Source organism: Mytilus californianus, unplaced genomic scaffold (assembly GCF_021869535.1).
Source record: "Mytilus californianus isolate M0D057914Y unplaced genomic scaffold, xbMytCali1.0.p SCAF_29, whole genome shotgun sequence".
Taxonomy (NCBI): Eukaryota; Metazoa; Mollusca; class Bivalvia; order Mytilida; family Mytilidae; genus Mytilus; species Mytilus californianus.
In genome coordinates, this window is record NW_026262678.1 from 487,775 (window position 1) to 559,863 (window position 72,089).

At 31.9% G+C, this 72,089-nt stretch overlaps 1 protein-coding gene across 1 annotated transcript; it reads left to right on the forward strand.

Moving 5' to 3' along the window:
* The first annotated feature begins 20,239 nt into the window (after positions 1 to 20,239).
* On the forward strand, positions 20,240 to 57,008 carry LOC127732852 (uncharacterized). The gene is made up of 12 exons (XM_052242036.1): positions 20,240 to 20,354; positions 21,297 to 21,380; positions 28,537 to 28,623; positions 31,885 to 31,953; positions 32,591 to 32,665; positions 35,066 to 35,149; positions 37,577 to 37,659; positions 51,284 to 51,343; positions 51,680 to 51,958; positions 54,179 to 54,457; positions 55,188 to 55,244; positions 56,747 to 57,008. The coding sequence occupies exons 1-11, from the start codon at positions 20,260 to 20,262 to the stop codon at positions 55,220 to 55,222; spliced, it is 1,230 nt and encodes a 409-aa protein (XP_052097996.1). The 5' UTR covers positions 20,240 to 20,259; the 3' UTR covers positions 55,223 to 55,244; positions 56,747 to 57,008.
* Positions 57,009 to 72,089: the final 15,081 nt, after the last annotated feature.

A 72,089-nucleotide genomic window follows, 5' to 3' on the forward strand; every position in this document is an offset into this window, starting at 1 on the left:
TTTAGATTTTTGTTCTTATTCTTTTATTATAATCTAAATCTGAGGTATATTTATGTATTGCGTTTAAAGATTTATATGTATAATTCTAAACCTTATTTTTCAGATAGGCAGAGCTTGCAGTGGATAAAGTCCTGACGGGGGACGTTAAGTTCCATTACTTTGACAAGTCGTCTGGTGGAAGAACGATGTTTGAAACAATAACAAAATACTTCCATGTTTTATGAGCGTCTCTTGGAATCGTCTCAGACTTGTCTGTGTGTTTTAACTTTTGATTTATTTTCTGATTTTGATGAACAATTATTAAGTTTAGGACTGCTTTTGAATCTGTGTTACTGAAGAAGGATAAATAATGAAACGTTATGTAAATTATCAAATTAGAAGTATTAATAAAACAGATGCAATAAGTTGATAATTTCGTTTTTCATAGAAACAAAATATTATGACATCTTAAATAAAACAGTTACTTTTAAACGTGTATTGTTGCAGGAGCCTATGTATACTTACATCAACGTAATTCGGTCTCTCGCAAAAAAAAAACAAAAACAAAAACAAACAATAAACTAAAAAAAATAAAAATAGATAAATAAAAAAATAAAATGAAACAATACAAACAAAACAAAGCAAGCAATAATGTAACTGTTCCATATCTAAAAAAAGAAAAGGATGATGAGAATAAGATAACACTCAAATAAAAAAAAACAAAATCGAAAATCATAAAACAACGTATTTTCGGAATATCATAATATCAGGTATACCAAGGACTTTAAAAATACAACAACACATGCATTTCAAACTTTTAATAATTGTTACAATGATTTTGCAGATTGCAAAGTTATTGAAAATAAGCATATTAGTTAAACTTTGCCTTCCAACCCTACACGACACGACTCCGGATGGAAGCGTAATAGACATTTTTTGTAATGCAAAAATCAAAAACAAAACAAAAAATATATCCCAGCCTAACACAAAATCCCTGAGTGATGTCAATTGTTCGATTTATTAATCTGTGGATAATTTCGTGAAAAAAATAAATTATTCATATTTTCAGGGCACTCATAAGTCAAAGTGTGTTACAAGTTTTTTTCTCATAGAAGATTGAACATGTATGTTCCAATAATTTTTGTATCAAGGACTTATCTTTATCTATATAATGAACTTGATTCATTGAAATTGAGGTAGCTTATTGATATTTAGATATGGTATCGTCGTTTATGTAAAGTGAAAAAAATCCTTTAACAAGGTCATTTAGAGACGGTCCAAGGTTAACTATACACCATAAAAATCTTCAGACTTAATTAAGTCGTTTAAACAACGATATTTTAAACACTTGAAAAAGATAATACACGAATGTAAAATCATGGAACCGTTCAATAGGTTTCAAGAAATAACTTCTATTTGTTGAATTTGGAGGTAGACTTTTTCAACAAATTGTCGGCATTCCTATGGGAACGAACTGTGCGCCTCTCCTTGCCGACCTCTTCTTATTTTCATATGAGTCGGAGTTCCTTCAGACACTTGTCAAAAACAAGAAGATCAAAGAAGCCAGATTATTTAATTTCACTTTTAGATATATTGATGATGTTCTTTCCATTAACAATCCGAACTTTTCTGATTGGGTTCCATTAATATATCCCCCAGAACTAGAAATTAAAGAAACAACAGACACGGCTTCCTCCGCCTCATTTTTAGACTTATATCTCGAATTTGACATACACAGTCATCTCAGTACCAGAATCTATGACAAACGAGACGATTTTAGTTTTAAAATTATAAATTTCCCCCACCTTAGTAGCAATATACCAACTTCTCCTGCATATGAGATATACATTTCCCAACTTATTCGATATTCAAGAGCTTGCAGCTCCTACTCAGACTTTGTAAAACGTCACCAGTGTCTGAGCAGAAAGTTGTTGAACCAGGGGTATGTCAAAGAACGTCTCGTCCTTTTTCTAAAAATGTTCATCGGAAGGTACTAAGACCTTGTTGATAAATATTCTGTATCAACTTCACAAATAATACATGATGGTCTTGAAGTATAGATTCTGCATACTGACGTTGTTTATCATCTTAACAACGTGTAATATTGTTCTTTCATTTGTCTTTGTTCTATTATTAATATTACTTTTACTGTTTGGTTTGTTTTCTGTGATATCCATTTGACGTGGCTAGGTACTTATACATCCCGTCAATGTGTTTGTATTATCTTTCATTTTTGCTGGTGTGTTTTGTATATGCGACTTTTTGTGTTTACGTGGTTCTTATAACGTGACTCTGTACTTTAAAAGATCCCGTCATTATGTTATTGTTCTATTATATGTCATTATGTTATTGTTCTATTATAAATTTGAAAATACTTTGAACGACAAACGACAAATTTATTTTACTCGCGTAGTGGTATTTACCATATGTGGATTCTTTAAAATTCTAAAGAACTTCTGGACAATTTTAAATCTCGGTCTATTTCTGAAATTAATTCTTACATAACGTTTGATTTTTTAACCCTGTATACCAGCATTCCCCATGTGAAATTATAAAATTGTTTTGAATAAACATTGAATGACAAACTTTTTTCTTATGTGACGTTCACATTTTCTGACGTCAGACACGCGAAGCAATGAATGTGGTTTTTAATTTGATAGATGCTTTTGTGCTTTTTTGTAAATAATTGTTTGTTTTGATATTGTAACACAGTGATGACTGCTGTACCCATATTTTGACTATTTTATTTATAATGTCTGTTTTGTTCACGCATCGTTGTAAATATAACGGAATTTGATAAGACTGTCGTACAAGTGAGAGGTTTAGCGCTATAAAACCAGGTTCAATCCACCATTTTCTACATTTGAAAATGTCTGTACCAAGTCAGGAATATGACAGTTGTTGTCCATTCGTTTGATGTGTTTTGTCATTTGATTTTGCCATGTGATTAGGGACTTTCCGATTGAATTTTCCTCGGAGTTCAGTACTTTTGTGATTTTACTTTTTTCTATATTGTTAAATTATGTAGTAGTTTGCGTTAATTTTTTTTTACTAATACACAACATTTTTTAAGGAACAGTTATCTTAAATATGTATACCATATCATTTTTCACACATGCATAAACTGTATATAGAATTGATTATATGTTATGTCACATATTATATCAGTTGACTTTACAACGCTCGTCTATGCAAATCACGTAACAAAGGTTCGATATCTCGGTAAATATTAGAGATAAACAGATTTTAGTGTATAGGATTGTTCGGACCTAATCAACTATGGATATTTATATTTACGATGTTTTACGTATACAATTGATATTGGGTAATCAAATTTGCCTGGCTTTCAGTACTTGGTGTGCACTCTTCACATTTCAAAAAATGAATACAGGATTGAATTGACACAGGTTAAAAAAAACTATAAGAAAATTCCTAGATTGGATACCAATCTCATTGAGGTTTATTCTTCATATCATCTGTTGTTAACCATACGATAATATGTAAATATTTGACTGTGTAAACTTTTTTCCTGCAATGATTTCATACACATGGTGCTGAATTTAGTCAGATATTGTCGTTAGCAGAAAACTTATACCATGCACTAACGTATAGTATGTAGTTTTCTTTGCATTTGCATTCAATATTTCACAACAGAAACAATACTTTTACTTTCATATAAGTACAATGTATATGGTCGTTAAAATTCATCTGAATAAAACCAAACATTTTGTCTTACAAGGAATCAATACAAAAAAAAATGTGAATCAGGAACAAATAAAAGAAACACATACTATCCTCATTCATTTTACCTCCTAAACATTTCTAGTTATATTATTGATTATAGCGATCTCGTGGAGACCGTGTACATTTCATATGGATTAGTAGGCGTAATTTATTTAATACATTTTTTCAGCCCTTGACTATCGTATCAATTGTGAGATATATCCCGGATGCAGGCGCTGCTCGAATGTTGCTACAGAGAAATGGAAAATTGACAATTGGGAAGCTGTAACAATGTATTGTGTCTTAAAATCTCGTTTCTAACTGATCTCTTTTTTACCTCAAGTACGATGGGGTAGTTGCCTCAAGGTAAACAACTATCGCAGTTAGGTCTTTAATTTTAGGAAAAGACAGTGGTTGTCACTATTGTTAATTTCAAACAATACTGCCTAGACAAGTCGCAAATGCCGAAATACGTTTTAAATGACCACGTGTAGCATCTATCACAGCATCGTACTACAATGTTTCATTTTATTCAAACTATTTTTCACATATACATTTATCAGCTCTTGTGTGTTTTTTTAAACTCATACTTTATTTTCCTGTGTTATATTTTGTTGTCTTATTTTGTCTTTTCGTCGTTTTAGTTTTGACCATTTTGCTGTCTGTTTTCAGTAGACTTATGATTTTTATATCGACCTTTTGGTATCAAGAGTCTCTTTGTAATATGCTGTTCAATCTGTAATTGAACAGGTTCAGTTATGATAAAAGGAATATCGTTAAATGGAAACATACATCCGTATATTTTTGTATATTAATACAAAAGCAATTTTGTGAAAACAACCAACACAATAAGACCTTTTGTTGATAGTTATCAATATTTTAAATCATCTTAATATATTTGCTTTTCAAATTGTTGTTGACACGAGGTAAACATTACGACTTAGTGTAAATTTATATAATGTTCTTGAGCTATATTAATACTTTTTGATATGATTACATATTTTTATCTGAGATCTTTCTTCGTCATGTTCATGCTAATAACTATTAATTAATCTGGTCCTAAAGCAATATATAACATGTTATGCGTAATATAATATAAGGAACGTATGCACTTTTTTCAGTTTACACTTTTATATTATAACGTTTTTTTTTCACATATACCTTAGTGTTTGCCCTACAGGTTATTACATTTTAATTAATGAACCCAGTGAGAATATGATATCGCTTGATTTTAATTTGAGTTATTTAATTTCAATATAATGATGAAAGAGGGACGAAAGATACCAGAGGGACAGTCAAACTCATAGATCGAAAATAAACTGACAATGCCATAGCCAAAAATAAAAAGACAAACAGACAAACAATAGCACAGAAGACACAACATAGAAAACTAAAAACTGGGCAACACGAACCCTAACAAAAACTTGGGCGTCCGTAAAATTTACGGAGGGATGATTTCAACTTCCCCATTTGGAACTCTTGGTTTAATAGCTTCCTTGTGAGCAGCAATCCTCTATCAAGGAATCATGATAGGAAATACAAGCCCGGGAATATCGTACCAATTGGGAGATATATACTCCGTATGCATTCGCTGCTGGAATGTTACTACATAGAAATGGAAAGTTCACAATTGGGAAGCTGAAATCATCTCTTTTGTCGTAATTTTTTTTTTCAACCTACCGTCATTGTCAATTTCTAGATGTAAGTCAAGATATGAGGCAGACTTAACTGTATCTGTAGTATCCTTTATCTCTAGTTCGATGGGATAGATTCGTTTAACATAGTCACCAAATTTTGTATTATTTAGTGAGAGAACATCATCTATATAGCGGAACGTAAAGTTAAATGATATTGTTAACTTCTTATCTAAGAAGTTCCTGTATGAAGTAAGCCTCATTATAACAAAGAAACAAGTCGGCAAGAAGAGGGACACAATTGGGTCCTATTGCAATTCCAACAGTCTGTTGAAAAACACTTCCTCCAAACGTAACAAATATGTTGTCAATCAAAAAATCAAGCATCTTGATAATGTCAGTTTCAGAGAATTTTTTGTTTGAATCAGAGTGATTCGTTTCAAAGTAGGATTTATCCCTCCCCAAGACAAGATACCTGTATCTACGTTCGCTATTCTTTTTAATGGAACAAAGTAATACCAACTCTTTCAACTTTTCTTTTAGTTTGGAATGGGGAAACTTGCGTAAAGTGTAGAAAAGTCAAATGTTTTAATTCTATTGCAAGATGAGAGAGTTTTAGATTGTATGTACTCTAAAAGATCTTTGGATTTTTTTAGTATCCACATCTGATTCACGCCATCTCTAGAATAGGCAGTTTAACAGTAACTTTGGAGCCCGGCTTTGATTGCTGATACAATAGATGTTAATAATTTAGAAAGAAGTTTCGTGGAGCACTTGGAAGACCCAGCAATATACCGTTGTTTGTAAGGACACTTATGTATTTTAGGTATCCAATACAGTGATGGAAGATCCAGTTCGTTCTTCATCTTTGGTTGAAATTCCAAAGGAACATAGAACAGACCTACGATTATCCAGGATTTCCTCTTTGGTAAGTGTCGTGAGGGTATATGTTGAGTTTCAAAGTGAATTGTCAATACCTAATTCATTGATCAAGCAGTTTATGTAATGATGTTACACACAAAAACGATGTTGTTTGGGGCTTAATCTGCGGGGTCAATAACATATTTGTCATGGAGGTAGGACAAGTGTTTTGCAACATTTGGGTCTTTAAAAATTGACGTAGCGTGGGTATTGATAGACCCATTTAGTTTCTTAATTCGGATTTGTATCAACGAACTCCCAGCCTTAATCCATTCGGAAAGAGTACCTACGTCTTCCTTCTCGCGTTTAGTCCATTGCCTGGCATAATCCTGGACTGAATCCATCAGTATTTTGAAGTTGTATTTCCAATTGATGAATCTAGGCTCACGATATTTCGGACCTTTGGATAACATATTCGCAGGGAAGCGTTATTAATAATGTTGAGGTCTCCGTAATAACGTGGCCAGCCGGATTATATGTGAATTAGGAACTAGCACAGGTGCAATCAGGAGGTTTAGACTTAAAGTCGTCAATGTTGAGATCCTGCAAAACGTGTTTGTTATTGAAAAAATTTTGTTGCAATTGGTTTGGTATAAGTATAAAAAATTATAGGCACAGACTGATCTTTAAATAAGGAGGTATTATCGGCTGAACTAATTTATGATGAAGGATATTGCCTAAGTTGACGCCATCGAGACCTTTGTTGGCAAAGGAAAGTTAAAGAAAAGATCTTTTCTCTTTTTCATCTTTTCCAATGCGAACTGGTTTGAAAAGTCTGTGACTTGCCATATCCGAAATGATAGATGTAAGTTTGTATTGGTTTGAATGAGGGTTTGTAACAGTGGTTTCCAAACATAAATTGAAGAGAGAATGAAGTTTTGAAAGGGGTAATGAATAAAGTTTCGTGCGAATGTGATGAATACCTAACGGCTTTTGTATAAATGGCAGCAAGTCATTAATAGAGACATCATGCAAAGTAGGTGATGTATTATGACGATGACCATGACTGCGTCTACGTCGAGGATTAGAGTTGAAAATATTCATTACATTCACCGAGCTACAGGAAGGACTAGATAGAATACCTATACCATCTTTTTTGTCATTGAAACCATATGGTGTCGCAGTTCCCAATTGTCGAATCCAGTAGTCTTCTTTTTGTCTTCGGAGAGGCGTTGCAAGCTATGGGTTGTTAGTCTTGTGGTTTATTTTTTCGATAATACGAACTGTCATAGAAACGATGGAATGATCAGGCTGATTAAATTGCAGGTACAGAATGTCGTTTGCATTGAGGTTGATATCTGATCTATGGCCGCACATACGTTTGTTTAGCCTTCCTTTCTTTTCACCGACATAAACCAATCCGCAAAGATTACACTATAATCCGTAGACGACGTTTATAGATTTACAATTCAGATCATCGTAACTTCTAGTAAAATAAGACTTTTTAGTTAAATTGCTAGTGAATTGAGCATCTAAATGTGGAAAATTTGAAGAGAAAAAGATTATCAGGTGAAATGTGTGAGTATTTTGTATAGAAGAAATAACATAATTATGTTCATTGCGAACTATACAGCTCGTCTTAACCTTCGCAAGTCACCAATGCCCAAATGAATAGCTAATGAAAATGCCGTAATATTGTCTTTTTATTCTGGATAAGCCAATCGAATTAACTCAGATGTCTGTATCACCTTTTCGTATCACACACCGTGCATTGTGATATAAGAAATATATATGCATGCAATAAAAAGATAGCAGGCCACACCCGTAAGAGATCGAATGATATCAATCGTGCCGTTCATGATAAGTAAAATAACTGGTGAAAACTGGCAATCAGGGAAACGATTGAACAGGAATATTGACAAGTGAAAGGCTATGGCAACTGTAGGCTAGTCTTGGTCGTCTATAATAAATATTATCCAAGATCAATACTGTCGGACAATGTACGAGTCGTTTGAAATAAAAACAAATCATTGATGATTTTTTTGTCTTTTTTTTTGAAATAAAAACATTTTGCATAACATGTACTTTATGCACTAGTTTCGTATTATTGATTCATTCAATAAAAAGTTATGTTTTAATTGTATTAACTGTATAGTTTATTCTTACTGAAATATACTCAGTATCTACAGTACTGAAGTGTATATCGAATTTTAGTGTAATACACACGTCTATATAATTTATCAACAAGGTTAATGATGTGTTTATTTTTTGTACCTTAGAAGTAAAATGTAGGTCCTATAATTGTCAAATATGTTACGATGATACTTGACTTGAATTCAATCCTTTTTTAATATAGATGTTATATTGTTTATGTGTTAGTAATTATATCGGACTTGAATTGTATACCCTCAATTTATATGGTGTAAATAATACCTTGTAGGTGACACGGTAGTATTTCCTGGGGCATAAGGGATAATGATAACCCTTTAAGAATGTTCACCACTTTCTAATACTGCCCACAATTCTACATTCACAGTTAACTGAAATACTTTCATTATAATATTCACAAATGAATTTAAATATGTACCATGACCGTTTACCTTTTTTCCTATCTTTAAAAACCTAAGGTCACTAGTGCTTTTAGGTCTTTTATCGTGCAGTGAATACAAAATTCTCAAAAATTCTCAAAAATTCATTTTCACCTTTATGTAAAATTATTTCATATTTTTCTACACTTTATTCATTCATCAGTTTGGGAAAGTATGATCAGTTGATACGGTATTTTTTTTGTCCAATCACACTGTACAGATACATTGACCTCAGTATGGTACACAAAACAGCAACCTAAATTCCGGAATGCAAATACTACCGTGCTACCTTAACAAAGACATCCGAACTTGAAACCAGTCATGACACCTATGATGCAAAGACCTCTTTCTAGGAAACATATTACAATAAAGAATACTAATCCGCACTTATTTCTTACCAAATCTTTTTTTAAAGATTATACCCCTACCCCAGCTGACAGATTTTCACCTTTTTTCATTTTACCATTTTTACTTAAGGAGTGAACAAAACCCAAATATTTGATGTTTTAAATCAACACCGAAGTAATAAATGGTGATTCAGGAGGGATTATTCGATTGCCAACTCTATTTCTGGTTTATCTGACTAAAAGAAACAGTTTAAGCACCAAATCATGAAAAATTATAGTAAAGTCCAATCCATAGTTTACAGCATGCCTCGCATTCCTTTCAGCATTTCCAGATTAAGAAGGCAATATAACAAGATTCTTTAGATGGCATTTAACTATTATTCAAAAATCTTTTTGACAATTATGTACTAGAATATATTGTGCTTTTCAGGGTCAGAAAATCACAACGATTCATGACAATTGCATGAAAAATGAACATATTATTTAATCTTGCTGATATACATTCATAATCACATTCTGTGTCCAAATTATTGTCTTGTCAATGTAAAGAATCCCCTATTGCTATCTCTATTTCAGCTAACAATGAGGGCTAAATGAATAAGTAAGTAACCCATAACCACTAACTGGTTCCAAAACAGCTCATGCTGGTTTCATGTGTCTACAGAACTACAAATTAAACCTGCAGACAACTAGTATAGCTGTAGTTGTGTGTAAAAAAAAATAAGAAATTATGCACTTGATCTTGTTGAAAATTAACGGACAACTAAAACATGTCGCGTCTCAAATTCCAGTTGTTGCACATATGTCAGACACTGCAAAAAGTTAGGGGAACATTTATAATAAAAAAAATGTGTTGCAAGTTACATAAAAAAAATGTACATCTACTTTCTATGCAAATTTTTACATTATTACCCTCACATCTGGCAAAATTTGCTGAATCAGCAGTTTTTACTCCCAGGGGTGGAATGTAAAGGCTGTTTTTATTCTAGTTACCCTTTATCAACTTTTTATTGATAAACTTACAAATTGAATAGGTTACTAGGTAAAAAAATGCCTTGATTGATTTAGTGCAAACAAATATATTCCAGGTAAGGTTGCACGGTAGTATTTCCTGGCCAATTATGGATAATGATAGCCTTTTTAGAATTTACTCCACTTTTTAATACTGCCCAAAATCATACATACACAGTTTACTGACGTACTTTCATTATGATATTGTCAAATGAATTTAAATATGTATCGTGACTGTTTATTTGTTTTGTTATCTTTAAAAACCTAAGGTCAATAGTTCTGTTAGGTCTTTTATAGTGCAGTGAATACATAATTAAAAAAATCTCAAAAATTCATTTTCAACTGTATGCAAACCTGATTCATCCCTTAGTTTGGAAAATATGTTCAGTTGATACTGTATTTTTCGTCCAATCACAATGTACAGATACATTGACTTAAGTATGGTACACAAAAGAGCAACCTAAATTCCGGAAAGCAAATAATACCGTGTTACCTGTAAATAGATTAATTTAAGTCATTGTCTATGTTGCACCCGTCTATCATGCAGTACTGGAGTTGAGTAATGAGGTAAAGATATGCTTATAGAAACATTGATATATGAAAAGCTTAATCTGTTCAGTTTTAATATCGGACTTTTGATTTTAACTTCAAACTATACTAATTTAACGAATCATAACGACGGAAATAAAAGTATTCATTTTGCCTTTTAAAATCCGTAATAAACGTACATCCGTATACTTTTCGATATTTATAAAAAGTGCAATTTTATAAAATAAAATAAAAAAAAAAACTAATTTTGTAGTAAACATGGTAAACACCCTAAAAGGTAAACCAATCTATTTAGCAATGCACGTTGGCAATTTACTAAATATGTTTTCCTTTTCAAATATTTATTTGAAAAATTTGAGATAGCATAAACATTAAGCTTAAATTCACGTAATGCATTTTAGCTATACTTATACTGAAATCAATGGCTTTTTGGAATGATTAGATCAGTAATCATATTTTACAGTCGTGATTTCTATCTGAGATCCTTCTCTGTAGTGCACATGTTGATACTTAAAATTACTAAAATCTCTACTTATAATATCGCTTTTGCTTTTTACAATAACATATAAAAATCATATGTACTTTACTCAGTTTGAAATATAGTCATTTTTCCCTACAAGATGAAAAATCCTTTCAAATGTATAGCCTTCGTTAGGTTATATGGGTGTATACAGACGCCGTGATTGAATGGCGGTTGGAACGTTAATGTGTATGTCTTGTATGGAAAAAGTGTCACGCTCTATGCATCCTAAGGCACCCTTGCAACAATTATTTGAGAGGTGGCCAGTTGCAAGACTACATTTATGTCCTTATTCATCATACACTAATTTCCAGTGGCTGTCCGAATTTTCAGCCTTTCATACCGGTCGGCTAATTCTGAAAAATGTTTTTAATGGTTTAATTGATTATGGTTTCAAGTAAAAAAATGCCTGACATAATTGTAATGGACGTTCCGCAAGCAACACTTAATCAATTGTTCGACAATGTTTCTGTTCTTCAAAACATGTCGTTAAATGTTCTTTACAGATGCAACTACCAATCAGAGAAAGTGTAGTCACGTGAACCCGTTTCGACTAAATGATATAAAATGATGCATCTATTAAAGACACTTATGTCAGGTAAAATTCAACATCAATTAAATGTTTGAAAATCATAAAGGATTAAGGAATAGTGCTTGCTAAATTTCATTGAACAACGGTATGTAATATTATTATCGTCTTTTCAATGTTGCTTATTTTATTAAAGGATCTAAGGATAATATTGACTTTTTGTTTGACCACTTTAATTAATTAAAACAATGAACGGTTAATATCAATCTGTACGATATGCCCATTTTGACAAGATGTGTATCTTAACTGTTAATATATTTGGAAATTAAAAGTAGAATGCATGCAAGTCAATAAATGAAAAAAAAAAAAGGAAACTTAAACCCCAACAGTACAAACATTTTCTTCACAAATAAGTTTAAAATAATGTGTTGCTAACATTTATTATTTTTTCCAATGAGTATTTTCATTTTATACTCCCCTACACTTAAAACTAAAATTCAAGTTTTTAAATCTAGCAATTTCCTGTATTTTTATCATCCGTTTGTATGTCGTTCTTTTCACAGGTAGTTTTGTGCATAAAGGACAATAATGATGATACGTTTTATTCTATTTATGCTCTGCCATATTGCAACATCTACAGGTATATATGTTTATATACATATAATATTTCTTTTGCATGTATATACGTTTGGCATTCGTCCTGTAATTCATGTTGAAAATTGTAAGAACCTGGTTTAGGAGAATTGTTTTGTAAACATTTGCTTATTTATACCGTTATTTTGTATCAAGGAAATGCCTAGGATAACTAGAAAATTTAGTATTTAAACGCTTTTAAGTAAATGAAAACATTTTTCACCATCTGATATATATATATCATAAAAGAAATAATATGAGGAAAATAATTATGTCAATGAAACACAAAAATTGAAAAAAAAAGGACAGGTCAACACAGTCATACATATAGTAAGTTATTTTCTAAATTGTTACATGTTCAAAAGACTGTTCAAATTAAAAAAAAAAAACAGATGATATTGCAGATTTTCCATCAGTTCATAATTTTCGAGATGACTGAGAAACAAAAACATGAAAAGTGATAAGACAACCATCGACTTGGTACAAGGAACATGAGGAAAAGAATAGTTGTTGAAGATTATGTTTTGTATGTATGTCGATCAGCAAACGAACAAAAAAAACCTCAATACAGACAACTCTAAAATGATAGTAAATATTTCTGAAAAAAATTGACTACTGTACTATCAAATTTGAAAAAAAAAAATATAAAAATAGTGCAAGTTTGTAACCAACTATATTGCAGGACACACCACAGGACTCCCTACTCAAACCCCAATTCGTAAGTTTCTCTGATTTCTTAAACATGGAATGTTATTTTTAATCAACCAAACTGGTGACATAGGTTGCATTGTGTTTTTCAGTCTTTCTTTGACATATGAAAGGACACGAAACTTGCAATCTCTTTTTTTGTTAAACATTAACGGTTATGTTGAGAAAAAGAGTTTAAAAAAGGACCAGTATCAACAAAATTAATATAGAACATATCTAATAAGAATAGCACAAAGATGATTGCCACAATATAATGTTTCCTTTCAAATTACCAAGGATTACCTTTCTGTGTTTTTATTTAACCACTTTAGTGTATCCTTTCTTCAGTTAAACTCCCAAAAGATGATGTTTTTTTTCAACCGTATCACTGGATTCTACAATTGTAAAACATCAATTACATACATATTGTTTGCAAACATGTATGCATACAAATCATTATATATATCGTTATTTATTCAGAGAATAATAAGATGCAATAAAGCGACGTTATTCCACACTGTTATAATGTAAATGGTAATGGACAGTTCAATTTCACTCATTTTATGTCTTATTCAGATGTATTAATAATGTATCCAACTATATTTTCTGAGGAAACAACGGATTTGACAGCTACATATTGTGAGTTAATGTAATACGTTTTTTAATCACATAAAACAGAGGAATTTATATCAGATTGTTAAGGAATAATTCATAACATAGATAATCGTACATATTTTAGTGTGTTAATTTCTCCTAATTCTTTCGATGATGACAATTTTAATGTTTAACCGTGATGATTTGAGTAAGCTTGAACAGTTTTCCTGAATTAATCTTGAATAGCCACTCAAAAAATACACATATTATAAGGAGTGTCAATGCAAATGCACAAGTCGATGACTGGTGGTCATCATCATTGCCATCGGTATTGTTAATTTAGATATGTTTCTGATATAACAGAAAAAAATGGATTGATACATCTACCCTGATATTAGCAAAAAGTAACATCACAAAAATACTGAACTCCGAGGAAAGTTCAAAAAGGAAAGTCCCCAATCAAATGGCAAAATCAAAAAAACAAACACATCAAACGAATGGATAACAACTTTCATATTCCTGACTTGGTACAGACATTTTGTTATGCAGAAAATGGTGGATTGAACCTGGTTTTATAGCTAGCTAAACCTCTCACTTGTAAGACAGTCGCATCAAATTCCATTATATTGACAACAATACGTGAACAAAACAAACAGACACAATAGGTAAAAATGTCAAAAATAGGCAAGATACTGTTCTAAATTACTTGTTTGATTATATCTAAGTGTTAATGTTTCTGGATTTATCTTCAAATTCGTAAAACTATGCATATTCGTTTGAGGATACAGTTTAATATCAATTTGGTAATACGATTTGATTCTAATGCAAATGTATTTGATAACTTCACATGCAAATGAATTGCTAGTAAGTTTCATTATCAATACTATTTTAAAATGACAAGCAGGTTTGCTGACATGTTCTCCGGTAACCTGTAGATATCCGTGTTTATGTGTGAACACAAATGGAAGCGCTTGCACATGTTCTCCTGGTTTAGATGTACTAGTCATTTTTGATAATCTGACAGCGGAAATACTTAGACCTTCTGATGAAAACGGGACTACTGTTGTCAGATTTGATTTTGAATTCACATTGGATTTTGAATTTACATTGGATTTTAAAGTGCCGCCAAAGGCTATAATTGTTATGGAAGAACCTGTGAGTATTACGCTTTTGATATATATTCTCAAGTTCGTCATTAAGTTATAAAGATAATATTTTATGAAATGATAATTTTTATTTTTATCCTAATCCATCCATCACGGTACAAACACTTATACCATATTGTTATATTATGCTAAAAAAATAATTATTCAGAGACACAAAGACAGTAAAACATAATACAATTTCTATTCTATTACATAATAGCACAAATATGACGTCAAAAGTGTTCATATCATACTAACACTGTAGTTTTTTTTATAGGAAAACATAACCATTCTACAAAAACATATGTGTCGTTAATAAAATGTATGTTCCGAAATGTTAACTCAAATACTAACTCATAGGTTGGTTCTACCGAAATTTGCTAGTACAATTAAACATAACACTATTTCTATGATATTACATAGTACATTGTAGCACAAATATGACAACAGATGTAAAAATAAGGAGATGTGGTATGGTTGCCAATGAGACAACTATCCACCAAAGTTCAAATAAAGTTGATGTATATCTTGGGTATTTCAAAGCACCATTATTTTTTTATTTGGGGTTTCTATAGAATATTTTGGAAACTTGAGGTTACATGGTTACTAAAGCTTGTACGCAGGTTAAAAAAAGGGGAACATTTGATTGGTTAACTTCCAGTGATGGTTATTTTCTTATATGTAATGAAATGTTATGTGAAATGTTTTCTATAGTACTGGACAGGATAAAACTTTACTCATGCCAAGTATTTCTTTATTTGAAACAAAGATAAATTCTGCATAAGTTTTTGAAAAGTGCAAATTTAACAAAAACTAATAGGGGAAAATCAATGGTGGTATTACACCTGGAAAACATAAGCAATCGTCGTATTATATATCTAAGCTAACATGTTTTAGACATTGTAACTATCAAAACAGTACTTGTATTGTAATTTTGCAAAACGGTACTATTTATTTTTTAAATTTCTATTTTTAGTTGTTTTGTGCGGCATTTAAAATGATCTTCAGTTATCACGGGGATCGTGTTTAGACACGGCATTGAAGAAAATATGCGAATTCGTAAGTACATTGTTTATTTCGGTATTTGACCTGCATTTTTTAATTGTACTTGTTTCAGTTTTTAAAAACACATTTTTCAAGATTTTAATTGAATATTTTCGTTGCAAAAATTAACGATTTTTTTAACAGGTGGTTAAGCTCATATCTTTATGTTATTCGCAATAGGTTTTATTTTTGTCAGCGATATTATATAGCTATACATTCGAAACATTTTTAATATGGTAATTGACTGTCAGATGCTATATGACAACATTTAAGAATTGTTCAAACTATACCTATGATTTTAACGTGGAATTTATTATTTCATGGTTTTGAATTAATCAGTGCTACTGAATATTGAGATTTGTTCATTATTTATACTAATAAAAACAGTATTTAAAGATTTAATTACCGTGTTGTATAGATAAACCTTTTAGAATAAGTTTATTTAAAGGATTGATAATTTACCCGAATCGTACATAAATTTCCAGGCTGGGTTAATTATATCATCGTATAATTTAGGATATGTTATTCCGTTCGAAATAAGTTGTTTACCGGTACAGATAAACTTGCAAACCAAATATTTGTATCAATGGAAGAAGTTAGTAAAGGTTTTAAGTTTTGTACGTTCATGATAAAAGATACTCCATAATGTAAACCATTATACATTTTACAGAAAATAAAAAAACTACATGATTTAGAACATAATACATCGACCTGTTAATATCCACTTGTTGATTACAGAACTCATAAAATCGATAAAAGATACTATTCATCAATTTGGGTTTCTTGGTCACAATGATAATTTAAATCTTACCTTTAATCCGTCAATTCTGAAGGACTACATAAAAAGATAACGACTGATTGAATGGACTTAACAACACAAATATGATATTCGTGATAAACAAGAGACACAAAAAATGTAGAAAAGAATTCCGAAGGGAATTTGTTTTAGTAATGGCCAGAGCAACGCTAGAGGGATAATCATACGGCTAAAATGTATGTTAAGCTATAAAATTATTGATAATTATACAGACAAAAATCAGACCCTGCTTGTGATAAATTTAGAAATCGATTAATGTAACAACTACAAAGGTCATGATACAAAAATGAACAGGGATACTGGAAATTGAATAATAGTTTTTTTTGAAAATTATCTAAAATTAAAAATCAAATTTCATTAATAATTATAAATAAAGCAATTGATTAAAAACTTAAGTTATTTCATGGGACAACTTTAGAATGAAGGATCTGTAAATCTAAAGCACTATACACAAAAAAAAATCAAGCAATGTATTGGAGAAACTCTTGAATATTAAAATTTATTCAAATAATAACAGGGAATATGAAACAAATGCTAACCTGAATAAAAATATTGAGAAAGTAGAAAAAGAAATTAGAAGATGACAAATTAAAAGTAATCAAATAAATTTACAGAATCAAGACTACGACGGATTGAAGAGGGATGATAGAATATTCTTCTTTTTTTCTTAGGTCTTGCAAAAATCTGATAATGCCAAAAAACTATCACTAGATTGTATAAAGATATTTATATAGTTTTTGATCAAGAGAAATTATTATCCTTGAAGCTAACTATAACATGTATAATAAACATTTATTGGTAATTTGTACATTTTTATTCTACGTGTACTTGCTGACAATGTCATTAATACTGGAATGGTCTTTATATAAACTTGTATTGGGTCAATTCACAATTTGGTTCATCCGCAGTATTTTTGGATAGTTCACTTAATTTTTTATCTATAAGCTGGAATATCAAATAATCTGGTACTATTTAAGAATTGAATGCTCATTTTGATAAATTTATTTGGGTGTAAAAGCGTTGACCGAAGTATATTTTGTATGAAGCGCGGAAGCGCTTCAGTCGAACAATGTGCTCAAGGTCAATGCTTTTACAACCCTATAAAATTTCAAAAGAAGAATTCAATACTTATAATTACATTTTTTTGCTAGGATCATGAAAACACGATTTCTATCAAGTTTTTCTTTTTTTTTACCTTTGACATTAATGTGGAAGCTTGTGTCATCATGAATGTTACATTTTATTTTGAAATGAAGGTTTATTTCAGAATGACGCGAGATTACTATTAACCAATCAAAATAACGTATTATAATGAAGCATAAATGTAATGTAATCATTTTGAGGTGTTTCTTCTGTTTCTTGAGAAGGATTTGATCAACCTGTTCAGTTATTATGAAGTGGAACAATTCCTATGTAGACGCAGCACGTAAATAGTAACCGGAAAGGTACCGCCATTGCATGTACGAAACCAACATGATAAACGATAGTTAATATACTAAAGTTTAAACATATCTATATCTGACAAACTACAAACGGACTCGTTGACCCATCCTGTACAAAATAGTGTCTGCCTACTCAGGTCTTTCCTAAAATGAATGTGATTGTCTTCAGCATAATCACTAAACTATACTGACAGAATTAATGTGATTTTGAAATAGATTAACCAACAAATTACAAGCAAGTAAGTGAAAGATTGTACAACTAGACGACAGTACTTCTCAGGCAATGACGATTCTTGCAAAGTTGTGCTTTAACCCTCTTGCTGCCAAAAGGACATTCATGGCTTCTACACACACAATTTGTTTATCGTTTAGAACGTCAATGGCCCATGGTAACGACACAATATAGTCGGGCACTTTCTGACGTCACCTAAAGGACGGTTGTAGAGTGAATAAAGTTAACTAAATAGAATGCATTTTTAAAACGAATGTCAACGAATAATACATGGTCAAAAGCGTGTAATTAGTATGATACTAACTAACTTAATTATGTCGTGTTGCATTTTCAAGCAAAAAAAACCGCTTACATTCGAGTAATATCTAATAACAGGTTTTTGTGTACCATTTAGTCTAAACATTTTTATTTATTTTAGCTTTCCCTAATATATAATCACAAAAGTGACGGATTTTATATTTGATTTCGCGAAAAAAAAACAAATTTTCGAACCTCAATCACACCACTGCCATTGACTTCATTAGTTTTCTTCATAATGGTGCACGTACGTAAAACGATTAAATGACATTTCCAATAAATTGTATACTTGTTTCATCATGGAAGCAAAAATCATGAAAATCTAAAAAATTATATTCGATAGAAATGTGGACATTGAATCTCTTGGTAACTCAATGTAAGGCCCACTATAATTTCTTATCCTATGTAACACATCATCATTTCCCAGTATATCTACAAGCCTGAAATACTTGCCACAGAACGTTCAGCAAACAACAATAAACCAAATCAATGAAACAAAAAAGATTCATTTGAATAAAAGATATGATATGTATGTCAATTACCATGTGTATTTAATTATAGAATCTAGAGAGCAAAACAATTATCTCATCAAGTCCTGAATGATAATTTGCTTGAGACTTACATGTAGGTCATATACATTATTTTTAGTTTCTTTTCCTTCTTATTCCTATTTTTGTCATTCACATTTCCTTAAAATTCAAAGTTGAAGGTTAAGTGAAGCCAACACAATAGCAATAAAAGGGATGATTGAGATATTGACAAATAAATATTGGTTATAATGTTTAAAAGGTTTTCCTTCCCTACAGAAACGAGGCTTATAAATGAACACAATACCACGTCTTTGAAGGCTGACTGCGGAATAGACATATGGTCAACTGTTTTACATAAAACGTAATGCTGATTGATATAGCACGTTGCATATCTGTACAACACGGAAATATCTGATGTTCAAATATCACATTTCGAAAAAAAAAATATTAGATACTGTGGATTCATTTATTTTCGTGGGTACCAATTTTCGTGGATAAAGGAAAACATACATGTTCGTGGATATTTAATTTTGTGGTTTTGCCGAAATATGCATACAAGCCTATAGAAAATTTGGTATTCGTTGATCATTTATTTTCGTGGTTCACCTGTTCCCACAAAATCCACGAAAATTGGTATCCAACGAATAATAATGAACCCACAGTATTAATAAATGTACATAACATATTATGAACTCGATGGACACTAAACTTAGGATATATTTTAGTATCTGGGTAGTGCCGGTTTTTTATACTGTGCAAAAGTCTAATTATTATTTCTTTAGTACAAATTATTGACTTTAACTCATCAGATGTAATACATTCAACTAGAAAAAAACAATAGTTTTAACTGCGGGAAATTGGAAAGAAAATTTTATGTTTAAACAAATATACGTATTGAAAAGATTAATTAATCAAATCATATAAGGCGCAAATAACGAACTTTTTATCATTGATATGTCAACGGGCTTTATTTTAATATTCAAAATAAGATGCTATAGCATAATCGAAATAAGAAACATTTTTTATCTCTTTTTATGATTTGTGCAGTGTCAAATATTTTATTTCTTTGAACTTTCACACAGTTTGAAGTAAAAGAAATGGAGGCCAAATCAAAAAGAGCCGAACAAACATATGATGAACTTTTATCGGAAAATGCATCATTAAAAACAGTAATTGAATGCCTCAATGAACAGTAAGTACTTTGAATAAACAAATACTTAAAATCAGTTGTTTATATGAAAATAGGGAGATGTGGTATGATTGCCAATGAACTAACTATCCACCACAGTTAAAATGAAGTAGATGTAAGCAAAAATTGGCAACAGTAAGCCGTCAACAGCGAGAAAACCCAAAACCACTTAGTCGGCAATATAATATGAAACAATTCAATTGAGAAAAGTAACGTCCTAATTTATAACAAAACAACCTGCGAAAAACAAATATAACAAACATGAACAAAGGATAACCACTGAAATACATGCTCCTGACTTGTGACAGGCACATATAGAATGTGGCGAGGTTTAACATGTTTTTGAGCGCTCAACCCTCCCTTAACTTGGGACAGTGGTGTATCAGCACAACATCATAAGAACAAACTATATAAAAAAAAAAAAATCAGTTGAAAAGGGTTAAACTTTTCAGATCGATACAAAGCAGAAACATTTCTAACAAAAACACATCCGGACGTGCCACTGTATTTATACATCCCACAGAACACAAAACAAAATAAAGTACAAATCTGAGAGTACTCGCAGTTACTGACAGTTAGTTCATATCCATCAACGATTAATACAAAAAATATTTGTCTAAGACAAAAAACAACAACATTGATTTGATAGTAACTGGTTGAATACCGCAGTGAATGTATTTTTTTCCATGGACACATATTAGATTTCTTGAAAAAGACACGGAATAAAAGGTTTATGTACCTAGGCTTGTTTAACTGTTTCCAATAAAAACTATAATCCTCAATAAAATGGATGAGTAGAATAATTCTCGTTTAGATGGGAAGATACATTTTTTCTCGTAACTTTGAAGAATCTGTACAGTTTGAAACGTTATACAGGAGCAACGAATGCATAAGAAAATTTAATGGATTGTATATAATTAAATTAATTCTTTTTTATTATATCAGAAAGGAAACTGTGCAAAGTTATTATAGGAATGAATCAAAAAAGAAGGAAGAATTAAAAGCACAGTACTCAAAGCTGCAAGAACAGTACGTAGAAATAGAAAAAAGGCTAATGTTTCGTTTATTCTATAATGAAGCTAGGAGAATACTCTAAAGTAATTAAGGTCATAAATTACTAAATTGTCCCACGTTCATTTGTAAATTTATTTTGTATGCACTTTTGAAAATGAAATGAAATAAAATTGACCTCACAAATAATTGTACTAAATAATTAGATGCAAAGACGTATCCAATTGTGTATGAATGTTGTGTAGTCTGCATATTAAATCTTTCCATTTCCATTTGTTTCCATTTGTGTCCGGTATTATCTAAAATTCCACTTTATTTTCAAAATCAGTCTGTTCCTATTGTATCCTACAGCTACACTAAAACCATTGCACCTAAGGTATTTAACAATACGCAAGCATTGTAGAACTTTGATTTACAAGAATATCTTAAAAAGAAAACTATGACATGTTACTGTTCATACTCGCCTTATATTTACAGCCCCTCTGGCCATGTTATTACTGGGGATCTAAACATAATTCAACATGAACATCTCAGAAAGGTGATATCTCATGGTCCTAGGTTCAGATAACCCCAACTGATTAATTCGAACCATAAATTCAAAATAATTATTGATTCCAGTGAGGACTACGCCAGAGCATGGGCTAAACGAGAAGAAGTTGAGCTGGACACTTTGTCAGAATGGGTTAAAACAATTAGGTCTTTGCTAAAACGTCGAAGTCATAAGTTGAAGAATTGATTTAATGATCGACCAAAGTCTGTTTTCAGAGACAAAGAAGCTGTGAAATCTCTATTATCTCTTCAGGATAATTATGTTGGTGTTCCTGCGGACAAAACTTCAAATAATATTGTTTTTGTATGTAAATCGTACTACTACGAGTGTCTTGTAAAACAATAAGGAATAAATGAGCACTCAGGTAATTCCACATTAAAAGACATATCATTTGACAAGGATGAAGTTTTGGCGAATCATAAGTCCTTCGTGGCCTCAATGAACATTTCATTGAACAGCACATCTGAGGACTTACCTTGTTTGTATTAGATACCTAAGCTTCACAAAACGTACAAACAACCGTACATTGCCGGCTCATCTGCATGTTCTTTAAAGAAATTGTACATTAGATTGACAAAAATTCTTTCCGCAGTGAAAGAGGGTCTTCGGAAATACTATGGAACTGTTTACTCGCGTAGTGGTATAAACCATATGTGAATTAAAAAAAAACTCTAAAGAACTGATAGATAATTTCTCGATCTTATTATGAAATGAGTTCTATCAAAAGTTTTGATTTTTCAACCCTTTATACCACAATTCCCCATTTGAAGTTGAACAATCGTCTAAAAGAAATAAACCTCAATGCTCTTTAATAAAAACGGTTGCATGCTCTATAAATTTATTACTTTGGGATACCATACGGAATATTTTGTTAATAGTGAACAAACAGGTAAAAGATGTTACATTGTACACAGAGGAACAAGTGATCAGTATGCTGGAGTTTCTTATTGACAACATATTGTTTAATTTGGAGGTAGACTTTTTCAACAAATTGTCGGCATTCCGATAGAAAATGAACTGTGCGCCTCTCCTTGCCGACCTATTCTTATTTTCATATGAGTCGGAGTTCCATCAGACACTTGTCAAAAACAAGAAGATCAAAGGCACCGGATTATTTAATTTCACATTCAGTTTTTTTCGATGACTATTTTCCATTTACAATCTAAACCTTTCTGATTGGGATCCATTAATATATCCTTCAGAACTAGAAACTAAAGAAACAACCGACACGGCTTGCTCTGTCTCATTTTTAGACTTATACCTCGAATTTGACATAAGCGGTCATCTTATTTCCTTTACTGACAAACGAAACGATTTCAATTTTGAAATTATAAATTTTTCCCAACTTAGCACCAATATTGGGAATTCCATCATGGAATTTTATGCGACTGTTATACAAATGAGAGGTTTAGCTAGCTATAAAACCAGGTTCAATCCACCATGTTCTACATAAGAAAATGCCTGTACCAAGTCAGGAATATGACAGTTGTTGTCCATTCGTTGAATGTGTTTGAGCTTTTGATTTTGCCATTTGATTATGACTTTTATCTAGAAATTAACTATGAGGGTCGGTTGAAAACATAACTTTACGACAAAAGTGATGATTTCAGCTTCCCAATTGTGGATTTTCATTTTTAAACCAAGAGTTCCGAATGGTGTTGAAATCATCACTTTGTAAATTTTACGGACGCCATCACGAGTTGGTTGACCGTTATGGAATATCCGTTTCACAGATGATATCGGATATGTTCCTTATGTCGTAACTACAATCCCGTTCCCTTTTCACGGATGTAACCTACCGAATTAGACTATTTACCCCTATGTGTGACATTTTTACCTATTGTTTTTGTTTGTTTTGTTCACACATCGTTGTCAATATAATGGAATTTGATGCGACTGTCACACAAGAGGTCTAGCTAGCTTTAAAACCAGGTTCAATCCACCATTTTCTCATAACAAAATGCCTGTACCAAGTCAGGAATATGGCAGTTGTTATCCATTCGTTTGATGTGTTTGAACTTTTGATTTTGCCATTTGATAGGGGACTTTCCTTTTTGAATTTTCCTCGGAGTTCAGTATTTTTGTGATTTTACTTTTTATATCAATTTAATTGTAATTCAAATTGTTTAGATTACTTTTACATGCAACTGCACTTCACAAAAACTATGTTCATTGAATGTATTGGATTAAAAGAAAGGCCTGCGCTTGAAAACATGTCTCCAAATCAGTTATCTGTTTTTCTCTCATTTTTTACAAATAGATTTATATTTCGTATGTTTAAGAAGTATGTTTAAAATGTTCTCCATACCCTCGTTTGAGCGGGTGGCTTTCTTGTCTCAAGTTTTTTAAAGAGGGGGCGCAAATGATGCCCATATAGATATTAACCTACATCCTGTCGATAAACATTATTGCCAAAACGTACATACGTGTTGTGAAAGAGAAAATCTACAGCGTTAATTTATCGTCTCATTACAATTAAGGTAAATGTTTCTAGCATATTTACCTTTTTCAGTACAGAAGAATGAGTAGCAGCAAATAAGTCTGCAATCAGATTTTTCAAAGGGCCATTTAATTTAGTGATAAAAATTTTGTTTGCTAAGGTTGGATCTAAACGTGGAATGGATTTATGAAAAGTCATAACCTGTCAACCGAATCAAACAACCAACAACACCAAGTATTGTTTCTTAAACATGTAGAGTTTTGTTACATCCCTACAATTCCACTATTTTCATATGCTTTAATACAAAAGTTAATAACAAGTTCTTTAATTTTAGTAAAGGAATTAGTTAACAGCATAGAAAGATAAGTAGTAAAATACTCAGAAGAAGTTGAGAAAGAGTCTCAGTGATATTTGACGGTTTTTTTTTTTTGTAGTTGAGGTAGCTTAGACATTTTCATAAGAGGCCTTAGGATGAAAAGTGGCAGTGAGAAGATTATTTACTCTTTGACTCTCTGTAGAGTGCACGGCCTTGAATGTAGAAGAATTTATAATCTGATCTTACAAACTGCCGCCGTGTAGTATAGAGAAGATTATTTACTCTTTGACTCTCTGAAGAGTGCACGTCCTTGAATGTAGAAGAATTTATAATCTGATCTTACAAACTGCCGCCGTGTAGTATTTATGTGATACATGTACCACCATCACAGTATTGACTGAACCATCAGCCTGAACAAACACAAAACGCTAAGCAGGTGTTTGAAGTTTGATTTTAATTCCTGAAATTTGCGTTTTACTAGTTCTTTTATGTTTATAAAGTTGGTAGCCTCTCGATCCTGAACGATGTTAACGACCCCTGTAAAATCACATATATAAAATCTGTCTCGTGGTAAAGGTGCATTATTTACGATACTTCAATTACCACCCATAGTAGCAATTCATATCTAGATAAAACTCTTATTAACTTCTAATTAATTCTCAAAATGTGATAATGTAAAATTCAGACATTAATGCAAATAGAAATTAAAAATATTTTCCGCAGATTTCTCCCATTTACAAAATGTGGTACGATAGGATGAAAGCCATGTTAAATGACCTGATAACAAGCTTTCTTATTCTTTTTTATGAAGAATGATATGTTGGTTTTTTTTTTTCAAAAGCTCATTACCTCTCGATCCTGAACGATGTTAATGACCCCTGTTATCACATGGCCATAGGAATTTTTATTTAAACCTCGATGTTACACAGTGCCATAGGGACAAGGGTTATTTACTATAATTCACCTATAGCATTAAATAATATCTGTAATCATGAGAAGTAGAATTGCTCTAGTGCCGAATAAATAAGTATATTTTCAAAAATATCTCAATTCAATAAAATAAAAAATAAACACATTTTCTCTGCTGCTTGCACTAGTAATCTATTGATCGCTATGGTTCGTATAATGATATGCTAATATGTAAACATAAAGCTTGAGTACTTACGCGTGAAAAATATTTGAGTATAGTTTTATTTGTAAATTTGGCAGTTTCATAATTATTCAAATATGCCCTTTGTTCCCCCTCAAGGACAAATGCAGAATGTCCAAAAAGAGATATCTTAGTCTGCTGTATTCAGCTGCTAAGACATAGTGTATATCAGAATGTATTTGTATAACTATATTTATAAATGGTAAAAAAATAAATAGAATGTTACCATTTCCGAATATAAGTAATAATGGTTAAAGTTTAGATCATGATCATGACATGTCACCTTGACTTTATTTTGATTTTATTGACTAACAGTATCAAATCAAACACTCTAGGCCTATATATCAGTAACGGATAATTAGTATCAATTAGATCTCCCTTAATAATGCAAAATGTATACTGAAATGTTAATTGCTCGTGAGCCGTTAATATTTCTTTCTATTTCGTAAAGTGATATATAAGTTTAGATAGCACTGAAAGGCATTAAACACACATAAAACCCTTAAAATATGGTCAAAAATATGAAATTCGTGATCTAGGTCACAACCTTGATCTTTGACCTTATGACCTTTGGCCAGATCATTGGTCCCCGATGTCCTTGCTAAAGACACAATGGATCTAGGAACTTTGGTTAAGGAGTTAAAGCTAATCTTGTCTTTTCATAAACCGTTAACGGGGGTTATGCCTCTTACGAAAAAGTCAAATCTCTTCGGTCAAAATGTACCAAAGTTGCGCCTTGATGACCCAAACATTTTTCACATTGGTACCCGATGTCCTTGCTAAAGACACCATGGATCTAGCAACTTTGGTTAAGGAGTTAAAAGCTAATTTTGTCTTTTCAGAAACCGTTAACGGGGGTTATGCCTCTTACGAAAAAGTCAAATCTTTCGGTCAAAATGTACCAAAGTTGCGCCTTGATGACCCAAACTTTTTTCACTATAGACGATTCCTGTACGTATAAGGATTTCAGAGATATCTCGAAACAAGTAGTAAGGTAAAAGGTCAAGGTCAAACTTTAAAAACCTTTAAAACACACTTGAAACACTTTAGATAAGGTCATAAACACATAATTTGCTCTCTGAGACATGACCTTGACCTTTGACCTTGTGATCATTGTCAAGGTCATTAGTCCTCAATGTCATTTCTGCAGACCCAATGGGTTTAGGACCTTTTGTTTTTATAGTTAAAACTCATTTTGTCTTTTCTGAAACCGTTAACGGGAGTTATGCCCCTTACGGCAGAGTTGAATCTCTTCGATCAAACTGTAACAAAGTTGCGCCTTAAAGACCCAAACATTTTCCACTACTCAAGATATCCGTAAGTATAGTGGTTTCTGAGATTATCCCATAACAAGGTGTAAGATCAAAGGTCAAGGTCAACGTTAAAATTTGATCTTGAGGCATTTTCAAGGTCACATGAATTGATGACGACCATTGATCAGTGGTAAAGACCTTAGGTCGCTACGACTTACGGTTTCTGAGTTTTGGTTGCCAACCGACATCGGTTTATCTTTAAGGGGGCATAACGCAATCAATGAGTCGTTGAATCTTTTCGATCCCGATGTAACGAAGAACCAGGGTATGGTCCTGAACAAATTCTACCCTTATAGGTTTTTGTCTACCTCTAACGGTTACGGTGTTCATCCCATAACAAGGTTTTTATGTTTTGGGGAGATAACTCCGGACCGACAAAATTTTACGACTCACAGGGTGAGTTCCGGATAGGTATTTGTGACACCTTAATACGACATGTCTTACAGTTAAGGCTGCTAACTTCGTCAAAGTTTGGCGGAAAAAGAATAATAATAATCAGACGAAAAGGAAAGACCTTAATTATTTGTTGATTTCGGTCTACATTAATTAGACAGTCAGTTAGGGTAAAACAATGAAAAAGAAACCTTTTTCAATATGAATAACATTGATAGGAGAGATTACCATTAGGAAGACAAATAAAAAAAAAAAAACTGGCCTTATGTTTTGATTTAAAAAAAAAACAAAACTGAAAGAACAATAACGATAGATTGTACAACGGTGTTCAATTCATAACCTTATCATAAACTTACTTAATAGTTTTCCGACTACCATTATTACATTCCGAAATGCGAAATTACATACAAGAAGTGTATCCTTGTCTGAAAGGATTTCAGGGGGAAAGAAAATAACACGAAATATCGACTAAATATGTGTAAATACATTATTTGTTCCAACTGTTTATTAAAACAAATATAGACATATTGTTTTTGCATAATATTTAAATATATTGTTTACACGTCTTTGTATATTAAATATATTATATACAAGTCGATTTGTTAGCCACAGAGTTGATGTTACTAATGAAATAAAGCTTTTCAATTATTGTCGAAATGACCGACTAAACTAAATAACCTACTATAGTATGTACTCTCATTGTCATCTTATATCAGGTAAAATGAAATACCGTAGATTTGTATGTGCCTTAAATGTTTTAATACTATCATATTGTATGTAATTTACTTGTTAATATCGTGAGCTTTAAAATTATTTATAATCCCGTCTGCGTTCATTATTTGTTATATTTCTAATTTAATGAAAGGCTTCATTCCATTTTTAATACGGACATTTAAGTATATTTACTTTAAAAAAAACAGTACACTTGTTACAAATGTATTCATTTATATAGAAATAAGGGATCAAGCCAAGCGATCAAACTAATAAAAACTGTATTCATTTGTGTTCTTAGGTATAAAGAAAAGAGTCTTGCAGCATCTGAATGTGGTTACCTGAAACGAAAGTTCAAATTAAAGGAAGTAGACGATCAACTTGACAGGTATAACTTAATCAAAAAGGTATCAAACTAAACAAAATCAAATTTGTTAAATCGGATCATTTAATTGCTGACATTTTTACCAATATTTTACCAACAAAAAAATAGAAGACGTATTAACAAAGTCGAGAAAATATATTTCACAGTCGATCACTATTTGTCAAACTTTCGAGAAAGAAACATGGATAGATTAAGACGACATTAGTTAACCGATATTCAAATCTCGTAAATAGATTAGGAACAGATAACTTACGAATGGATACACGAAATGGTGTATTGGGTCGTTATCTGATCTCACATTCACAGTCACTCTCTTTTTATATCCCAGAAAAAGAAAGAAATTTGAATTGAGTTCTACAAGAGCATAATGCCTAGACAGAAACACATATCCAAACTCTCATATCATGATCATTGTATGTTTTTGTTCTTGATCTTACACGCATAACGCAGATTTGTATGTGTCTCAAATCTTATGAAATTTTCAAATTGTGTAAAATTTACTATTTTAGTGCATTTATAAAGTATTTATATTCCATTGTGTGCACATTATTTGATCAATTGAATCAGACTGACTTGATTTACAAGTTCCCATAAAAGCTATATCCTTAAAATAAAATCGACCAAAGATATCAATTAATTTAATTTCGGATATCAGACACGCATGCCATCTACAAAAGACTCATCATTGGCGTTCGAATCAAAACAGATGGAAGACCAAATAAAATACCAACCTGAAAGGCATATTAAAACCCGGATGAAGTAAGACACACTTCAGAATCGTAGTACGCCTAGCCGTGATCCTATAATTCAGATCTTTACCTCCAACCTTTACAACAGTGGGTATATCAACGTTTTATACTGTAATATGTTTCAGAAAAGTTATACGTATCCCTACATATGAACAAAATCAATAATTGACGAACATGATATGAACTGTAATCGCTGGTTGTTTGCTGTGAATTTCGTTATATACTACAACTTTGTGTAAACGGAAAAAACTTTTAGTCGAACTGATGTTGTTATATATCTGAGTTCAAACTAGTTCTTGGTTAAATGAATAACAAGAAAAAAATATTTGTGAAGAAACCATTCCAACAACTTTACAAGTGGAGTCATAGAAACTGCAAACAGATGAAATGGTAGTCTTAATGATCAACACAGAGTTGCAAACGGATTTCCTAGCTGATTTATAATGTTTGCACCAACAGAGCGAATTCATATGACAGTCAGAAGTCTGTCATTGTGACAAGGGAGGGTAGTTTAAACTTATAAAAAAAAATTAATAAACCCAATCGTTGATTGTGTTGCTGCATAATATAAATTTTCTAGAAATATATTGCAAATCAACTTAAAATAAACAAATTAAACAAAAACGTTATGACATAAAAAGACGTGTAATTAATGAATCACCAAACAGCTATAGAACAAACTAGAGAGTCTAAAGGGTATGTGTCGCTCACCTTTGTATATGTGTATTTTCAATACTGAACCCTCTGCAGCATTGTGGACTAGAATAGAATTTACGACAAAAATCTCTTTTTGATGATCTTGCTGATATTTTTTTCTCTTTATTCTCTGAACAGTTTCTCTCTATCTTCTTTAGCTTTTGTCCCTAATCCAGAAAATGGTACAAAAAGTCGTCATTTAAGGCAATCACTGCTATCAAGACTAATGATTTTCGAAAAACTTAACCGTTTTGAAGATCTTTTCTTGCTAGTTATTTTTGTTTTATTACGTGTCTATCTATCTATCTATACAAAATGATAATAATTTTCATTTTAAAGCAATAACTCCAATAAACGAGGGGCGAAAGATGCGTTCAACATAGTCACGAAATTTGTTTGAATTATTTAGTGAGAGAACATCATCTATATAGCGGAAAGTAAAGTTAAAGGATTCTGCTAACTTCTTTTCTTTCTTCCTAAGAAGTTCCTGTATGAAGCCAGCCTCATAAGAATATAGGAACAAGTCGGAAAGAAGAGGGGCACAATTGGTTCCCATGGAAATGCCGATAGTTTGTTGAAAAATACGTCCTCCAAACGTAACACATATGTTGTCAATCAAGAAATCAAGCATCTTGATACGGATTTCGATCATTTAACTTATTTGTAGATCTTATCTTACTGATCAATTTAGCTGTTAAAAGTGTCTACCTATATATTAAAGTTTTTAAAATAATAGGCAAATCGCTAAAAATGAGTAAAAATCGTAATTAAAAAGCATTACCTCCAAGAAGGAGTCAACTGACGATTTCGGCTGTGTGGACTTATCTGAAGATCTTTGCTTATTCAAGTTTTTATCTATCTATTATAGTTTTTAAGATATTAGACAAACACGCAAATAATGGGGAAACTCGTCATTAAAGGGCAATAAATTAAATAAGGAGTTGTCGGGCGATTTCAGCAATGTTTACTTATTTATAAATCTTGTCTGATTTTTTTGCTGTTTTAAGTTTATCTCTATTTATCATAGTTTAAAAAAAAAATATGAAAAATTGAAAAAAATGGTGAAACTCGTCATGTCACGGCAATAACTCCTATAAGAAGTCGTCTGACGGTTTTGATGTATACGGACAATGTGTTGATCTCATCATTTTTAACATTTATGTGGGCCAGGTGAGCGAATAATTTTCGTGAGGTCAAATTTAGTTTCCGAAATTATAAGGACAATTCACCTGATCATACATCATAGACTTTTAATATACCATGAGAAATTTTAATTAATATCTGAACAAAGGGAAAATACTGCAGTTTGATTTATTTTCTTAAACTCTGAGCGAGGAAATGATTTTCATGTAACAACATTTCAATCAGCAAACGAACGTATTCTGTTATATATCATTTGTTTAAAGAACATACTCATGATTATGCATCATTTCATGTATATTTCAGCCGTCTAGTTTCAAATGTATAACAATGTCACACATGGCATTGGCGTAACTTTTGTAATACTTGTGTGCATTTTACAAAACATGTTGACATAAAGATTTGATTGTGTCATCATTTTGCTAATGGTAAGTATTTCCCATATTTATCTTTAGTCATTTCTCAAAAACACCCACAAGAAAAAATAATGTCAACATATTAATGATTTTTACAGACTTAAATGAATTAAAACCCGTAGTCAATATATTACATCATGAGTTCAACAGACATATTACGTATTGATTCAGAGAGCAAATGTTGAGTGTTACAATCACTGAAGAGGCTGGAAATAAATTCAGTTGTCACGGGAATCAATCACTGCAATGTTTTGTCTTTTCAGCTGTTCGCCAATGAGAAGAAACAACGAAAATCAAGTTAGAAAAATCGACTATTTCGAAGAATGTCAAAAGTAATCCTACTCTTTTTATTGTAAAATATAGCATATATTGAAATTAATTGTTGTTTTAAAGTAAAAACAAAGGTCCTTACATGTATTTCGTTCCTTTATCGAACTCCATTAATTTATTGGTTTATCAAATAATTGATATGAACTTGTTGTAACGCTATATTTGTTTAGATTTGATATCATCCGACGAGCATTTCAGTCTATCAAATATGAAAACAACTAATGAAAAATTAACATTTATAATTTTAAATATGCTTTCTTGTTTGTATTCTCACAATGAAATGTATTGGTATTTAACAAAAAGAGAGCTAAAATACATCATATTTTTTATATTTTAAAAAGAATAGTAAACATGAACCATTTGTAAAATGTAGATAAGAATATGCAGTAATATTTGTCAATGCGACATATTTAGACCAAAAGACATGATGATGTAAACAAAGGCGGGTCACCGTACAGCAATCAACAATTAGTTAAAACAATACCATATGGTAAGCTGTAAAAGGCCTCGACATGACATAAAAAGTAAAACTATAATTATCAAATTTCTTATTAAATATTCTGTTGACAACCAGCTTATTCGTTACGATAAACCTGTATGTTATTCATATATAGTACTTTTTTTTCAAATCTAATTCAGATTAAAAAAGATTGAACATCATCTGCAAGAACAGCTACACAAAGCTAAGGAAGAACACAAAACGTTGCTGAATATGTAAGCATACTACACATGTACCGTGTATTTAACATTCTTAAAATACACATACGGATAAATAAGGTGTTGAGTTTTACGTGTACGATCGCTGTGATATAGATCATGTGTTCTAGCTTCTATCCGAATTCATACGGGAAACATTGTTCCAAGAATGTTACCAATACATTTGACCAAGATATATGAGACATGTTATGTCATTCATGATAATTGATTTTGATATATATCTTTTTCTATAAATTAATCACAACCATATTGATACATACGGACTAGTTTCCACTTTTCTAACAAAATTTGCAATGTTGAAGTTTTTATATACTGATGAAATAGCAATGAAATACATAAAACCGTTTCAGATCAGTATATTCCTATTTCCTTTTGAAGTTATGTTCATTCTGTATATAAACCTAGTGATTAAACCTTCACATCGTCTCACCTACAAATGACGTGTGTAGACAGTTGAACACTTGATCGCTTCGAAAAAAAATCATGTTCACAGTGGTATAATACATATCTAGCCCGCAATAATATATACGTACATGAAGTGTTCATGCATATGATTAAACAATACTGGACGGCTTGTTCTTACTTAGCAATAGGTTATCAGTTGAAAAATTAAGGTGAATATTTTAGTGTTTGGATAATAACAGTTAATAATAATAATAATAAGATAATAATAATGATAATAATAATTCTTTATTTAAAGAGGGTTACACAGTTAGTTGCAAAACTAATCTTGCCTGAGGCCCTCATGAAATACATTGAAAAATAAAAAACAAAGAATTACATAATAATCAAACAAACACACACATAAGAAAAAATGAGAAATTGTTATGAACTATACAATTTTCAAAACATGTAAAAATAGGGTATTCATACAGCATTGGATTCATTTAAATTACATCAATAATATTTAAAATCTAAGTAAGTGTGTGAAAAATTATTATGTATATAAAATTACACAGCTTCTCAATGATCCAACATGTATTATTTAAATCTTTTTTTAATGCACTTGTACCTGCAGTTGATTTTTTCAGGGATATTGGTAAGTTATGCAATAAACATGATAAAACAGATCCCGAATATATAAAAACTTTCTTATACAGCTCTGTTTTGGCTTTTGGAGCTTGCAATTGTTTGTAAGACATATTCCTCAAAGAATATTGGTTTATTTCTGGCATTTCTTTAAATTTTTCAGTTAAATATACAGGGGCTTCATACTTAAGGCATTTATGTATCAAAACAGATTTATGGATTGAGATTTTTCTTTTCTATTGTCATCCACCTAAGCGGTTTAAACAGTGGTTATGATGATGAGAGTCGATCAGCTTTTAAAATTAGTCTTTCAGCCCTTTTCTGCAATTTTATTATTCGTACAAGCTCATTTTTAGCACAACCACTCCAAATGATACAACAATAATCTATCAGTGGGAAGATAACACCATTATAAAACTATTTTCTAGAATCAATATTTAGAAATTTCTTAATCTTAGGGATTGAATGGATTCGAGATGATATTGATGAACATAAGTAATTAACATGGCCTGTCCATGACAGATAAGAGTAAATTTTAACACCTAAAAGTTTTTCAATTGACGATTTTTGAAAAATATTATTCTCAATAGTTAGAGTCGGTTCTGTTTGATGGAAACACAGCCTTGGTCTTATACCTATAACCGTACATTTAGTTTTATCAGAATTTATGAACATATTATTTTCATGACACCATGTTTCAACACATTGTAGATCATCTTGTACTTTAATTGCATATCATCAATACTTTTTCCTGATGTATGCATAGTTGTGTCATCTGCATACAAGTCTGTTTAGCAGTTTTAAATACATAGTGGAACGTCATTTATGTACAAAACAAACAACATGTGACCAAGTATTGAGCTCTGTGGAACACCAAAATTTATAAATTTTTTATCCGAATATTGATTACTGATAGATATAGGTGTGTAATATATAGTAACAAGTTTCCGTGTGTTATTGTTACTAATACAGCATCACTGAATATTCTACACGAAGGGTTCCACTATTGACAAAAATATGTTATCATCAGTTTCAAGGCAACACATGATCCGGTTTAGTTATTACTAAAGTATGTATTGATTTGTTAAAATTATATGATATTTGGATTGGTTGATTGTTTTTTTTTTATTTCCATGATTTACCTGGGGTTTGGCATGGATGTCTTAAACATTATCGGTTGCAATGAAGAAAATAAAAACATTGATTACATTTTTGTATATTTGTGAGTCATCATTTTCAATATGTTAAACAAGAGGTATCGTCATACACGTCTCAAAAATTTTAGTTTTTTCATTTCAGTCGATCATTAAAATCAAGGTAACTTTTTTCTCAATATATTGTTATCTTTTTGTTTATTTTTCTCTATAGAATTAATGAACAGAGCAACAAGATTAAAACTTTGGAGAAAGAGAAAACAGAATATGAAAACGAATTGGAATATCTCCAGAAGCTGTGAGTTCAGAAATTCTTTATAGCAATCATTATTATTAGTGGGTGTATACGATATAGATTCTACACTGCATCAAGTGTGATACGATATTTATTTACTCGAGACAGTTAAATTTTCAAATTGAAAACGCGAAGCTCGCCGAGATTTAAAAAAAATTAAAATTTAACTGTCGAGAGTGGATAAATATCGTATTGCACGAGATTTGGTGGTGGAATCTATTTCTCTTATGGTATTTAGACTATATGCAGACAATCTTAATCGTTCTCTTTCAAATGATCTGCAAAAGGACGTGTTTATTCTATGTGACGTCATCAGGCATGGCAGCCTTTTTTCGGAGGAAACCAAGAAAATTGGACGTCTTATCGAATTTTGACCAATGACAAACTGAGATTTAACGAACCACACGTTGATTCAATGAAAATAATCAACAGGTCAGGAAAAGGATAAATTGTGTAAGAATAAGAGAAATATATATATCAATTATCTGACCATTGCATGAAAGATTGAAATCACTATTTATCTAGGTTATTAAGCGACAATTTCAAGAATGTGTTTATCAAAATATTGCAAACAGACGACGTTTGATTTCGTTTTGAAGTTCATGTTTATGATCAAAATTGGTTAAACCATATTTGAACCTAAATCATTGCACAAAAAAAAACAAAGCTGAGTTGAATTGTAAGTTAGTAATACGGAAACACATAAACAAGTTAACCTAGCAATCATATATTACTTGAAATAACTATGAATTAGTTCACATTTTAAGTAGGGTTTAGCTGGTGTTATTTCACAATAATTTCAATCTAAGAGATATAATGTGTCACTATGACTTACTATTATACTGAAGTTTGCTTTTATAAAATGCTGGGAATCATTGCATCAACCTCCATGCGAATCCACATTCCGCCACATCAGGAATCAGGAATGGCACCCAGTCGGTAAAGTCACATATCAGACGATTTAACTGGTATTTAAAGATGAAAGACCGCAAAAACATTGTCAATAGTGAGTTGACACATCCAAATCCTGATTATTAAGTGTCAATGTCAGTTATTCTTCCTCATAACTCTGATGGGGCAGTTTTATTAAAAGAACAAACCCCTGTTTACGAAGTTCGTATAGTGTGCACATGCTTAATATATTAATGTATTAACTGAGATATGTTAACTCCCTAAGACGGAACTGAGTGTATAATACTAATGACGAGTTGGATATTGGGAATAATAAATTGTATTAATCACAATTGTCATAGGTTCTAGTTTGAAGTCTATCAACTGCGCAAGAAAGAAAAGATCACTATATGAAGCGGAACTTCTAATTTTGATAGTATCCTTGATATCAAGTTCATTGGGATAAATGATATGTTAACATTCATTGGACAGCGGGGTTATTGAATTACAGGACATCATTAACACCAATGAAAAAGAAATTTACACATACTACACGATGCTTTTTTAGAAGGTTCTGTGCGAATTCTGCTTCATTTGAGTTCAAAGGCGAATGGGACAGTAGTGATGCACAATTATATAACCATTGTAAAATTGACTGTCGAATTATCAATACACCAAACCCAACAAATATGATATCGATAAAAAAGTCCAGCATTTTGATGATATCATTGTCGGTGTATTTGTTGTGAGAAACAATATGGTCTCTACAAAATAAGATATGTTAAGACCAAAAATAGGAAGTTGTATATACAATTCCCTTATTCTGTAGAAAAAGGCTCGGTTTTATTGATACAATATTGTAAAGGAAAGATTTGATATTACTGTTATATTACATAGATTCCTTTTAAACATTTTGGAGTACATCTTTAGAATTTTTTTACGAATTCACATCTCAATAATACCGCTGGTTTAATACACATCAATAAACATTTCTTATGACATCTTTAACTGTAGACATATGTTTAGTTTCTGTTTTGAAAAATATTCCAGACAGTTACTAGAGTTCCTCTTGCCTAATAGCAATGCTACTACAAATGAAATATGTCGGGAAGGGAAGAAACCTTTTGTTTGAGGCGTCGATATGTCAACGTTCAAGGTTGATGTTACTGACAATGTTATGTGTTTTAAAAGAATGATTCCAGATAGTTACGTTTTGTTTAGTTAAATCAAACTAATATGGATGGAAGATAAAGGGGAGGAAAACAAATTGTATAAGTATTCTCAAACTTCATTATCATTTTTTTTACTGAAATGTCTTCCCCAGTTGGTTGACACAACGGAAAGGAAAAAAATGATTACAACTGATTTAATAAAATTTAAAAAAATAAGAAATAAATTACATATTCCCGTTTTGATATATGTTTTTCAAATGCAAAAACCTGAACATCTTTTAAATATTTATGCATAATTAATGATAGCACAAACAGTTTTAATAACAATGTACGAGTAATATGCACTGCATATTTATTCTATTTACAGAAATCTAAAATCTAAGGAAATGAGCATTGGACTCTTTGAAAATGATGTTGGTGAATCTTGGCTTGATCCTCGTTGCAATAGTAGTAAGTTTCACAATAAAAAAAAAGATGAACAAATTACAAATTATGCCACATTGAAATAACTATTTCAAGATATTTTCGATACAGCAATATACTAAATTTTACCTTATCAGTACGACTATACTAACAATTACACAAAATCCGTATAGTTATGAACAATATATTAGCGTTACCTTCACCTTTATTCAATATTATATATCAACAGTGTATATAATTTCAGTCGGTTGAGTTTATGAATTAGAATGAATTTATTTTCTTCTGAATTGTCTGCCCATAGATGGCGTTTTAGGATTAAGTGTTTTGTGTAATTTGGCGGTTAAATCATTCGGCTCGACAGGGTCTACTCGGAAGGTCACGTTAATTTACCTAGCTGTGTTTGTCGATTTAGTACGTTTGAATATAATCATGGAAAATGAAGGTGAACCAGATATCTCATTGAGAACTGTTTTAACTGCTGTAAATCAACAAAGTAAAGATATTGAGGCAATTATTGCTGCTAAAGTGACGGAGAAAATTGGTGGACTTAGAGAAGAGTTGAAGGGTACTAACCAGTTGATTAAGTTCCAGGTGAAGAAGCTTAAAACAGACGCTACGTATAAATGGAAATATGAAGGTAACAAGATTCAGTTCAACTTCAATACTGGAAATATCGAGGATCTTGTTCAGACTTTGTGGGCCATAGACAATGGGAAAGTGGATTATGCCCGTGATTTGTTATCCTCTACCATTGACAAGATGAAGCATCGCAACAAACTTATTAAGATAGCTGACACCTCTGAAGGAGGTTGGGATACCGCAAGGCAATATGACAGCAATCCTAATGCAAGTGATTCCGAGGATGAAGCTTAAATTATTCGAACTGATGATAGAGCTGTCCGTAAGAAGAAAATGAAGGCTAAGCAGGATAAGGGAACTAGTTCCAAATCTAAGGCCAGCAACCAGTCGCTATTAGGACAAGCTCCAAACTTCGTTCCGCAGCCTTTTCGTGGGCCTCAGTCCCTTGGTTCAACGGAATTCCCCTTCAGCAAGGTTTCAACGCTGGAAAGATGCAGAGGGGGCAGTGCTACTCTTGTGCGTCCTACACATACTACCGTTCCAGCTGTCCGCACGTTAACAGTAGTAAACCAGCAACCCAAACCAGGCCACAGTGAATTTTTGAAAGATGAGTATTTAAATTATCTTGAACTTTTACCTATAGATAATTATATTGATTATAATTTTACCAATGATTATTTTGAATATGAACTAGGTCAACCTGATATTATTGTTAAGGGTAGACTTAACAGAAACATTCAATTTGAATAGATATTGGTGCGCCTAAATTTATTATAGATACTATTATAGATGTTATATTTTACCTTTCTATTCAAATCCAATATCGATGTGTTTGTCAAATAATTTATCCGCTTTGAATAATGCAGATTTTGTTAGATCGGCCATAACTGATTTATTAGCTAGAGGTTTAATTGTAGAGACGTCAGATATTCCCTTTGTTGTGAATCCTTTAACTGTTTCTGTTCAGTCAAACATCAAAAGACGTTTTATATTAGATTTGAGAGAAATTAACAGACATTTATGGAAGCAGAGTGTAAAGTTTGAAGATATGCCTATTGCAACACATTACATTAAAACCAATTCATATATGTTTAAGTATGACGTACATTCTAAAATTGTGAATACCATTTCATTTGTGTTTAGCCAAAAACGGAAAAGTATTTGTAAGGAAGGTAGCTTCTTTGGTAGGACAGATTATATCTACGTCTCCAGTTATAGGCAATATAGTATATTTCATGACAAAACATTTGTCTATTGATATAAATAGTGTTCATTCATGGAACAGTTATTATTAGTTACATAGTGTGCTAGTGACCTAATACGGTATATATGGGGTCAGTAAATTCCATATGGGGTGAGAGCGAAGCTCGAATCCCCATATGGAATTTACTGACCCCATATATACCGTATAACGTCACTAGCAGACTATGTAACAAATTTATCTTACCGACTATCTTAACGTGTAATTTAGATTAGTGACCTATCAAAATGAGCAAGTCTTCAATACCGTTAGCTTTAAAAAAACTACTTCCATTGATCATACAAAAACAGATGCTACCAATAACAACTTGTTAGGTTTAAATGTGTTTTATGAATTTATTTCAATCGTCATCATCAATGTTTTCGTCTGTTGAAACCTTAAAGAATTTTTCTCAGTACCGTTTTGTTTTTATAAAGGGATGTAACACCACTACTAACCGTGTTTGAAATAAGCTCCGCCTCCCTACTAACCTAATGTGGAATATACACGGTCTCCACGCGGACGCTTTTAACCAATCATATTCCTAGAAATGTATAGGAGGTAAGATAAATACATTCATCTGTAGACAGTATTGATCAAATTAATTTTCGGAGGTTTAATTTACATGAAGCCAATGTTAAACCTTTTAAGTCTGATGTTTCTTGGCAGACTATTGTGTATAGTGATGCAAGCAATACGGGATACGGTGGTTATATTGTGGAAAACCCATATGATATTGCTCACGGTACGTGGTTAGAATCTGAGGTTTCTACAAGTTTCACATAGAAGGAGTTAACTGCAGTGAAAAATGTATTTTTGTCGTTGATAAACTTTTTAGCTGGCAAGTATACAAGATGGTTTACCGACAACCAAAATGTTGTTAATATTGTAAGTAAAGGGAGCACAAAATCAGTATTGCAAAAGTTAGCTTTAGACATTTTTAGCACATGTATTAAGCACAATGTTAATATTGACATGGTTTGGGTTCCACGTGCTGAGAATGAGAGAGCAGATTATCTTAGTCGGATTGTTGATTCAGATGATTGGTCTATTTCTGAATTTGTATTTCAGATAGTTGAATCTCTTTGGGGACTTAATGAGGTTGATTGGTTTGCTTCTGATGACAATTTTAAATTGATATTATTTTATTCCAGATTTTGAAATGTGAATTCATCAGGTGTTGACGATTTCTCGGTTGACTGGCGAGGGATCAACGGGTTGTTCGTTCCACCTGTTTTTTTTATCCCACGCGTATTAATGTATATGCGGCAGTGTAAAGCTGTTGGTACTTTAATTTTACCTTACTGACCCTCTGCCAGTTATTGGCCAATGCTTTGTCCTTATTGTGATGGTTTCATTTCTGAGGTGACAAATTTTATAGATCTTCCTACTTACAAAAATGCTTATATAGCTGGTAAGAGTGGGAAGGCCATATTTGGCAATGTTGATTTGACTTTTCGCATGTTAGCATTAAGGATGGATTTTTCATCCAGTTAGATCACTTTGATGTAAGTATGTATTATAGATCTCTCTTGATCTTTTGTTATAGATTTTTAGCGTTACAAGTATTTGAATCTCAGTGAGATTCTGATATGAATTTTGCGGATGTTACAGTGACAATTAGATGCATGGTATTTAGCTGATTGTTATAATTTTATATAGTTTGCATTATTAATGTCTCCTTTCAATAACAAATATATTTTTGCAGGGTTTTGCCGAAGAATTGCAGAATCTACCTGTTTCGCTAGTAAGCAAAGTGAATTTACTTCCATGATTACTTTCGGAATCTCGAGCAGTTTCTACTACAAAAGGATATTATCAAAGTTTTTTACGATGGAAAAATTAGGCTGCATCAAACGGAATTGAAAATGGTGATATTCTACCAGCAAAAGCTTTTTACGTTGCTATATATTTAGCTGCCTTGACACAGTCGAGCAATACTGTTAGTCCAGTTGTTCCATCATTTTACTCTTTAAAGTGGATACATTCTTTTATTGGCGCACCATGTTCACCAACAGATTCGTCTTTAGTAATTAACGTTCTAGAAGGTGCGAAGCGTAGCTTGGCTACTCCTACGAATAAAAAGGAACCTATTTCGGTAAAATTGCTGCATAAAATGTATGATGCTATGTTTTCTTTTGGCAATTTGTATAATCAGCGGAATATTTGTGAGTGTATCACTGCTTTTGCAGGTTTTTTAAGAGTTTCCGAGTTGCTTAATATTCGAAGAAGTGATATAGTTATTTTAGAATGTTATATGTCAATTTTCATTCAACAAAGCAAAACAGACGTATACAGAGATGGCAATTCAGTACTAATTGCTCGTACAAATTACGAATAAGCGTCCAGTAAAAAATATGGAATTATATTTGCAGTGGGCTGATAATTCTGGCGATTCTGTTGAGTATATTTTTCGTAATTTGACCAAATGTAAAGATGTTTATGTTTAACGTAAAGAGAATGCACCATTATCATACTCTAGGAAGCGCGAGCTCTTTATTGAAGTTTTCAAACCATTTGTTCATGACATTAAGCGATATGGGTTGCACAGTTTAAGGTCTGGAGGAACTAGTGCTTGTGCTAATTTAGGTTTACCAGATCGTCTTTTTAAGAGACACGGTAGATGGCGTTCCGAAACGGCCAAAAATGGTTACGTGAAGGATTCCTTAGATGATCTGCTTAACGTGTCAAACAACTTAGGTTTATAGTTTTTGTCGCATTAATTACAGACTTTTATTGCATGATATAGAACACCAAAAATTTTTCCCGTTCTTTGTGTTTTCGGCCCTCGCCTCTGTCGTGTGGTATTGCACTTTACTCTTTTTTGTTATTTATAAGAATGAGTATTATCTGTGGTTGTGATATATGGGTGTTAACGGAAGAAGAAATATAATTTCACTCAGTTGAGTTTATGAATTAGAATGAAATTATTTTCTTCTGAATTGTCTGCCCATAGATGGCGTTTTAGGATTAAGTGTTTTGTGTGATATGGTGGTTAAATCATTCGGCTCGACAGGGTCTACTCGAAAGGTCACGTTAATGTTTATATCAATCCTATTTGATATTTTGTATCATGCATTAAGAGATTGATTGGTCTTACAAATGTTTGTGCTTATTGAAATATATATATATAGAAGTCTATAAAAAGGACCAACCAGCAAATTTACTATGTACCGGATCGTCTAGAATAGACGATACTGTGCAGATAAGGAAAAAAATTATATAAGTCTACAGATTTGCACAACGATACTAATATAAGATGGTATTATACGAAGATGTTGTTAATAAATCGTGTTGACAAATAATTCGGCTTAACAAATAGCCTTCTTCGGTGTCAATTATTTTAACAATATCAGCTATAGTTAGAGGAGGGGATAAGGCGTCTGCGCAATGCTAGGCGGTGTTGCCGTAGAAGTATGAAGTGAAAAGTACAGGTTCCAGCCCCGCTTGGGGAGGAAGTAAAGAATCAAATCTACTCTAACATTGTTAGGTTGATTTTCTAGGCACTTTATATATATATATATAGATTGCCTTACAATGTTATTTTAACACACTATTTAGTATGTAAATATAAGAATGTTTAAAATATTTACAAAATGATGAAAATAAACGCAATATTCCGCTACTCAACTAGCTTTATCAAACGTGCATCTATCCAGGTGAAATCGGATGTAGATGATAAGAAACTTTTGCAGCTCAATGTATATGTTGCACTTGAATTTCGCTGCCTTGAAAATAATACATAATTTGGATGAAGTTCAAGATTTTTACAAAATTGGTAGTTGAAGTTAGCAACGTCCATTGGCCAATATTACAGGATAAAAAGGACGATGCTGTGTACTAAATTATTCTTTATCTTTCCTGTATCTTTTCTCATCTTTTTCGTTAAGACCATCAGGTTCTAAAGTGTGGAGTTGGTGGATCCAAAAATTTTCTCTTCTCCTTCTCGCCGTGGTGTCCCACTCGGTGTTGACTTCTATGATTTGGAAGGTTACATTATCAAAAGAATTTTTCGTTGAACGAAGATGTCTTTTGAGAGGACAGTTTTTGTTGGTTTTGTACCATGAACGATGGTTATTGAGCCGAATATTAAATGTGTCCATTGTTTCTCCCACATACTGAATGCCACATGTGTCACATGTTAATAGAAAATTTTTGGATCCACCAACTCCACACTTTAGAACCTGATGGTCTTAACGAAAAAGATGAGAAAAGATACAGGAAAGATAAAGAATAATTTAGTACACAGCATCGTCCTTTTTATCCTGTAATATTGGCCAATGGACGTTGCTAACTTCAACTACCAATTTTGTAAAAATCTTGAACTTCATCCAAATTATGTATTATTTTCAAGGCAGCTAAATTCAAGTGCAACATATACATTGAGCTGCAAAAGTTTCTTATCATCTACATCCGATTTCACCTGGATAGATGCACGCTTGATAAAGCTAGTTAGTCTAGCGAAACATTGCGTTTATTTTCATCATTTTGTAAATATTTTAAACATTCTTATATTTACATACTAAATAGTGTGTTAAAATTACATTGTTAGGCAATCTATAATTTTATTTGTGTAATTGAATTAATCTCTGTACTGATTAATCCACATTCCCATAGATTTGTATGTCATGTGCTGCTATTTATAGGCACTTATATTATTATCTTCAGTAGCACGCATTTCACAAATGTTTGTGTAATCCATTCAAATCTATCGCTATCTTTACAACATGGATAGCGCACTGCATTTCAAGAAATTAAGATCTTTAACTAAAAAAAAACTACAAACTGAACATCATTTATCAAACTTAAAAAAATATATTCAAAGTAGAACTGTACCAAAAGGTTTAAACATCAAAGTGAGTCCCCAGGCACCGGGACATAAATCCAAAAGATTCATGAGCCGTTGGAATGAAATTCTGTTTAACTGTTCAATCCAGCTACTTCAACTGTTACTTTCTTTTACAACCACAAATTACAAACAAATTGTAAATGAAATATCAGATATCATCAACAATAGTAACATTTCACGTGACGATTTACCAATAATTAAACGTCGCCTCGCAGATATTGAAAAAATTGAAAAAATTGAACTATCCAAACATAAAGAAAAACAAAGGAATAAATTTCAAAGAGATAAAATTCACACTGTCTATTTAAATCAGGATATGAATGATATCAATACAACAAACCATAAGGTCCCTAGAAAAAGAAAATTCAAAAGACGGAAACAAAAAACTGAAAGCATTGTTGTAAATTTGTCATCTAAAGAACCTACACGTGCTGAAGAATCTCTTTTAAGTAAATGTTTAAACTTCTGTCCTATCCTATCAAATGTAAATAACTTTCAGCTAGACGAGGACTTAGACCAATTCGCTAGACGTTTACGCTTGAAAATTTTTCTACAATAGGGGCAAGAAAAACCTTGAAGAAGCTGGATTAACAGATTCAGATACTGACACCAATGAAGAAGTCACGCCCATCCCAAAATTTAAGAAAAAAAGTTCATGGAAACCACCTAAGAGTAAAAATGATAACTTGGAGTCATTCATTAACTATGTGAGGTCTGATATAAAGTCCTGTATAACAAATACAAGAAATTATAATTTATCCAAGTCAGAAAGCATTGCTTTGAAAGCGTTAAAAGATCAAGAGGATATCGTAATAAAACCTGCCGACAAAGGGGGCGCTGTGGTTGTCATAAATAAAACAGATTACATAGCAGAGGGAAATCGCCAACTTTCAAACTCCATTTTTTATAAACAATTAACCACAGATCCAACACTAAATACTATTCGAAGGATCAACACCATCCTTCAAGAGATGTTCGACAAAAAGCATATAGACAATGACACCTTTGATTATCTCCGACCTCTTGAGAACGAAGCAAAGGCCGGAAGATTCTATATGTTGCCTAAAATACATAAAACGGGCAATCCATGTCGACCAATTGTTTCAGCAAGTAGTCATCCAACTGAAAAGATATCAGAATTTGTAGACCATCATCTAAGACCTCATGTGAAAGAACTACCCTCTTACATCCAAGATACGACTGATTATCTAAAGAAAATGGAAAACCTCAATCCTCTACCAAGCAATACTATACTTGCATCCATGGATGTGTCTTCTTTATATACCAACATTCCACAAGACGAAGGAATAGCAGCGTGTGAAGAGGTATGGAACACTCGTAGTGAAAAAAATCCTCCAACTGAGTGCCTTGTTACACTTCTGAAACTAGTGCTAGAGAACAACAACTTCTCTTTCAATGAAAAACATTATCTCCAGATAGACGGTACTAGTATGGTCACAAAAATGGCCCCGTCATATGCCAACATATTTATTGGCCAACTTGAAAAACGCCTCTTGGCTAGTGCTCCATACCAGCCCTTATCATGGTTCCGATTCATTGACGAAATTGATTTCAAATGGACAGATTCACAAAAACATCTTAATGAATTTCTAGGACACTGTAACTCTTTCCACCATTCAATAAAATTTACATATGAATCATCTATGGAGAAAATAAACTTCCTCGACACTACGAGTTACATCAAGAACGGAACCATTATAACGGACCTTCATACCAAACAAACGGACAAACATCAATTCCTTTCTCCTAAAAGTTGCCATCCTAAACACTACTCCCGTGGCATCCCATTCAGCCAGGCATTGCAAATCAAGAGAATATGCTCTACTGAAAATACGCAAAATGCTAGACTTGGACAACTACGTAAACATCTAGTTGTTCGAGGATACAATAACAACATCATTGATAGCGCTTTCGAAAGAGCAAACACAACTAGTCGCCAAGAACTTCTAGAGTACAAAGATAAGAATAAAGCAGCTAACAGAACACCCCTTGTACTCACTTACCATCCTGATTTTAAAAATGTGTCTTCCATTGTTCAGAAGCATTGGAAAATTATAGAAAATGATTCAAATCTTAAAAAAGTATTTTCCTCACCACCAGTCATGGCCTTCAGAAGACCTAAAAACATCCGTGACAAATTAGTGACATCTGTATTAGCAAGGCAGCCTACTCCATCTCCCGGTTGCTACAAACAATGTGGTCGAAGGAACTGCTTGTGTTGTAAAGCTGCCAATAGAAGCAGTTCTTTCATCAGCTCCGCTACTAAACAAAATTATACCATCTACTCAAATTCCAACTGTAAAACGGAGAACTCAATTTATATATTAACATGTGACACATGTGGCATTCAGTATGTGGGAGAAACAATGGACAAATTTAATATTCGGCTCAATAACCATCGTTCATGGTACAAAACCAACAAAAACTGTCCTCTCACAAGACATCTTCGTTCAACGAAACATTCTTTTGATAATGTTACCTTCCAAATCATAGAAGTCAACACCGAGTGGGACACCACGGCGAGAAGGAGAAGAGAAAATTTTTGGATGCACCAACTCTACACTTTAGAATCTGATGGTCTTAACGAAAAAGATGAGAAAAGATACAGGAAAGATAAAGAATAATTTAGTACACAGCATCGTCCTTTTTATCCTGTAATATTAGCCAATGGACGTTGCTAACTTCAACTACCAATTTTGTAAAAATCTTGAACTTCATCCAAATTATGTATTATTTTCAAGGCAGCTAAATTCAAGTGCAACATATACATTGAGCTGCAAAAGTTTCTTATCATCTACATCCGATTTCACCTGGATAGATGCACGCTTGATAAAGCTAGTTAGTCTAGCGAAATATTGCGTTTATTTTCATCATTTTGTAAATATTTTAAACATTCTTATATTTACATACTAAATAGTGTGTTAAAATTACATTGTTAGGCAATCTATAATTTATTTGTGTAATTGAATTTATCTCTGTACTGATTAATCCACACTCCCATAGATTTGTATGTCATGTGCTGCTATTTATAGGCACTTATATTATTATCTTCAGTAGCACGCATTTCACAAATGTTTGTGTAATCCATTCAAATCTATCGCTATCTTTACAACATGGATAGCGCACTGCATTTCAAGAAATTAAGATCTTTAACTAAAAAGAAACTACAAACTGAACATCATTTATCAAACTTAAAAAAATATATTCAACGTAGAACTGTACCAAAAGGTTTAAACATCAAAATGAGTCCCCAGGCACCGGGACATAAATCCAAAAGATTCATGAGCCGTTGGAATGAAATTCTGTGTAACTGTTCAATCCAGCTACTTCAACTGTTACTTTCTTTTACAACCACAAATTACAAACAAATTGTAAATGAAATATCAGATATCATCAACAATAGTAACATTTCACGTGACGATTTACCAATAATTAAACGTCGCCTCGCAGATATTGAAAAAAATGAAAAAATTGAACTATCCAAACATAAAGAAAAACAAAGGAATAAATTTCAAAGAGATAAAATTCACACTGTCTATTAAAATCAGGATATGAATGATATCAATACAACAAACCATAAGGTCCCTAGAAGAAGAAAATTCAAAAGACGGAAACAAAAAACTGAAAGCATTGTTGTAAATTTGTCATCTAAAGAACTTACACGTGCTGAAGAATCTCTTTTAAGTAAATGTTTAAACTTCTGTCCTATCCCATCAAATGTTAATAACTTTCAGCTAGACGAGGACTTAGACCAATTCGCTAGACGTTTACGCTTGAAAGATTTTTTCTACAATAGGGGCAAGAAAAACCTTGAAGAAGCTGGATTAACAGATTCAGATACTGACACCAATGAAGAAGTCACGCCCATCCCAAAATTTAAGAAAAAAAGTTCATGGAAACCACCTAAGAGTAAAAACGATAACTTGGAGTCATTCATTAACTATGTGAGGTCTGATATAAAGTCCTGTATAACAAATACAAGAAATTATAATTTATCCAAGTCAGAAAGCATTGCTTTGAAAGCGTTAAAAGATCAAGAGGATATTGTAATAAAACCTGCCGACAAAGGGGGCGCTGTGGTTGTCATGAATAAAACAGATTACATAGCAGAGGGAAATCGCCAACTTTCAAACTCCATTTTTTATAAACAATTAACCACAGATCCAACACTAAATACTATTCGAAGGATCAACACCATCCTTCAAGAGATGTTCGACAAAAAGCATATAGACAATGACACCTTTGATTATCTCCGACCTCTTGAGAACGAAGCAAAGGCCGGAAGATTCTATGTGTTGCCTAAAATACATGAAACGGGCAATCCAGGTCGACCAATTGTTTCAGCAAGTAGTCATCCAACTGAAAAGATATCAGAATTTGTAGACCATCATCTAAGACCTCATGTGAAAGAACTACCCTCTTACATCCAAGATACGACTGATTATCTAAAGAAAATGGAAAGCCTCAATACTCTACCAAGCAATACTATACTTGCATCCATGGACGTGTCTTCTTTATATACCAACATTCCACAAGACGAAGGAATAGCAGCGTGTGAAGAGGTATGGAACACTCGTAGTGAAAAAAATCCTCCAACTGAGTGCCTTGTTACACTTCTGAAACTAGTGCTAGAGAACAACAACTTCTTTTTCAATGAAAAACATTATCTCCAGATAGACGGTACTAGTATGGGCACAAAAATGGCCCCGTCATATGCCAACATATTTATGGGCCAACTTGAAAAACGCCTCTTGGCTAGTGCTCCATACCAGCCCTTATCATGGTTCCGATTCATTGACGATATTGATTTCAAATGGACAGATTCACAAGAACATCTTAATGAATTTCTAGGACACTGTAACTCTTTCCACCATTCAATAAAATTTACATATGAATCATCTATGGAGAAATTAAACTTCCTCGACACTACGAGTTACATCAAGAACGGAACCATTATAACGGACCTTCATACCAAACAAACGGACAAACATCAATTCCTTTCTCCTAAAAGTTGCCATCCTAAACACTACTCCCGTGGCATCCCGTTCAGCCAGGCATTGCGAATCAAGAGAATATGCTCTACTGAAAATACGCAAAATGCTAGACTTGGACAACTACGTAAACATCTAGTTGTTCGAGGATACAATAACAACATCATTGATAGCGCTTTCGAAAGAGCAAACAAAACTAGTCGCCAAGAACTTCTAGAGTACAAAGATAAGAATAAAGCAGCTAACAGAACACCCCTTGTACTCACTTACCATCCTGATTTTAAAAATGTGTCTTCCATTGTTCAGAAGCATTGGAAAATTATAGAAAATGATTCAAATCTTAAAAAAGTATTTTCCTCACCACCAGTTATGGCCTTCAGAAGACCTAAAAACATCCGTGACAAATTAGTGACATCTGTATTAGCAAGGCAGCCTACTCCATCTCCCGGTTGCTACAAACAATGTGGTCGAAGGAACTGCTTGTGTTGTAAAGCTGCCAATACAATCAGTTCTTTCATCAGCTCCGTTACTAAACAAAATTATACCATCTACTCAAATTCCAACTGTAAAACGGAGAACTCAATTTATATATTAACATGTGACACATGTGGCATTCAGTATGTGGGAGAAACAATGGACAAATTTAATATTCGGCTCAATAACCATCGTTCATGGTACAAAACCAAAAAAAACTGTCCTCTCACAAGACATCTTCGTTCAACGAAACATTCTTTTGATAATGTTACCTTCCAAATCATAGAAGTCAACACCGAGTGGGACACCACGGCGAGAAGGAGAAGAGAAAATTTTTGGATCCACCAACTCTACACTTTAGAATCTGATGGTCTTAACGAAAAAGATGAGAAAAGATACAGGAAAGATAAAGAATAATTTAGTACACAGCATCGTCCTTTTTATCCTGTAATATTGGCCAATGGACGTTGCTAACTTCAACTACCAATTTTGTAAAAATCTTGAACTTCATCCAAATTATGTATTATTTTCAAGGCAGCTAAATTCAAGTGCAACATATACATTGAGCTCCAAAAGTTTCTTATCATCTACATCCGATTTCACCTGGATAGATGCACGCTTGATAAAGCTAGTTAGTCTAGCGAAATATTGCGTTTATTTTCATCATTTTGTAAATATTTTAAACATTCTTATATTTACATACTAAATAGTGTGTTAAAATTACATTGTTAGGCAATCTATATATATATATATATATATGACATTATCGAAATGATTCGTTATCTGTAAATGATAAATATTATTAAATGGTTGTCATTAAACCAGCCCTCGGCTCTGTCGTGTGGTATTGCACTTTACTCTTTTTTGTTATTTATTATTATGAATATTATCTGTGGTTGTGATATATGGGTGTTAACGGAAGAAGAAGTTATATTTTAGAACTTAATTCATGTTTCGTAGAATCAAATAGATAGTTACCCCTTTCGACTCGTTTTGTCTTCCTTTTGAAATAATTATGCTATTTAAGTCTTCCGTAATTCAAAGCAAACATGTATCTAATCTACAAAGTAATTCAAATAAACCTAGATGTAGCACATATATTACAGGAAGAGTATAAGTCATTGTCATATACAACCGATTTCTACCTTGGCAAACATTTTGGAACTATATCAGAAAAAAATGCATACATGTATAAATATATACATGTAGGAGATAAATACAATCATGGACAGATAAACAAACAATTTGATATAGGTAAACTATAGATTTCGAATACAACAATGCTGAGGAAATATGGAATTAAGAAATAATACTAGAGCCCATTTTGGTAAAACTATAATGACATTAATTAAACAGATCAGTTTCTATAAAATAATATTCAAAAACCTGCTGTAAAGAGTTGACACATTTAATAAAAAACATATTTGTAAATGTTTGGATTGAGTTTAATTTAACACTTGATAACTGCAACTTTTCTTTTTCTGTTTTGAACTGCAGAGCTTCATGTTGAACTACGATGTAAATATTCATCCTGTAATACCTCTGATCGTGCGCAATGTAAGTAATACGATAGAAATGTGAATGCAAACGTTAGCTCAAAATATTTATGAACAAATCTGTTCCTATTAAACGGTATACAGACTCTAGACTAGTATAATATTCAGCTGAAACTATATTAATGTATATCAAACAATATAGTTCCAGAATGATATAGTAACACATACATAGCAATTTTGTTTTCCTTTCTGTTTTTCCAATATTTTTTTTTTTAACTTTGAGGGGGATTTGATTTGGTTTGTACATTTGTATATTTACGTTTTTTTATCATTTTTCTTCAATTTTTGTTGACTACTGTCAAATTTCCAAAAAATGTATAATAGAACTTTTTTTCAGTGATGTTAACTGACAGAGTTTTAAACAAAATAGCACATGAATTGGGTTCAGATTGGAAAAAACTGCTTCTTCATTTAGACATGAAACATAATCAAATGCAGTTAATAGAAGGAAATTATAATAAAGATATTCACCGACAAGCTTTTGAAGGGCTGATATCATGGAGAGATTCTAAGACGTCAAAAGAATCAGCCCTTAAAAGGGTAGATCGACTGAAACAGGCATCGTTTTCAATTGACAGACAAGATATTGTTGATTTAATCGAATCAGTATTGAAAGGTACATTCTTTTTCAATTTAAACACATATACCGTAGAAGGAAAACTAAACAAGACAAGCAAATACAGTTGTTTGAATTAACTCAGCTGCCAGATTTAAAACAAAAACTTATTCCCAAAGCATTGGTTCAAATGTGCACATTTGCATCCAACACAGACGTCAGCTAATTCGTTTGTAATAAGTAAAAAGTAAATATATCGATCAGATCTTCTGCATATTGAAAGTGTAAAATATCTGATGAAAACCAATATAGAATCGAGTGAGTACATTGAACAAATTCAGAAAGGATTTATATTATGTCAAGTAGCTGACATTACAAATTACATGTATATATATATATATATATATTGGGAAAATCTGATTACCAGATCATTGCATGTTCGTGATAAAAGCATATAGTTTGAACGATGCTTTCAAGGAAATCATAATTGGATTTAATAAGTTCAGGTCATCAATTTACATTAAATATTATATTTTGTGAGAGTCATATGAAAATAACTTCAAATAAAAAAAACATGTTTTATACATGTATCATAAATGTCTATAAAGCAAGTTTACATGGACTTATGTGTAAATGAAAATCTTTTTCTCTTATCAACATCTTCAGTAATGTTCTGCTATTGAATTATTGTTTTTCACGTACTTTAATTCGTCGAAAGATTCGTCGTATGCAGTGACCTTAACCTCCAGATCTCTCGTAGAACTCGTGCAACCACATAACGTAAAAGCGAGGGAAAACCGCGATTAAATTTTTTGTTTAACAAATATGCACTGGAAGGTTAATTGTGTTATTTGATTCTGAAAGAATGACTTAATACACCAAATCATTTAACAGCTGTCATGGAAGAGATGAATTATCGAATGGTAACGCATGGAAAATAAAAAAAAAAATAAATATCGCTATATCAACTCATTTAAATTCCACTTGCTCCAACATTTTGTGTTGAGTGTTTATCAAGGTCCCTTACTGGTAAACTTCAGTAACAAATCTAAAAATTATTGGTGTTCAACAATTACTGAATGAAATATTTGCTGTCGATTACACGTTATTGGTTTGTAATAAATGTAAACAAAACGTACATGAAAGACATAGTTACGTTTATATGCATATATTGGTTCAATAATTTCCTTAACATTATTATCACAACAATGTCGTTTCATATGACACTAAGATAACATTGTTTTAAACACCATCTATCAAATTAAAATATTAAATAAAATCCTCGAAAGTATAAACATAGATATATTCTAAAATTATCCGGTGATAAATTGAAATAATTGATAATAAGGAATTTTGCTATTCTTTTCCCCATCCATTTTGACAATATAGCTCAAAACGATTCTATGTATTAAGACATTATCATTCCTTGATTTCAAATGTGTGGGTTAAATCTTTCCTTATTAATGTAAATCCAACGGATAGCGCTTCGGACGCAATATGTATCGATATTTGTTTTCGTATATGAATGATAAAGATCTATAATTTAATTCTACAACAATCTTTTACACTGGTTACGCCATGTACAAACATACTAAGCAACAAATGAGAGGTAATATTAATGAAATAAAATGCATCGTGTATATTAAACTTTGTAACGGTTAAGACAACAAACATAGTTATCTTTATGAGCCATTATTAGGAGATGTTGTATGATTGCAAATGAAACAGCTATCCAACAAAGTCCAAATGAAGCGGATTTAGGCAAAGATAGGTCACCGTACGGCTTTCTAGAATGACTGAACGCATAATGTAAGGTCAACTATGGAAGGTCACGATATGACAAAAACTCATCATACATACCAGGATTAAAATATTATACGCTAGACGCGCCTATCGTCTATAAAAGACTCAGCAGTGACTCTTGAATAAAAAATGTTGACACGGCCAAAAAAATACGAATTTGAAGAGCATTGAGGACCCAAAATTTTAGAAGTTTTTACCTATATGAAATAATTAAAAAGAATCAACGGCCATGTTTTTGATAATTATTAATCGAAAAACATGTGACAGACAGCATCAGACGACAACTACTGAATCCTGTCTTAAATATTGGTTTATATTTAAACAGTTTCTCCGATTGAGTTGAATTCAGATGGACTGAATGGAACGATCTGAAATGAAACTATTCATTTGTAATTTGTATTCTCCTCTCTCCTTTTATTTTAGAGAATATGACGGTGCTATAATTTCATATGTATGTATATTAACTATTCTTTTCAGAACTATTAACAGACAAGAAATTAAAGGAAATAGCGTATTGGTTGTCGAAAGATTGGCGAACAGCTTTTCTTGATTTGGGAATGAAGTACACCGATGTTGTAATGATAGAACGAGACTATTGTAGTGACCTTTTAACGCAAGCCTTTGAAGCGCTTATACTGTGGAGAAATGTTCACAGCAAAAAACTATCACATCATGAAATGCTTATTCAATTAAAAAATGTTGCACATAATATCCAAACACGTGCTGTTATTGAGTTGATTGACAAGATAGAAACTGGTAAGAAACCTCCTTTTATATTAAAGTTTTGTACATTTTGTTATCTTCTTTTATGTAACTATAATGTATAACAGTGGTAAAATGATATTTGCTAGGTTATGAGATTGGAACAATAAATACAATTACCTTACAACAAAAAACATGTTTTTTTTTAAATTGCCTTCGTTTAGGCGATTTGTTTTTAAAAAATAAATATGAATTTGTATTATTATTCTAATAAATTAATTTCAGTCGATTTCAATTGATATTATCTAAAAAGACTTGACAGAGAATTATGTAAACAATTCAATATAGATTAATCATGATTAAGTTTAACTATCTAAAGACACATTCATTAATATGCAACTAACAAAACATTAATAAAAACATCATATTGTGTCTGATAATACACTAAAAGAATATAACTTGCTCACACACAATTAGTAGGTCCTGAATTTTCTGGCATGAAAACAACCCTAGATTTAAGAGAAAGTACTGGTAATGCGTATTCAAAGCAAAATTTAGATATCTATTGTTTTAAAAAGTGATCGTATGAATTTTTAGCGCATGCTTAACCTAAACAAAAACCAATTTTATAATGCAAGTAATGCTGCTTATTTTGTAAATCTTCATAATGTATAATACATTATTGTTACATTTCGTCAACTAATCAGTCACAGTGCAAAATTGACAAACACACGTCTAAAAGAGAATTATACATCGACTAACATATATCACATGTTGCTTACAGGATGTACAATTTCTAAAAAGCAGAGTAAGAGATGAATACATTTTTTTTAAATATTTGGTAAGTGATCATTAAACTTATTTTTATAGTAAACCTTCTTCTTAGTAGTGTTCCTACCTACAACAAAGACCATGTGTCGAATAAACACAAATACTAGCATGGTTATAACACAACCAATATACACACACATACACACCTGCACAAAGCAAGTTTGAGAAGTCTGAGAATGTTGACAGATATAAGGCTGCTCGTTATTTTATTATGAATAAATAAAAAATGTGAGTATACGTCGATTAGGTAGAAATATAAAGTACAGAAAAGACGTATAGAGGGGAACTTAAAATCGTCTAGATGAGTTATAGCAGTTGACATGGCATCATATGTAAGCGAAACGGTATTAACGAAACATAAGTAATAATGTTTGCGGAAAGCACGATTTTTTGTGAAAACTAAAGATCTGAAATCAAACAAAATACATTTGTTGAAGAACACAGGTATATCATACTCTACTGCAAATTCCTAAAATGTAATTAAGAGGAACACATTGTGACAAGTAATTCTAGACATACGTGTTTTAGTAATTCTCCGGAATCTTACTTTAGTTGCAAAACCACAGTTTTGGAAAGGTTTAACAACATGTAACTGATTTACTCTTGATTAATGTTATTAAGAAAGGCTTCGTGATAAAATGATATGAATTTAGAGATATATACACAGTAAAATTTCACTCAAGTTAATTGCACATGAATTTAAATTCATGTGAATATATATGAATTTCACCTCAAACGAGCTTAAACATGAATCTCATGTGAACTGATTTCAGATGAGTTTTTTTGTGAATCTTATGTAAAACTCACGAAAAATGCACGTCAACTGATAGGTGAATGTCACCTGAGATTCATGCGAAATTCACCTGAGCAAAATTTGCCTGTGTATATTTATTGTGCAATTATAACATCAAAAAGCATCTATATATATAAAATTTAATCTTTTTCGTTAATTTCCCCCCACATGTTTGGGTATTACAAGGCATTGAATGAAGAAGAGGCTTTATTACATTGTTCTTAAATACTTAAGATATTTATTAAATTTTAATTACACTTTGAGCTAATTTATCAATATTTACTCATATCTATGTGGCTAAATATTTCATATTTTACTACATTTTACAATTTAAGTGCTAATTCGCTGCATTTATTTGTTATCACAACTATATTTATTTAAACCATACTTTTCTGCGATTTCGTATTCGTTACATTCTTCTATATGTAATTAGACCATAAACCTTCATTTAACAACTTTTAATCTCATTCCTTTCGAACAATATTTCGCTGTAAAAAATCATTTCTGAGTTTTCTCAATTTTATACGAATTTAAACCATGGACGTTAAATGTGTCAAGACATAATATATTTGGATTTGATGCAGCTGTTTCATTCTAATCTGTCGGAAAAGGTTGTGTTTTGCATTTTGATGATAAATCTAAATATCAGTTTCAATAGGTAATTGTATATCAATCTCTGCATGCATCAATATTTACATGTCTTTTTAATTTTTTCAAAGATGGTAGAGAACATAACAGAACATAATGTTTTGTGAGGATATGGAATTCAACACTATTACAACTGACAGTATTCTTTTTTCAAAACGACAATCGATGATAGCCCAAAGTAGCTCCATGTTGGCATGATATGGTTAAAAAACTTCTATAAAGTCTTGGGTTTTGGGTGTTTTTTTTTTTTATAATTGAACATTTAATGGCCTATTGTTTAACATGTATAATAAATAACCGTCTTCAATATGATGTGTCAAAAGAAATGGTTAAATTAACGAGTGTTTCCTGCTAAAATAGTAAATTCATTTTGATAAATAAAAGTTAGATTTGTATTGACGTTATACTTTAAAAATGAGGAGATAGTTGGTGCCATTCAAACAATGCAAAACATGTGTTAAAAGTAAAATTACAAAAATACTGAACTCCGAGGAAAATTCAAAAAGGAAAGTCATTTATCAAATGGCAAAACCAAAAGCTAAAACACATCAAACGAATGGATAACAACTGTCATATTCCTGACTTGGTACACGCATTTTCTTATGTAGAAAATGGTGGATTGAACATGGTTTGATAGCTAGCTAGACCTCTCACTTGTATGACTATCGTATCAAATTCCAATATATTGACATCGATGCGTGAACAAAACAAACATTATTATACAAAATTATGCACTTTTTTGGTTTTGGTGATTTATATTTTTCGACGAACTTACAAAAACTATAATCAAGAACAAAAGCTTAGGACGCTTAAACAAAGATATTGCCATTTCCTAGAAAGAAAACAAAAAGCAGAAGCATAAAACTTTCATAAAAATCTCCCGAAATCATCTCACGGTCGATTGGGTTCTATTGCTGAATGCATAACGTGCGGTAGCAAATTGTTAACATATAAAACAGAAAAACAAACGAACAACACATCGTATAGTGGAATAAAGGTGTTGAGGATTTTGTCAACCGTATTAATGCATAAAAAACTTTGAATGCAACTAGAAGAAAAAGAAGAAACTGTCTCCGAAGCCAGATGAATTCACCCACGTCTTTGCTAGATGGCAAAACTTCAAATATCAAAATGTTTATTCTTCCGTCGATCCTTGGTATAATACAAATGTTCACAAAAGAGACAATAAGCCGTATTATATAACATACGACCCTATAAACTATATGTCATCAGAATTAAGGTCCTCTTTGGTTATATAACTGTGCAAATGGATCGGTTCTTTTATATCATTGTCTTTCAAATATTCAGCGTTGAGGGTTCCTGATAAAAGTAAGTCCAGAAAACCACTTCTGAATTAACAAGGTGTTGTTTTCATTTCGTACAGCACTGAGTTGATATCGCTGCTAGTGGACTATCAGTGTCCAAGAGTATCATCAGCTCTGTAGAATTATAACAAACCTTTCTAAATTTTCCGTTTATAAATTTGCAAATAATTAAGAGACTAAGGTTTCAACTTCTGTAGGTAAAGTTGGCCTCATATTAATTCGGCTAATATATTTAGGTCCTCTTTGGTCATATAGCTCTTCAAATGTTTCGGTTCATACACATCCATGGCTATCAAATATCAGCGTTCCTGATGAACAATAATCAAGAAAAGCGCTTCAGATGGACGAAACTTATGAAGTGTTGTTTTCATTTTGTATGAGTGACGTATTCAACAATATTAAGGTAAAACAAAGAGTATGTTCCAATTATTTGTAAACAATAAATTCTTTGGATTTTATGTATGTTGTTCTTCATCTAAAAGATACCAACATTCTGTGTTTTACCATTTCAATCAACTTAGGCCCGGGTGTTACTTTTAGTATTTATTTCTTTGCGTTAATATCAACAAACATTTCGGAAATTCCATGTGTTTGTCAAATGCTGAAAATGCTTACTAATTTAAGCACGACACCGAAAACGTTACTTTCACATCATTTGTTAATGACTAACAAAGAAGGGTACCACACGTTCTTTTGATAAATGTACAATTTTATAGTTATAATCATGTCTATATGCATCATTGATAGAGACAAGCTTATAACTTCTATCTGATTATTGCCTTTTATATTTTTCAACATTGCATCTTTTCCCTTCATATCCGTAATGCATATGGTTGAAATTCATAATCTGGTTAATATTGATAGCAACTCATGGCTGTCGTGAAAGTCAGTCTAGCTATGTTTTGTTTTATTTAGACACTAATTCACAACTAGTTTTTTGCATTGGTTGTTGACTTAAAATAGACTTATGTTCTTTAAAATCGAACATTGTTTTGATATGAAACAAATAATGTAAGGCAACATTATTTAGCAGTATTAAGTCAAAATCTTTTAAATCCATCAAGAAAATACATATCGTAGTGAAAAGAAAACTGAGGGAAAATCATGAACTCCAAAAGGAGCTTGGTATTTTAAACGATCATATTCGTTTGAAAATATCTTATGTATTTGTGTCATACAAATGCTTTGTTGTTATTTTGTTTGTACTTTTGCCTCAATTTATTATTTTAGATATTTATTTATCTACATTTTAAATGCAATGTTATCAAAATTATCTACAAACTGTCACCTGCGTTATCGGTAAAGTTTCTACAGACGAAAACAGTATATTATTTATTGGTGAAAAGCTTTAATCGTGCATGTTAACTGCCACAATCCGGCAGATAAACTACTTTGCATTGCCTTATTTACGATATCTTCTTTTATGGAAAAATACACCACCACACCTACGGATATAAAATGATATTTCTGAAGGAAAAAACGGTTTCCTCTCACTAGTGGCGCCTATTAAATTGGGTTTGGCAAGTATCATTCGATGATAATCTTCTTTTGAGACAGTCATAAACAATATAGAGAAACACTATTGCAAAGTCAATTGGTCCAAGGTCAGCTAAACGAAAATAAAATATGTGATATTTTATAATTGCTTGTCGACATAAAATGCATGAGCTTTAATTAATTCGAGTGAGGGTTGCTTGAAATTTTGTTAAAGTCTTTTTAGACTACAATGTAGGTAAGTGAAATGTATATGAGAAAGGTTAAATAATCTCTTTTTATCAATAGATTCCTTTATAATTTATTCATGGTATTGAGGATACAAATTTTGAGAGAGGATAACTAAAGGAGTGTTAAACGACTATCTTGATCAAAATGTATTTGATAAGATGGGTAACCTTAATGCGGATGGTATCTTAATTCTTCGCACAGTAACAGTCGCAATTTATAGTTCTCCTATAAATAGTATAGCAGTATTCTGTCTCCAATACAACCATAATTTGTTTTTCTTTATCATTTCTGATTGTAAAGAGAAAGAAAAAAAAAGTTTACACGTTTTTTGTTTGATGTTACTGAAGAACAATCAAATCAATCACTTAATGACCATGCTTACATAAAACCAGTTAAAATAGATATTTTGGTACGAGCGTAACATATCTTGTGTATACGAAACGCGCGTTTGTCGGACAAATTTTCAAACATGGTTTATATGATAATTCTGTTTATTTACCGTTTAAAAAAAAAAACATTCCGACCGTGGAGGAGGCCATATGTGTTCATGAAGGGTTAGCAATTTTTGTTCAAATTATAACACTTGCGAGATAACCGTAAACCACTGGTGATACAATAACTGTTAATAAAAAAAAGTTATATGTTTAGAGATATTGCTCATTATGAAAACCGTACGTTGACATATAGTTGCTAACAGGCGCTTCAATTGGACACATCGGCAGACATACCACATCATATTATTTTATCTACTATACAAAGGCAGATATCGGTCTGCTTTTTGTTTGGTAGTAAGGACAACACTTTAAAATAATAGTGGTAAACGTATTATGTTTTATTTGATATGATATCGTAAAAATATCGATACTTACAAGTTGAAAATCTTAGCCAGCGATTTATTTTCGCTCATTTCGCTATTAAGATAAGATCCCTGAAGATATAGGTTGCACTTTGTAAAAACAGCTGTTTCACAAACCACGCCTCTTTTGGAGAGATATAACTTGAGAATGTTGCCAGTATAAATTCACATCGTAGCGGCAAAATTGAATTCTGAGGAAGACCAAAAGTGAAGGGAGCGGTAGTACAGAATTTTGGTATAAGTTTAAACTCTTAGAAGTTTTGGGCATATAAATGTTGAAAATATGCAGCACAGCCCTATGTTTTGACCTTTGAATAAAATAACTTTCCATTATATGATACAAAACTTCATAGTAAAAGTGGCACAGTTTTAGCCGTAAAGGGAGTTCCTATGGGACATTGCATTGTCTATATTTACAGAAGTGCAACCTTTAATTTCGCGTAAATCTTATCGTTAAGAAAAATCAAAATTAAAGACAAAAAGAACGCTCAAATAACATTACCGTGACAAGTTTTTCTGTTGGAATTCCAATAACAATTCATTTCTAAGTAATTTCAATTTCAGTAAACATTTATATAATTATATTTACAGTATTTACATAATGCCTGTCTTAATTATAGATGTTCATTGAAAATCAAATATATATTTTAAGAATTTTTGTTTGAATATAACAAAGCAAATTGGTGGTGAACATAAACAATACCATATTACAAATGACATTCGTGATAAAAACATTTTAAATGTTACTAAGCTTTTCATGGGTTTCATTATCAATCATAGCTGTAATTTCATTGTCTGAAAAGGTTCAGTATATTATTGGTTAGAAAAAAGTAAAATCACAAAAATACTGAACTCCGAGGAAAATTCAAAAAGGAAAGTCCCCAATCATATGGCAAAATCAAAAAAACAAACATATTAAACGAATGGATAACAACTGTCATATTCCTGACTTGGTACAGGCATTTTCTTATGTAGAAAATGGTGGATTGATCCTGGTTTTAAAGCTAGCCAAACCTCTCACTTGTATGAAAGTCTCATCAAATTCCATTATTGACAACGATGTGTGAACAAAACAAACAAAAACAATAAGTAAAAATGTCACAAATAAGGGTAAATAGTCTATTTAGAAAAGAAATGCTTGTCTTTTCAATATAAAATGATACACATGCATGATAAGTACAGCGTTAAGATGCTGAACATATGTCAATCGTGTTTAAGTACCTTTCCTCGTACATAGTTAACCTACGATGGAAAGGTTAGGTTTTCAATGACAACATTTGTTGTCGGAATATTTAACATTGTGCTTTCGCAGGGAATATCAGAAATAGGAATATTCGTGTAAAATGTACGTACAGCGATACAAATAATTTGATATTGAAACAAAGCTTATGCAATTTGTCGAATAATTTTACTGAATATATTGTTTGGTTACATAATTTAAATTTATTTATCATTACACAATAAACGAAGTTTAGAATTCCATGTCTAACACAATGTTAGATCTGAAAATTTTACAGATCTAACATAGTTGGGCTGATGTTTAGACGAGTTGTATATACAGAATGTACACAGCCATGTATCACAATCACTGCTGGTGATCCGATGGATAAATCTGTTGTAGAGTTGTCACTGGTTCAGACGTACTTATAAATATAATTATTTCTGTGACTGTATCTTGCATTAATTTGTAAGATCCTTTACAATAGATATTTCAGCTGATCTGTAACAATTCCATCTTCATGCCCTATACATCATGTACTGTATTACGACGCTAGATTAAAACTGACAAGGAAAGGTAACACCCGGCCACCGAAAGCTTTATTATTGTGAAGCCTAGGTGATCGTGTGGTCGCGTCGGATACAGTGCAGGCGATTTTATGTCACGATATCTCAGTAGCATGAGTTCGAATCCCGGCGAGGGAAGAACAAAAAATTTGCGAAAGCAAATTTACCGATCTAACATTGTTGGGCTGATGTTTAGACGAGTTGTATATATATATATATATATATATATATATATATATAAACAAGTCTAAATTGAAAACAACGTTCTATCCTATGATTGCGTTGGATAAAAACCGCAATTTTTATACGTGTGCATGCAAAACAAATTTCTTGGTAGAGGGGTCTAAATACAGCACAAACAACATTTTCCAAAAGACCAAATGAGTGAAAAAGTATATTTTAACAAAACGCATTTGACTAGCAGGTCGAACAACTGGTGTTCTTAAACCCTGCTGACTGCCATTGGCGATTGCCAAATAAACGGATCAGCGATGTAATAAATGGATCTCAATTATAAACTGAATACTAAAGAGAAAACAATAAACTTGCGGAAAAGATGGTATACCGCAAACAAAAGGTGCAAAGGCTTTTGTACACCATATCCGGATTTCGACAATTAATGTCTCTTCAGTGATGTTAGGAATCGAAACGGTATTTGGAAGGCCATATAATTTACCTCAATTTAGGATAGACCCTTGAATATATATAAACATAGGTATACAATTAGGAGATATCAACAGACGTCATATGCAACAAAATATAACGAATGGTCAAGAATAGATACGACCTGTGTCACTCAAATGTGTCAATCTCTAATTCCACGAAGAACAATATTAACAAAAGAAGCCATGAACATGCCATTTATAATAAAATATCTCTAAAATAATGTTAGATACAGTTGACGAGGCACATGAACATAACATATAACACTCACAAAAAGGAAAAACTACATAAGTCTTCAGATTTATTTTGATCAACTTAAAATAGTAGTGTCAAAACAGACCCTTAAATATACTCCAAGGGATATATTTGGTACGTATTATTTTGTACTCCAAGTAGATATGATTAGTACGAACTCTTAAGTTATTGAAGAGGATATATTTAGTACTATGAGAAATACTATACATGTACATTTATGGCAGTGCATTTATTTTCTCGAAAACAAAAATATATATGCTATGAATTGAGATCTTCCTACGGGTCTTAGCCAATTAGTTTGCGTTCGATTACATTAAAATATGCAAAAGTTTGTTATTCATATAGACAAACATCAAACTTTTAAGACAAAAAGAAAGATATAAGTTTGCTTAAGTGTAAAATTACACTCGCTGAACACTGTGAAAATTATCCATAGTCTTATTTATCTTTTACTTTATGTTTTATCAAGACAAAATGCATGAAACTGATTAAGAGGCAACCACGTTTCAAAATAAACACTTTTGTTATTTCAAGCATATAAAAGTTTGGCTTCTACGTAAAAACAAACGAACAATTATCTACTGGTGCTACAAATCTTAACCTCAAAATAGAATATGTAAATAAATGGAAAAAAAACCTTATTGATAATTAAATATCTGAAAAATGCGTAAATAAGCTTCAACGTGAGGAGATAAATGAAAACATGAATAAAAACTATTTTTCTTTATTTCTTAGTTCTGGTTTTAATCATTCTATGGTCGGGTTGTTGTCTCTTTGACACATTCCCCATTTCCATTCTCAATTTTATTTATATTTTTTTATGTACAATCTTCTCATAATTAACAAATTTACAAACACAGTGTTGTCATCTAAAAACAAAATGAATGACCTCACTGTAGTCCATGCCCATTTATTGTTTATTAATTGACTGATTAATAAAATTTTAATCAAAGTGGAATATTATTGCTATTATATCTGCAACTTATTGTTAAGATTTATATTTTTCTGCTAACTTAGAAGGACACATGGGACTGTGTTTAAGAGCCAGTATCGTTACAATGACTGAACTAGGAGAATATGTTCTATCTACATGATACAAAAGAGGGACGAATGATACCAGACGGATAGTCAAATTCACAGATCGAAAACAAACTGACAACGCCATGTCCAAAAATAAAAAGACAAACAGACACTTATTAGTACAGATGACACAACATAGAAAACTAAAGACTTAGCAACACGAACCCCACCAAAAACATGGGGTGGTCTCAGGTGCTCCGGAAGGGTAAACAGATCCTGCTCCACATGTGGTACCCGCCGTGTTGCTTATGTTATTACAAATCCGGTAAATAGTCTTAATTCGGTAGGACAATTTCGTGAAAAGGGAAGGGTATTGTAGTAACGACATAAGGAACATATCCGATATCATCTGTGAAACGGTTATTCCATAACGGTCAACCAACTCGTGATGGCGTCCGTAAAATTTACGAAGGGATGATTTCAACTTCACCATTTATGGTTATTCATCACCCGCTTTAACATGTTCAAATCAGATCGGCATGATGTGAAACCAATAAAGACTTAATGATCTTACAGTATCATCAATGACATTATTGTAATGTACACGAAAATTTACCTTGATAACTGTCTGTTTGTCTATCCAAGCTCTTCGTTACATTATTTGCATGTGATTTTTTTTAATTATAAGCCTCGTATTTTAGAAAAGTTTTTTTTAGTGATTGTATATTCTGTACACAAAAACAAAAAAAAATGTTTAGTTGATTTTATTTTTGTTGCTGTTTTCAGTATAATTTTTGCTACCAACGAAGCAGGATCTGGGGTTTGTGTTATTGTATCTTTAGTTTTCTATCAAGTTATATTTTCTTCTATTTTTCTCTTTTTTATGGATTGTTCTCATATTTCTTTTAGACATATTAACTGGTTTGTAATGATTGTTTTGTAATGCTGACTTGGAATCTTTTTATTTAAATCAATAAAAAAAGATTCCTGGAGATTTATGGTCGCCATTGACACCAACAATTAACCATTCTGTCAATGTATTTTGTTTGATTTGTGTCTTTGTTTTGCTGTTTCATTGATTTTCTCCCTCACATACCCTTATAAACAGCTACGTGTTTCATCATGGTATCGCATTGTGTGTAGTTTTATATATTAGTGACTTTTTGGAGAAGTCTGTTTGGACTATGTGTAACAACAATATACTAACAATAAACCAAAAAAGTATGCATGAATATATATACTATTTGTTTTTGATTTCCTGCTACATGAATTTTCGACAACACATTCAGATATAAGAATGATATTTCAAAATGTATTTGCATGAAAATAATAGTACTTAGAACATTTGAAATGGGATGTTCATTTTCGATGTATTCCCTTTGGTTTGCTTCAGGTATTTTTTTTTTATTTCTTTTTTATCCGTATCATAACAGTTTGTCATCAATTCTATCGCTAAAACATTTTATAAAATTGTTGGTGTTAAGTGCGATCAGTTTTTATTGGCAGGAAAAAAAGAAGTGCCCAGGGAGACCAACATACATACAGAAGGAAAACAGGCAATGCAAGTCAATTTTAAAGATGTCGAATGTTTTGAACATTTGTTTTCAATAAATGTTGTTTTGTTCTAACTGAGACTAAGTTTTAATATCGTTTCTTTTTTCTTTTAAATTTAATTTGAGGTTTGTACATACATTGCTGATATAGTTATACCTCGAGTTCCTTCATCATGCAAAGTTAACCCAAGGCGGTTTCAGCTGTTTTTTAGACTAATTGGTTTAAATTCACTGTTTTATATGTTTTGCTTTCCGTTTTTTAAAAACATCAGTGATAGATGTTTTTCAGGGAAATATGTGTTCTGCGCATGATATAAATATCATACAATACATCGTGGGCCTCCACCAATAAAAACCGATCGCCGCAAAATACTTTAGTAGCAAATAGTGCTGAAAATTGTCTTAAACATCAACAATCAATCACTCATCTTTATAATACAATACTTATATGTTAACTATTCAGGAAGTGTAAGTATAGTTGTTGCGAATTGCTAGAATTTCAAAATAAAAAATTAATGTAAGTAAATGTAATTGCAATATGTCTAAATCACTTAGTTTGATAGGATTAAATACTTCGGCCAGACATGAATAACATTTTTATTGGCTAGCTTATAATAGCTTTCATTTTCTTAGTCAATAGACGATGCATTATTTGCAACCAAGAAAACATATCTATATTAAAATATCAAAGTTTCGCTTACAAATTTCCCCCTAAAGGCATGAATTTCCTGTGTATTATATCCTATAATCTTTTTGCACTTTCAAGGTTTGTGTTTTTTCAACCTAATATTGATTAGATAACATTTTTTAACATAAAACAGCTAAAAAGACTATCTTTTTGCAGATGGCGGTGTTTTGGACAACTGCATGGGTTGTTATAATTGGCTGTTTAATTAACAAGAAGCGTAATTGCAGTAATTTGATGATGTCAAAAACATCATTAGAACTAAATAAAATATGTTATTTGGTTTTATGGTGAATAACAATTGAATCAGAGACAAAAAAATTGTTTATCACGCATATTTATCAATTTCACTGGAATATCTGGAAAATGGCGCTATTTATAAAAAATCCGACATTTATATATCAAAGTGCTTTCAATAAGTAACTATTAACATCTGTTCTAACAGATTTTTATATGTCCATACACAATATTATTATTCAGAAGACAGAATATGTAAAAATGCTGACATATTGTAAAATTAGAAATTGTCTGTCCTTGACCTTTCATCGTGATTTGACGGAAACTGCACCATACGAATATTTGACGACCGGGCAAAAAAGATAGTACAGATGATGTGCTTTCGAATGGTTTATGATTTAGCCGTATGTTAGATGGGCGCATTAAAAATGAAATTTTAAAGTTAATGTCACTCGTCTAAGTATTAATGAAATATAAATCTACAAATTGTTAGCCTTATATGGTCTTGTCTATTCTCTTCTTCCATATAATGCCCACATTCAACTTTCTTAATATACTGGCAAATTAATGAGTCCTCTGATTGAAATGACTGCCCTTATGCAGATTGTACAAGCAATTCACCAAGTGAAAAGGAAAATAAGCAAGAAAGAAATATATGCCGACGAGGATTTTTTGTGAATGTATACATATGTTTAACAGTATGTCATGATAATTCGTTAATATGTGATGCTTTTGTTTAGATTCAGTCTTGGCATTTTTAAGATTTTGGTTCTTGCAGCAAATTATTTTTCATTGTTATTTATCTACCTATTTCAACGCCATTACGCATGGTTGATGTTTAGATAAAAAATACCTTAATTGATCTGTGGGCACAAAGGAGATTTAGTATGTATATAAGAGAATGTTAATCCCTTTCTTCATGATTAAGTACAAGCATTATCGAGTGAAAGCTCTAATTCCTTGGCCGCTTTTGACTATATTGATGTCCTTATGGTTTATCAGCTCTTCATTGTTTGTACTAGTATTAGGTTTTGGATTTTCAAATATTTTGGCAACGAGCATCACTGAAGAGACATTACAGAGTAACTGACAAAATGCGCATCTGGTGCAATAAATTGGTATCGGTTATAGTATTACTAATAATTTTGGAAATTTAATAAATTATGTTTTAGACATTATATGACACAATTTAAACGGTATAGGCATATTTGAAATGGGTTTTATAACTAACTGCTAATACAGTATGAGTTGATGTAAGCGTGTTAGTGAAAAATTTAGGTTACATTAAATTTGAAAAGTTATTATTCTTTTTCTTCTTTTTTTGCATTTCTTTGCAATTGCTTTGATTTTTGTTATTGTGAAGTTCTAAATATTCACATAATGAAATTATCGGCACCAATTTATTTTAACTTGTGAACTTGTTTTTTTTTTTTGTTTTTTTTTAAACTTCAATTTTCAATCAATAATCCGTTCAAACTGATGACTGCGCTTTAGGTCAGTTGTAACTAATTTATAGAAATTCTTTGTTTTGAGTTGTAAAAGAGAGGCAAAAGATACCAGAGAGACATTCAAACTCATAAGTCGAATATTAACTGACCGCGACATGTCTAAAAATGAAAAAGACAAACAAACAAACACTAGTACACAAAACACAACATAGAAAACTAAAGACTGAGCAACACAAACTCACCAAAAACTGGGGGTGGGCTCATGTGCTCCGGAAGGGTAAGCAGATCCACATGTGGCACCCATCGTGTTGCTCACTTTAAGACAAACCCGGTAATAAGTCTACTTCGGTAGGTCACATTCGTGAAAGAGGGCGGGATTGTAGTTACGACATTAGGAACATATCCACTATCATCTGTGAAACGGATTTTCCATAACGGTCAACCAACTCGTGATGGCGTCCGTAAAACTTACGAAGGGATGATTACATCTTCATCAGTTGGAACTCTTGGTTTAATAGCTTCCTTGTGTATCAAGAAAATCATGATAGGAAATACAAGCCCTGGAATATAGTATCAACTGGGAGATATATACTTCGCATGCAGGCGCTGCTGGCATACTGCTACACAGAAACGGAAATTTCACAATTTTGAAGATGAAATCATCTCTTTTGTCGTAAAGTTTTGTTTTCAACCGACCCTCATTGTAACTAAACATTGGATAAGCCCTTACTAAGAACATCATTTTCATTCATTCTTCACAATTAACATGATTAAGTTGCAACAAATATTACAATTTCATTGGTCGAGAGCACTTTGCTATATTCTAAATTGTTAACAAAACATCGGTTTATAACCTAAAAGTAATAACCTGTAATTGTCAGAAACAATATACAGTTAATATAAATAACATAATTTATACAAATAAAATGCGATATGATTGCCAATGAGACAACTCTCCACCCGGAGACCAAATGATGTAGATGTTAACAACTATTGGTTATGTCTATATTTCCGCCTGTGATATCATGTTTCAGATAGGTGCAACATAATACTTTACAACACCATGCATCTCAATGAAGCAAGGTTACCGATGAATTAGCATATGTCACATTTACAAAGAATCTTCAAATTTAGGACTAATACCTAAAAATGATATACCTAATTGCGTTACATGTTATTCTATATCGTTATCATACAACTTTAAATATTGGGTCGTTCGGCTTCGTATCTAGCTTTATAAAATGGACTGTACTATGTTTACGGGAAAACAAAATTCAAAACATAACGTTTTACCTTATCTAAACTTTTCACACTTTTTTTTTTGATGTGGCGTTAAGGGAACAGGAAAATTAACACTGTTGCCACTTATATTATATCCTTAAACGTATTTCCATAGTTTGATACATTTCATGTTCAATAAAAGCCATTACAATTGGGTAGTGTACCTTGTGCAACTTAAGTTCTCATTATAGTCTCCATACTGATATACGAAAATAATCCTGTCTAGTGAAATAAAATTTGCTATGGACCAACATCGTTATCAAAACTGAAATTATGAATAATTTCGGGAAACAACGTTGATCATTCATCTATCTCCTTATTTATTCACCCACACTTCAGTACTGTGCAGTCCTAGTCGATTTGTATACGAATTGGTTACATTTACGTTGACTAGTAAATGATGGTCAAATTCTAGAATGTCCCGAACAAAACTTAATAAAAAATGACAGACCGGTTTTAGAAATATTTTGAAAAAGTTGCTTAGTCTGGGTGTTGGACACTGGGGGCCTGAAATAATAAATCTGAATTTTAAGCCTTACGGTTTCTACAAACATATTGATGTATTGTTTTGTTTTGATAGACCTTTCTGGGTTGCCATGGTTTTATGCATAACAAGCAAAGTTTAAAAAAGTAGATTTTACCTCAAACAAATCTTTTTTTTTTATCCGTAAATTGATCAGGATATTATCCAATTAGCTTACTTATAACTGACGTGGTTGTTTTGTCCATATAGGTTGCACTCTGTAAATACAGCTGATTCACAAACCAAGCCTCTTTTGGTGGAATATTTAATATTCATAGATATTTTGTTTTGTTTTCCTGGGTCCCAGATATGATCTCCATGTTACATATCATGTTCATAGAGACAAAACTTGAATTCTTAGGAAGACTAAGGGAAGGGTAGTACATAATTTTAGTATGAGTTCAGGTCACATAAATATTAAAAATATGCCGCACAACCCTATGTTTTGCAAAAAAAGTCGTACATGTGAACTTTTACAAAACTTCAAAGTAAAAGTAGCACTTTTGTTATCAGTAAAAGGAGTTCCTTGGGAAATTGTATTGACTATATTTCCAAAAGTGCAACATTTAAGCTTCTGCAAATGTTCTGTCTCCCGATATTAATGTCTGTCACTAAATTGTCCCAGTATAAGGAAATTTTTTTTATGTGTCAATCCGTTAAGGAAGTCCCTTAAGTGTAAATATTTGAGACCATAGCATATTAATTGATAAATGATTAGACAGAAGGCAAAGTATTGCTGAGAAATGGAAGGTTTAATATTGGACAGTTGAAATCATCAGATTTGTCATATATTCTAGTCGTCTATCTGATACATTATCACGGAACATATCTTTGTATGATGTACCCCTTCGGTAGTATCTTTGATTTCAACTCTACTGGGATATTTGAGATTAGAGGACTGATAGAAAATGAAGGATACAGGATATCATCAAAATATCTGAAATGGAACACAAACTTTTTAAGATGTTTTGTCTTTTTATCTTTGGAAAACTTCAGATTGAATGCTCAATGTTAACACATACACTGCCAATCAAAAAGTCCAGCATGTGTAAGCATTTCTTGCTTGAAAATAGGTGCACGTCAAACAAAGCTAAGTAATGTTGTAAAGACTAAGATAACATCTTCTTAACAATTTTAGAAAGTAGTTCAACGGTGTTCTAATCTAACAAAAACGATGTTGGGTATGTTTCCAGGGTACACGTCTCTTGCTATGCACGTATTATGTTAAGGTCAAGGATCAGTAAATGGGCTATGTCACAGATTTTTGTAAAAATTTGCATACAGCTTTGGCTTGTTGAACTATAAAAAAAAATCTATTTTCTGAAATAATACTGATTGAATTCTTTGGAAATAGGTGAACGATTGTAAAGAAAGCACATAAAATCGGCAAAACCCATTCTTAAATGTATCTTTAAATCATCAAATCTCTTATTTCTATATCTGACATAGTGCTTCATTTGCATATTTGTACTAATAAAATTCCAGGTTTCATGTTTTTGTTTTCGTTAAACATCACGGAAATACATACGATTTACCTTAATAACAGGTAAAACCTGCCTAACATGTATGTAATATTCCACCATACTTCCATGACGTAGGAATAATGCTAAGCTCAACTCATTTTATTTTAATCTCCCCACGGACTACCAACGGTTTATATTATTTATAGAAAAGGTACTATTAGATATTTGAAATCTATTTTTACTTCACACAACTCAAAACGAATCAAGTTCAATTCGTAGTAATTTTATAAATGTTTAAATCAAGTTATCTTCATGTATTTATATTTCTAAGTGATATCGACCCAGTGTTAGTAAATGAAAATAACACAGAAAGAAAAATACGTAGGAGAAAACATTTACCAAACCTGTCATATTGACCCTTGTATGAAGTAGGTACACTTCAGATATTCGTTCTTGGTATTTACCAGGCTTTCATGTCGACCAAGATCATACTTATAGGAAAAACGAATCAATTTCAATGTAATACTACAGTAGAGTAGTTCTACAAATGTTTAAATCCAGTTGTCTTCATGTATTTATATTTCGTAAGTGTTTC

Bases quoted from the DNA above. Each gene is read 5' to 3' on its own strand.
- LOC127732852 (XM_052242036.1), top strand. From the start codon at position 20,260: ATGGAGGCCAAATCAAAAAGAGCCGAACAAACATATGATGAACTTTTA. The intron at 20,355-21,296 runs GTAAGTACTTTG...TTATTATATCAG, and splicing joins ATTGAATGCCTCAATGAACA to AAAGGAAACTGTGCAAAGTT. The intron at 32,666-35,065 runs GTAAGCATACTA...TTTTCTCTATAG, and splicing joins CACAAAACGTTGCTGAATAT to AATTAATGAACAGAGCAACA.